The sequence below is a fragment of the Ipomoea nil genome, unplaced genomic scaffold (assembly GCF_001879475.1).
Source record: "Ipomoea nil cultivar Tokyo-kokei standard unplaced genomic scaffold, Asagao_1.1 scaffold1572, whole genome shotgun sequence".
Classification (NCBI taxonomy): domain Eukaryota; kingdom Viridiplantae; phylum Streptophyta; class Magnoliopsida; order Solanales; family Convolvulaceae; genus Ipomoea; species Ipomoea nil.
In genome coordinates, this window is record NW_017618000.1 from 511,499 (window position 1) to 583,587 (window position 72,089).

Consider the following 72,089-nt stretch of genomic DNA (forward strand, 5'->3'; position numbering starts at 1 on the left):
TTCGTTACATTGTCCTTACAATGTCTTTATTCAGTGAAAAAAATTATTAATTATCAATAAATTAATTAAAAGAAATATTTTCATTAGTTATATTGTCTTTATTTTTCTCAAATGTAAAAATTTTTACATTCAAATTCATCAATTGATTATATTCACTACATTATCTATTATCTTTTTTGTGCACTATTTTTCTAATTAAATATCAAAGTTATAATACAAAATAATGCTATATATTTATTTACCAAGTATTTTATTAATACCATGAAAAAATTTAAAAAATATAATTAATAAAGTCAACCATATTAACTACTTGAGAGATTTTGTGACAAAGAGAGTATTCAAATCACACAACAAATTGAAGTGAGAACTACCTCGCAATGTCCTTGTTTGACAATCGGCAGTTAGCGGTTAGCGTTAGCGGATTATACTAGCGGATTTGACCAGCGAATTTATTTAATTATTAACATTGGGTAGAAAAAATGACCGCCAAATTATTAAATTAAATGAATGGTTCATATTGTTCAGGTTTTCATTTTTTTCTTTTAAGATTTTATAATTTATCCTTAATTATATGATTATCCATTTAACTTTTTCGTTAATTCACCGTTAGTCTAATTCTAATATTAAAGTCTAATATAGAATTATAACTACACCATTAATCTAATTCTAATATTAAAGTCTTAATAGAACTTAACCACAAATCCTAATGTCGGAATCTCCTCAAACAATATTAGTATATATTTAATATTTTATGCCCTAATTTTTATTTGTTCTCCCTTATGTCCCGTATTTGGTTTCAACTATACCTATACAATTATTTTATTGACAATTATAATCAATCTTGACTATATTATCTTGCATTTGTAAACTTAGAATTACCTATTTAACCCGCACAGGCTTAGCTCAATGGTTTAGTGGGTAGTATTTGGGAGAAGAGACCAAGGTTTGAACCTCGGCGGCGGCAGTGCGGGAATTATGTCCAAAGTGGGCAGATTCCTTGTGCGTATCAGCATTTGACCCTGTCTGCTGAACCATTGAGTCACCGTGATTTACAACTTCCCACAATGCTCTGTCGAGTCGGAGTGTGGGGGGCCCTTGGGGTTGGGGACTCAACCTTTGGGAGAAGAATTACCTATTTAAATACGCAAATTCAACCTTCAATTATCTATGCGTGAACAATTTCAATATAATCCTGCCTTAATATACTTTAAAGTACTTATTTAACAAAAAAGCATTGGGCATTATCTCAATCGCGCAATGCGCGTAAAAAACTAGTACATAATATAAAAGTCATTTTTATATCAAGGTCCACAATGCAAGATAGACTCTAATCCATGATATAATTTTCTAATTTAATCATTATAGGCCTAAGCGAATTGCCTGGTATATTTTTCTGGCTTGTTGGGCTCTTATCAACCATTTAAAAAAAAAAAACAAAACAAAAACTAATCCTAAACATACTAACTAAATTATGGCAAATTATAGCATGGACCAGAGTATACATTACATTGTTGATCGTGACCCAAAATAACCTTCATATACATAAAATGGTAACTACAGAACATAATATGTTAATTGTATACACATTATATGTTGTTAAAATATAAAAATTCTCTCTCTAGGGTTTCTAGACTTCTGCTCTCTCTACTAGGAATATCTTAGGTTTTCCGACTGTATACGCTCTTTCCGGTTAGTTGCCGGCGCTAGTTGAAATTCTTTGTCTTCGTCGATCAGTGTTTGCATGGCTGCGTCAACGACGGGAGGTGCTGTTGCTGGCCTCACGGCTCGATGGGCCGATATAGTCCTAGAGGAGGAGGAGGAAGAGGGGCTAGAACCTGTAGTCGATGAGGACAGAACGGGGGAAGAAAGCAACGATCAAAGGTGGCTGTTAGTTGGGAGATTTTTAACGAAGAAGGTGGTTAAGGTGGAATTCATGAGGCAGGTGCTCGCGTCTGTTTGGCAACTGGTTGGGGGTATCCAGGTTTCGGAGATTCAGCCATCGTTGTTCCTCTTCGTTTTCTTCCACAAAACGGATATGGAACTTGTGCTTAATGATGGTCCATGGGCATTCGAAGGGAGCACACTAGTCTGCAAGCAAGTTGAACTGGGTGTCCTCCCTGGTGACGTCCCGCTTGATACGCTTGACATGTGGATCCAAGTTCACGACCTACCATTCGGTTATACTTCGAGTCTGATCCTAGACCAGGTGGGTAACTTCCTGGGGCAATTTGTGAAGGTGGACGACAGGTTTCAGGACGCACCACGGCATGCCTTTTATCGGATTCGTGTAGCCATTCTGGTCACGAAGCTGCTAAAACGCCGTATGAAGCTGATTAAACGGGATAAATCCACCTGTTGGGTTTCGTTCAGATACGAACGGCTACACACATATTACTTCTATTGCGGTTTGCTCGGCCATGCGTATAAGTATTGTCTTAAGGCAAGGAATTCGGACATGCCTGTGGAGTACATGGGGTAACCGTGGTCCTCGACCGGTGGGTGAACCTTGGATTGTGCCTCTCGGTCAGTCCAGGCTGGAGGGGGTTTCGGAGGAGGGGAGTGATGATCAGCAGTCGGTTGAATTGGTACCACCGGTAGGGGGTAGTCGGAATGATCAGCGCGAGGGGGGGGGGGGGGGGGGGCTTGGCGGTTTCGAAAAAGAGGAGAGACAATTCAGGTAGTGGAAGGCCTGGCTCAGGTAGTGGTGACATAACTATGGCTGAGGTTCCAAAAAACTTGCATTCGGCGGGTTCTATTTCACAGACCTGCCCATCCCAATGAGTACCATCAGTTGGATCTGTCGTGGCTTGGGCAATCCATGGATAGTTCGAGATATTGTGGACCTTGTGTCCCGTAAGAAGCCTAATTTCGTCTACTTAATGGAAACTAAAGTGAGGCGGACACATGCGGAGCAGCTCCGTATCAAGATTGGTTTTGAATGTTTGTTTTATGTGGACATAGTTGGATTGAGTGGTGGTTTAGCATTGTTATGAAAAATAATACCGTAAGGCTATTGAGTTTCTCCAAGAACCATGTCGATGTAGAAGTGAGTATAACGAATGTCGGGGAGTGGCGCATGACGTGTTTTTATGGTTACCCTGAACGGTGGAGGAGGAGGGAATCGTGACAGTTGATTAAGACTTTGAGAGGCAGATCTGTGCTCCCTTGGGTTGTAATAGGAGATTTTAACTATTTTCTATACCAGCATGAGAAGAGGGAGGGGGGGGGGGGGGGGGGGGGGAATCCGCATATAGATAATCTCCTTCGCAGCTTTGGGGAGATTATTGACAGTTGTGGATTTCTTCAGTTACCGATGAGAGGGCACCAGTTTACCTAGGAGAGGGGAGGAGGTACGGAAGGCTGGTTGGAGGAAAGATTAGACAAGGTGTTGGCCACGGCAGGTTGGAGTGATTTGAATGGCAGTGCTTGGGTTGAAAATATACTGCCTCGTACTTCTAATCACTCGGCTCTTTCCCTCAATATTAATGCACCGATTGTGCATAGCCGCATAGGGGTGGGGGTCCGAGGGGTTTTAAGTTTGAGATGGCTTGGCTCTACAATGAGGGGTGTAGGGAAGTGGTGGAGACTGCCTGGCAAGATGGGAGGACTAAGGGGTTGCTGAATTGTCAGCAGCAGTGTGGTGGTAGGCTGATGCGATGGGGAGGTGAGCACTTCCATAAGTTCGGGGACCGTATGAAACACTGCCTGGCAAGATGGGAGGACTGAGGGGTTGCTGAATTGTCAGCAGCAGTGTGGTGGTAGGCTGATGCGATGGGAGGTGAGCACTTCCATAAGTTCGGGGACCGTATGAAACAGCTACGAGAAAAGCAAGGGGTGTTGAGAAATCGGAGGGACCAGGCTGCATTAGCTGAGTTCCAGCTATTAGAGGATCAGCTTTGCTAGCTAGATACTCAAGAAGATGTATTTTGGAGGCAGCGAGCTAAATAACACTGGCTCCGGGGTGCAGACGCCAATACAAAATTCTATCACAAGTATGCCTCTGCTTATAAGAAAAAGAATTTTATTCATAAAATTAAGAATGTTGCTGGTGTGTGGGTTGATGGGGAGGCCATGAATACGTGTGTCTTGGAATATTATAAATCTATCTTTGCCTCTAATGATTCTGTGTGTGATGACCCCCTATTCGATAATTTCATCCCTTGTGTATCTCATGATCAAAATGACACCCTGTTACGGCCCTTTGAATCTGAAGAGGCCAAAATGGCGCTATTCGCTATGTTTCCTAATAATGCTCCTGGGCCGGATGTCATGAATTTGGGTTTCTATCAGCACTTTTGAGACGTAGTGGGTGGTGATGTAACCTCATTTATTTTGAACTGTTAATATTCTGCTTCTTTTCCCGATGGATTGAATGATGCGAATGTGGTTTTGATTCCTAAAAAGAATGACTCAGAAACGGTAGTTGATATGAGACCGATTGCCCTGGGGAATGTGTTGTATAGGATTTTGGCCAAGATGATAGCTAACAGAATGAAGCCATTGATAGGGGATCTAATTTTGGAATTCGAGAGTGCTTTCATTCCTGGTAGACTCATCACGGATAATAACCTAATAGCTGCTAAGGTAGAACATTATTTGAATAGAAAGCAGTGTGGTTTGACAGGACGGGGGGCTTTGAAGTAGGATATGGCAAAGGCTTATGATAGGATGGAATGGCAGTTCTTGCACAGAATGCTTATGGTTATGGGTTTTAATGAACACTGGATCAAACTGATTATGTTATGTGTAACCACAGTTAAATATAATATTTTGGTGAATGGTGTGAATAGTGGGCGCATAACTCCCTCTCGTGGTCTCAGGCAAGGTGATCCTCTCTCCCCATATTTATTTATTATTTGTGCGGAAGGATTATCAATGTTGTTGCAGAAGGCTCAGATGGCAGGATTTATACATGGATGTGGGTGGCTAGGGGAGCCCCCTATTTCACACTTATTTTTTGCAGATGACATCCTACTATTCTTTAAGGCAAACATTCAGGAGACCAATGTGATAAAACAATGTCTGGTGCATTATGAAAAACTGTCTGGGCAAATGATCAACTTTCATAAATCCAATATCTGTTTCAGTAGAAATACCCGGGATGATGATAGGGCGGCAGTAGCAGAATGTTTGCAGGTAGAACAAGCCCCCAATTTTGGAAAATATCTTGGCCTACCTTCATTTGTTGGAAGGAATAAAAAGGCTATTTTTTCTTATGTGGAGGATAAAATCAGGTAACGGATTAGTTCATGGAACAAGAAGTTACTCTCGCAGGCTGGTAAAGAGGTGATTTTAAAAAGTGTGGCTCAATCTATGCTCACGTTTACAATGAATGTGTTCTTGCTACCTGACTCAGTTTGTTTATCTATTGAGAGGACCATGAACATGTATTGGTGGGGGAGTGGAACGGAGAGAGGAATTCACTGGAAGGCTTGGGATAAATTATGTATCCCTAAGAATTTTGGTAGATTGGGTTTTAAGGATCTCTGTGGCTTTAATTTGGCTATGCTAGGAAAACAGGCCTGGCGTTTCCTCACAAATCCCAGCTCCTTGGTAGCAAAAATATATAAGGCACGGTATTATCCTACTACCTCGTTTGTTGATGCGACAATAGGTAACTGCCCAAGTTATTGATGGAGAAGTATTATGGCTCCACGTGGTATTGTTTGCTCCGGGGTACGCAGGAGGATTGGTAATGGAAGGACGACTTTGATCTGGGGACATCCATGGTTACCAGACGACGCTAGCCCGCTGGTTCAAACAGAAATGCCTAATGAATTGAGGGGTGCTTTGGTTGCAGGATTGATTGATCAGCAGACTAATACTTGGGATCCCCATATTTTATCTGATTTATTTCTTAATGAGGACGTGCATCGTATATCTAAAATTCTCGTTAGCCCAGACTATGAGGACTCATGGTATTGGCTTGGAGATCCCAAAGGAATTTATTCAGTAAAGAATGCCTATAGAAATATTGTTGGAGATTATGTGTGTGCCCCAGGTGCTTTTGATAAATGGGCTACAATTAAAGGTCCCTCCCAAATGGAAGACATTCATGTGGAGAGCAATCAGTGATATTCTTCCTACTACTACCAATTTAATTATAAAGAGGGTGGAAGTGAGTCCTACATGCCAAATGTGTGGGTTGGCTCATGAAGATGTTATGCATGCACTAGTATTTTGTGAATATTCTAAACTTGTTTGGAGTATTACACAATTACCAATTACAAATATTATTACCAATTCCTTTCCAACATGGTTTATGGGTGCATTGGCAGTTCTAACGGAGGAGCAACGTGGACTGATGACTGTCGTATTATACAATTTGTGGGGAAGTCAAAATTCCGCCGTGTGGAAGGCGGCTCTCCCACGCCCGGCCGACGTTTGGAGGAGAGGGTTGCCGCCGCCATGCACTCTTTCCGGCAAGTGCATCAATGCCCCGCACAGCCCACGCCGGAAACAGCAGCACCAACGAACGACGATCACAGCGGCCCGCGGTGCTATAGAGACGCCGGATTCCGGCAGAATACCGGGGAGGCCACATTCGGCATTGTGCTACTATCCTCGGATGGCTCATTCATGGCAGCAAGAAATGGCAAGCTACCGCTCTGTTTCTCACCGCTTATGGCGGAGGCCCTAGCTTGCAAAGAGGCATTATCTTGGCTGATGGAAAAGAACGTCACAGCGGTGAGTCTACTAACGGATTGCGCGGTATTACGGAGTGTTCTACAGCAGGAAACAACATCCATCATGTCCTATGTTGGGGTCGTGGTGGATCAATGCAGGACATCTATGTCTCTTTTAATCTTTGCTTGTTAAGTTATATTTCTAGGCAAGTTAATTTACATGCTCATTGATAAGCTTAATTTCTAGACATTATTTAGAGTAATTTTAGTTAGTGATTTGCATAAATAAATTAAGTTTTAGGGTTAATTATATTATAAATATTATATTTAGTATATGTTACTAGTCTAGACTAGTTTAGATGGATTTTAATAAACATTATGCTAATGTTGCATTTTTATTAATATATAAAGAAGAGTTTTATTTTATCTATATTATTAAATTTATTTGTTAGTTTTATTCATTCTATTTTTAATAAGTTTTTTTGATATTTAGGTGTAATTAAGTATATCATTAGGTGGTAATTATTTTATTATATATTATTTTGTTTTGTTTTTCTTAGGGAATTGCGCAGCAGTAAGGAAAAGAAAAGAAAGATAATGGTTGTGTTTAGTAAAAAAATTCGCCTATAGGTCAATTTTGGTTCATTTGACCACTATTAATTGTTTGATTTAGTTAAAATATTAATATAAATGTTTGGTTAATTAGCTTTTTACAACTCCAAAATGCTAAAATTCAAAAAGCTACTCCAAACAACTTTTTCAATTAGGTTTTTGAGAAAATAAATTATACCAGACTGTAAGACTTTCCCGTATAATATATATTATATATTATGGGTCTTACTTATGTGGTGCAAGTGGACTAGGCCCATTAAGTAATTGGTTGGACTGAACATTTAGGTTTAAGTCTTATTTCACCAATGTGCCTATATAAAGCTTGTATTGATGGGATACAAGATATATGATTTAATATGGTACTCATACTGCTCAGAAAATACCAATACACCATCTAGGGTTCTGAGTCGAGTATGAGACAAAACGGCTAACCCTATTCTGCAGATCTACTGTTCAAGAGGCAACACAACAGGATATCAACCATGGCTGACACAACAGGATATCAACCATGGCTGGAGATCTACAGTGCTTCCGCTTCCGCTACTACGAGTTAAGTTTCTCGTAGATTATTCTGTATATAGTTAGATCATATTTAGATCTCACACAAATAGCTAATTTACCAAACACTTTTCTACAATCAGCCAATGTTATCAACTATTTATATCCTCTAATTAACACAATCAACTAACAGCTAACAGCCATTTTACCAAACAGGGCCAATATATTAAGTTGGGGGTTTTCTTTTGTTGAGAATGAGGGGTTCGGCAGAGCGGAAAAGGGAAGAAAAGAATAGAGGAAGAAAAGGAAGACTAGGGTGCACAGCAGCGAATCGGCGAGAAAATCCAAGACTCCATCGCAAGGAATTTTCGAGCTTCAATCGCAGCTATCGTCTCTTAGGCTTGAATTATTTTCCTTCCTTACTTAATATTGTTTAAATTTTCAGAATATTATTTCTTGAACATTGCATACATTTAATATGATTCTTGGTTAGAACTCTTAATTAGGGATTTGGATTAGCCCATATTAGATTAATTGATTATTCTTCCTGTGTTGATTCTTCTAATTTCAGTTGAATAATTGAATTTGATTATATTTATTTTATGTATTTTAATTGTGGATTGTGTGACTGGCCATTGCATAATTCTAATATCAGGGTTTATAAGAAAAATTGACAGGTGAATTATGAACCTAGAACTCGTAAGATAAACACAATTGACCTAAACTAGACATAGCTTGATATTTGATTGTTGCTTAATGGGTTTAATTAATGTTGGTGAGATATCGACGGATGATCACAGTTAATTGGATACAACCTAGTAGCTCGATGGAGTATTAAGATATATTTGAAGCAATCATCACTATAATCATAAGAATTAATACTTACGAGAGTTAGTTAATTATCTAATAGGTGAACCCCAAATCCCTAGTCTTCTCTCAGTTGGAATTTCCTTTGCTATTAATTCTTAAATATTCTTTTTAATTACATTAATTCTATTTATTTGCGTCTTTCTTTATCAACAAATTGATTATTTAAGTTAACTGTTAATAGTGTTCTTCGTGGGATCGACCCTAGAATACTCCAGGAATTTATACTGTGTTTGACTCTGTGCGCTTGTAGATTATAGCAATCACTCATACTCTGGCTTCGTTAGCTTTTACTCAGGATCATTCTATGTATTGGGATTCTATCCCTCCTGACTCTATTACAACTTTGATTCATTAATACAATCATCTGATTGGCTTTCAAAAAAATATGTTGTTAAAATATTATGTGTCTGTAGTTAACATATTATGTGTATGTAGTTACCATTTTATGTGTCTGTAGTTAACATGTTATGTGCCTTCAATTTATTTACAGACACATAAACAGTTAACTGCAAATACATAATATGTCAACTGTAGATATATAATTTTGGCAGAAGTGTCAAATAGGCTCATCTACTACTGCGAAGTGCTCAATTCTTACCACGAACTAAATTAAGTGTCAAATAGATCCATCTACCAACTAAATTTGTTTAATTGACTTTTTTTTTACAGGTTGCCTATTCAATTTTATATATATATATATATATATATATATATATATATATATATATATATATATATAATGCATCTAGGGAAGACGGAGAAGAGAGCGTTGGCATGACCGGCTTCACCATCGAGATCATCATCGTCATCGCAAAAGAAGCGTTTCAGCAATCGGAAAGCTACGAACCCGCAGATCAGCTCCACGGCATATGCCGCCAACTCTGTATTCTACTCCGTAAACAATACGACGTAATAAAATACTCCGACAAGCGTAGCTTTTTGTAACAGTTTAGAGTTCAATTAGTGATTTTCTTCATTTCCTATTTTTCCTAAAGTAATGTATATATTGGCAAATACTTGCGAAATTAAATTCAGAAAATCAACAAGCAAAGTGACAACGGTAAGAGTTGGTGACCCATTCACCATTGATTTGAAGGTTTTTTTTTTTTTTTTTTTTTTTTAATAATTGAATAGGCAACCTGCTAGAAACCTGTAAAAAAAGTTAATCGAACAAATTTAACTGGTAGATGGACGTATTTAACACTTAATTTAGTTCGTGGTGGGAATTAAGCACTTTGCAATAATAGATGGACCTATTTGACACTTTTGCCTATAATTTTTGGACCCGAGTCCACAATGTAAGATGGATCATGGTCCATAATATAACAACTGCCGAATTATATAACATTATAAATAGTATCCCAATTACTAATACTTGCATTTATTTAAAACTCTAAGACGTACTATAGAATAAAGAATCTACATTTTTACATTTAATTTTTTTGACAAATAAGGTTTGAAACCCTTTAATTTGTGGAACATTTCAACAAATTCCACATTTATGTATGCAATAAAATTTTAGACGTTTTTGAACTGAACTCGATCAATTAAAAGTAATTGATAGTCTTCATTTGATCAAATTAATATCCAAAAGTTAATTATACAAATGTCATTATAATTTTTTTTTTTTAAATAAAGGTCAAATAGGTCATCGAACTCCACACGAAAATGTAATTAGGCCATTGAACTAAAAAAACATGCAATTGAGTCTCTGAATAACGTAAAATGATGCAATTGAACCAAAAGTGACATGTTTACCTGTTAGTAAAAAATTTGTTAGTAAAATTAGTAAAATTATTAAAATACAATAAAAAATTATTATTTTAATATGATAACCTTCACGTCAGCAAACTAACAGGTAAACAAGTCACTTTTTGTTCAATTGCATCCTTTTGCGTTGTTCAGGGACCCAATTGTATATTTTTTGAGTTCAATGGCCTAATTGCATTTTTGTGTATATATAGTTCGATAACCTATTTGACCCTTAATACATATTAAAAAAAAAAGAGTAAAATTAATTGTAGTCAATTTGATTGTTAAATGTTAAATATGAAAATATCATTATATCTTAAAGATAAAATTGCAATAATTTCTTCACGATGATATCACACAGAATCCTCTAATCCCAACATAAAATTTGTCAAAATTTTCAATCTAGAAGATAATAGGAAAATACATCAAAATTGAAAAATAATTATTATAAATATATATTAAAAAAGACAATGATATTTTTTAAAATAATTATCATTTTATTTATATTTCAATGTACCTTTCTATTTATAACATAAGTAACACACAAGGGGTAATTAAGCGTTTCGATTTTTGGTTCGAATTTTTTTTAGTTCGATTTGGTTTCAGTTTTTTTTTCCGATTTTGAAAAAATGAAACCATTCAGTTTCAAATAGTAAGTTCGGTTTGGTTTGGATTCGGATTGAAATAGTTCGATTTCGGCTCGGATATGGTTTGGTTTGGTTCGGTTTGAGAACTCAAACATTCCCTAATTAGTTCTCTTGCGCACATAATTATTTATTTATTTTCACTAATAATTTAAATTTGAAATACTAAACAACAAGTCCACAATGCATATTTCAAAATTTTCAATCTAAAATAAGTCCAAACCGAATCAACTTCTTCACCTGTGTCTGCCATCTGACAACAACATCACAAACTCGCAAAGAAAAATTGAGAACAAAAAACAATTGTGAAATTTAGGTTAGAAATTTGGAAATTTAGTATATACATTTGGGTAAATTTGTCTTGTCGCGGTTTTTTCTGTTCGCCAGCTTTGCCGTCGTTGATGTTAATTTTCCGTTCGCCGGCTTTGCATTTTGTCTCGTCGCGGTTTTTTCTATTCACCGGCTTTGCCTCGTCGCGTTTTGCCTCGCCGTCGCTGACGTTAATTTATCACCTAATAGGGTGGTCTCATAGGATCCATCCCATATATATATGTGTGTATGTGTGTGTGTGAAAAATTCTACAATGTTAATCAATACTTCAAAATGAATGGTAAATGCATTGAATTGCACCGGTAAAACTCAATATAGACCAAAGCTTTAAGTTTTTACATTAGGTAAAAGAGACAATGTTGATTGGCACTAGAGTCTTTTCTAAAAATAAAAATGTGTATTTATGAATAAGATATCTTTAAATATATATAAATATTACTAGTAATTGTCTAATAGTTTCTTAGAAAATGCATTTTAGAATTTTTTTTTTAAATTAGGAAAGCGTTCATGGAGTTTTTGTAAATTTTTGGAAGGTGCAAAATTTTTGTACATCGTAATTCATAACAATGTTCAAAATATTTTTTTGATACCATAGACTTGATCAAAGAACAAAGATTATGTTATTATTATTAATTAATCATAAAAATACGGAGTAAAAAAAAAAGTGATGACAAAGCCAAAGAAGATATCTTTGAATTAGTGCTTTATTTTGTACTTTGCTTGTGAATAATCTAAAACTACAGTTTTCACCTAAATATGATAGGAATAGGGATAGGGATAGGAATAGGAATGGGGATAGGGATTGGCTATTCTATGATCAACCTTTACCATACACAGATTCCGCCTTCTTTGCTTTTTAGACCACAAACACTCCCTGCTAGTCTGCTACTTCACAATTCCACTGGGTGCCACCGTCACTTGCCCTTACTGTGTGCTCCAATGCACCCTATCCCCTCTTCCATGCGCATTTTTTTGGATTTTCAATTTCTTTTTGTTTTTGTTTTTTTGTTTTTTGTTTTGTTTTTTTTTTTTGTTTTGTTTTTTTTTTCTGTTTTGTTTTGTTTTTTTCTTTTACAAATTTGGATTTTCAATTTCTACTCATCAATTTTGTACAAATCTCAACCCTCATAATATTATGTTGTGTCCCTAAAGGATAGTCGAGGGAGTAGTGAAACATAATTTTAATATCAAAAGTTCATGAATTTGATTTTTGCTAAAATTTTAAGGTGTTGGGGAAACGCGCAATTACATGTATACTAGGTAAATTTCGCATTGTCCAAAAGGTTTCAAGCAGGTAAATCATCTTAGATTGTCAATAGCTGACCGGCTCAAATCAAGAGGGTTGAGATTTGAACTCTTGATCTTGTGATTATAAATTTGTATTTTTAGCCATCTTAATTGGGATTGCCCTTTTTTGTTACCACTATTTTAGTTAAATAAGTTACAGAGGGTCTATGTCTTTGCTCTCAAGTTTTCTCTCCCTAATTAGGGTTTTCTCTAGTTTCTCTCCCTTCTAGGGTTTCCTGGCTTCTTCAGTTATTCCGACCGGCGGCTTCAGGCGAAGACATGGCAGGAGCATCCAAGCGACAGCATGATGGCGGAGTTCAGGCTATGTCCGAACGCTGGGCAGACATGACCATCGAAGACGAGGAGGAGGGTGTTGAGGCCGGCGATGGCTTCTCGCCGGCACCGGGCGAAGGGGCGACCGTATACTCTGTGGTCGGCCGTTTCTTGACGGCAAAGCTGATAAAGGTAGAATATATGCGGCAGGTTATGGCATCGGTTTGACAGCCGGTCATGGGGATGCGGGTAACGGAGTTGCACTTTAATTTGTTCATCTTTGCTTTCTATCATGAGAAGAATATGGTGCGGGTGTTAGAAGAGGGACCTTGGTCCTTTGATAACCACACACTAGTCTGTCGCCAGGCCTGTGATGGGTTTTTTCCGGGCGAAGTCAAGTTGGATACCGTTGATATGTGGATACAGGTGTATGACCTGCCTTTGGGGTATACATCTAACGTGGTTCTTGAACAAGTTGGTAATTTTGTTAGATCATTTATTCGATGTGACGATCGCCATGTTGGAGGACCGTGGAAGACTTTCTACCGCGTACGTGTTGCGGTTCCGGTTGACAAACCGCTCAAGCGACATATGATGCTAGTACGAAGAGATAAGTCCTGGGTCTGGGTGAATCTGAAGTATGAGCGGCTCCATAATTTTTGCTTTTGGTATGGCATGTTGGGGCACCTTGATAAATTCTGTGCGAAGGCTAGGGTTTCGGGTATCAAACCGGAGTTCTTCCCGTATGGTGCATGGATGCGAGCGGGGCAAGCTCGAGGTCCGAGGCCGGTTGGCGCCTCGTGGTTATTGCCGCCGGCGGAGTCCGTATGGCAGTAGCAGGTACAACCGATGGAGGAGGGCACGGCTTCCTCGGAAGATGGCTGGGGAGATGTCCGTATGGTTCAGCCGCACCACGATTCCGAAGAGGGGGTATTAGCCTCATCCAAACGTCGTCGGGCAGCAATTGGCCGTACCGACGGGGTTGGCTTGCCGGTGGAGGATCTAACAGTCAATGGTGGTTCAAAAAACTTGCAGATGGCGGGTCCTGGCTCCCAGGCCCGCCCGACCCAATGAGTACGCTGAGTTGGAACTGCCATGGCTTGGGTAATCCACGGACAGTTTGTGAAATTATAGACCTTGTGTCTCGTAAGAACCCCGATTTTGTGTATCTAATGGAAACCAAGGTGGGACGGATACATGTTGAACGTATTAGTGTCAAACTTGGCTATGATGGATTATTATATGTTGACAATAGTGGATTGAGTGGTGGACTTTCTTTGTTGTGGAAGAAGAACAATACAACGAGGCGTTTGAGCTTCTCGAAGAATCATGTTGATGTGGAGGTTATTATAGCTGGCTTCCGCAACTGGCGAATGACATGTTATTATGGCTTTCTGGAACGTAACAGACGTAATGAACCATGGGAACTACTGAAAAGCAGACAGATCTGATCTCCCGTGGATTATTGTGGGGGACTTTAATGACTTACTTTATCAGCATGAGAAAAGAGGAGGGAACATGCATCCGAATAATCTCCTTCGCGGTTTTGGGGAGACTATTGAGGAGTGTGAGCTATCACAAATGCCTATGGTGGATATCAGTTTACTTGGGAAAAAGGAAAGGGGATGACAAACTGGATTGAGGAGAGATTAGATAAAATATTCACGAAAGAAAGTTGGCGTAATATTGTGCAAGGAGCTAGAGTGACAAACTTGACAACCCGGATGTCGGATCAATCCGCCCTCTTTCTAGGCATCCATGACTCCTTAGGGAGGGGTGGAATAGTAAGAGGGGATTTCGTTTTGAGATGGCATGGTTATATAATGAGGGGTGTAGAGGCGTGGTGGAAGAGTCATGGGAAGAAGGAAGGAGTAGGGGGTTGCAGAATTGTATTGAGTATTGTGGTGTCCGTTTGTCACGATGGGGTGGTGATCGATATCATAAGTTTGGAGAGCAAATTATGACCCTACTAAAGGAACAACAACGATTGAGGGGATGCACTGACTCGACCTCACTCGTTGAATTCCAGCGCCTGGAGGAGCTCCTAGCCCGCGTTGAATCCCAAGAAGATGCATACTAGAGACAGAGAGTCAAACAACACTAGTTAAAGGGTGATGATGCCAATACAAAGTTCTTCCACATGTATGTCTCTCACCGTAAAAAGAATAATAATTTATCTAGACTTATGAACAATGATGTGGATTGGGTGGAAGGGGAAGTTATGAAAAGTGTTATTATGAATTATTTTGCTCATATTTTCTGTTCCGGGCACCCGGGGAATGGTGAGAATTTTTTTGAAGGGATTACCCCACGAGTAACGCAGGCACAAAATGATTCTTTACTTCGCCCTATTGAGTTTGAGGAAGTTAAAATTGTACTGTTTGCAATGTTCCCTGATAAGGCACCTGAGCCTGATGGAATGAATCCGAGTTTTTATCAACACTTTTGGGATGTGGTGGGAGGCGATATCTCAAATTTTGTGATTGAATGCCTAGAATCTCGTTGTTTCCCTGTTGGTCTGAATAATACTGATGTAGTTTTGATCCCAAAGAAAGTTGTTCCTGAAACGGTGTCTGATCTCAGACCTATAGCCCTCAGTAATGTGGTTTATAGAATCATGGCTAAAGTAATAACAAACAGGATGAAACCGCTAATGGAAGAAATCATTTCAGCCTCCCAGAGTGCCTTTATACCAGATAGGCTTATAACGGATAATATCATAATAGCTGCAGAAGTGGGTCACTTTTTGAATAGAAAAAAATGTGGAACCGTAGGTTGGAGTGCTCTCAAGTTGGATATGGCTAAAGCCTATGACCGAATGGAGTGGTCTTTCCTGCGTAACATGCTTCTGGCCTTGGGTTTTGATGTTAGATGGGTGAAATTAATTATGTTGTGTGTAACTACAATATCCTACAATTTTCTAGTGAATGGCTCTCGTAGTAACCCGGTCATACCCACTCGTGGATTGAGAAAAGGGGATCCCCTGTCCCCTTACCTCTTCATTATTTGTGCAGAAGGGCTCTCTTTGCTGCTACAGCAAACACAAAGTAAGGGTTCTATTCATGGTTGCAGGGTCGCTAGAGGTGCCCCCTATCTCTCATTTATTTTTTTGCTGATGATAGTCTGTTGTTTTTCAAATCCAATACTCAAGAGGCCAGCGAAATAAAGAATTGTTTATCTGTATATGAGAATTTGTCTGGGCAGGTGGTTAATTACCATAAGTCTAGCATATGCTACAGCAAGAACACGTGTGAAACTGACAGGGAGGAGGTGGCACAGATTTTGGGGGTAATTCAGGCTCCTAACTTTGGAAAATATTTGGGACTTCCCTCATTTGTTGGAAGAAATAAAAAGACAGCTTTTTCATACATTGAAGATAAGATCAGACAGAGGATTGGATCCTGGAATAAGAAGTTGTTATCACGGGCGAGTAAGAAAATCATGTTGAAAAGTGTAGCACAATCTATGCCTACCTTTTCAATGAGTGCTTTTTTACTACCTATATTTGTCTACACGGCTATTGAGAGAACTATGAACCGATACTTGTGGAGATCTGGTACTGACAGGAGAATACACTGGAAGGCATGAGATAAATTATGTATCCCAAAGAAACATGGTGGCCTGGGCTTCAAAGACCTACGTGCGTTTAACCTAGCTATGTTGGGTAAGCAGGCATGGTGGATGCTTACTAAACTTGAATCTTTGGTGGCTAGTGTTTATAAAGCCAGCTATTACCCTAAGGGTTCATTTTTTATGCAGAGTTAGGAAATAACTCCAGTTGTTGTTGGCGAAGTATTATGACAGCTAAAAGTCTGATTTGTAGTGGTGCGAGACGCAGAATTGGGAATGGGGAGACCACATTAATATGGGCCCATCCGTGGATACATGATGATCAGGAACCTATGATACAAACAGAGATGCCACTGCAATTAGCATGAGCAAAAGTTGTGGGATTAATTGATCAAGAGACTGGTTCGTGGGATCACTCGATTCTAACTGATTTATTTCAACCTACTGATGTGGCTAATATTTTAAAAATACCTATTTCCCCGGACTATGATGACACTTGGTATTGGCACGGGGACTCCCGAGGAATTTACTTAGTGAAGAATGGCTACAGACGCATCGTAGGAAATTATGACCACAGTAATGGGGCTTTTAATAATTGGCTCGCCCTATGAAGACTCAAAATTCCCCCAAATAGAAAACATTTCTATGGAAAGCTATTAGTGATATCCTCTCTACTACTACATATTTTCTTATAAAGAGAGTGGATGTGGATCCAAATTGTGCCATGTGTGGGATATCTCAATAGGACACCATGCATGCTTTACTGTTGTGTGATTTTGCAAAGGCCACCTGGGAGCAATCCAACCTTCCAATCCCTAATATTGTGACAAATATTTTTCATATTTGGTTTAGTGAACTTCTAAATGTTCTAGACTCTGATGGGATAATATATGCAACATCAATTCTTTATCATATTTGGAGAGCACGGAACGGAGCGGTTTGGGACGCGTTTCTCCCGCAACCAAGGAAGCTACTTGCGGTAGCCGCCGCAACTATGCATGCATGGCGACGATCACGGTCCACCACCGTCGACGCTGGAATAGTGCCCGAACACCCAAATGCAGCCGTGAAGCCATCACTGCCACACGGGATGCCGCCTATAACCGCTGCTACAAACGCTGCCCCACCGCCGAGAATTTTCCGAGTCGATGTCGGTTACCTCCACGACTCGGGCAAGGCAACGGTAGGGGCAATTATCCTCGATATGGATGGGGGATATGTTGCAGCATTCAGTGCACCACTCCCGGATTGTTTTTCACCACTTATTCCCGAGGCATTCGCATGCAAGGAAGCCTTATCATGGTTGAAGGACCGAGGCGAGCGGTCAGTAGAGCTATACACAGATTGTTTGTCATTACAACGTTATCTTACTTCACCACCATCCACAGTTCGTTCGTACATTGGCTATGCTACTGATAGCTGCAGAGCAGTCATGTCTTCGTTTGAGTTCTGTTCATTTAGTTTTGTTCTTAGATCAGAGAACTATTTAGCACATGCTTTAGCATCTACTGCGTTCCAGCAGCCTACTATTATGTACTAGGATCTATCCCACCTGACGTTATTGCGACATATTTCTAATTAAATTACCACTTATTATTTTTTTTTTAAGTTACAGAGGGTCGTTTTTGTGCATCAAATATTCTTGATAATAATTTCTAATAATATTTGTTATAATTATGTATTGCATTAAATAATATTGAAAATCATTCTAATTTAAATAAAGAATTACTTGCGACAATCAATTGAAAATCAAAGATATACTAAGGAAAATTTTACTAAAGAGCGAATGTTGATAAGGTTATAACGGGAATACAAATTATGTTGGTGTAATAATGTGAATTGATAACTTGTATATTTTGAATTATTCCTTGTACAATAATAAGACATTTTCAAAGTTACCACCTTTAATTTTTTATTTTTTTTTACTTTTTCATTTATGTACAAACTTTAGTAACGAAATATTCTGTTATTTATTTATTATTTTTAATTTATTCATTGCTTTCAATAAGGAAGATCTTAGGTTCGAGTCTCATCCCAATCAAGATTTTGCATAATTGTTAAACAGATATTATGAATAGGTTAGAGTGTATTCTAAAAAATAAATACTTATTCATTGCAAAATATTTTCTAACATAATAATAATAATAATAATAATAATAATAATAATAATAATAATAATAATAATAATAATAATAATAATAATAATAACAACAACAACAACAACAACAATGATTGCTATTTTATTGCCCGCATGGGTAGCTCAACTGGTCATAGAGGTGAAACTTTGGAATAATGACTAGGGATCGAGTCTCTTAAAGTGAGGGGGGCTCCTTGTGCGCAGTGAGCACACAAAATTGAACTATTGTCAAATTTTTATTTTTTATTTTTACTTTTCTATTCTTTTTTCAACTCTTTTCTTCTATGTGGTAAGAAATTAAATATAATAATATTTAATTAATTTGATTTGTTTCTTTCAATTGTATATATTTATATAAAGTCAAAGTTATTATCTTTTGAATTTTTTTTTTTGAATAAGTTATCTTTTGAATCTTCCATCCTAAAAGAATATGAATGTCATACTATAATTATTCTATGAATACATTGTCTTCTATTTAGTTAACTCAAACCTTATTTGTTGTAGCACAAGTGCACAACTTTTAATTTTCTCAAATTAAATAGTTAACATAATAACAACAATTGAGGTCTCAATTATATACACAAGGAAAACTTATGAATTCATATGTTATAACTTAATTGCATAACTCTTTAATTATTATGGAGTATTTCAAAACACCAGTAAGCATATTAAAATCATGTCATTTTTAACAAAAAAAAAAAAAAAGAAGAAGTTAAGTTTTACTGATTCATTAATATCGCATTAAGAAGACTTAATTTATTTTAAAATGAAAATTGTTAGGACATTATTTTTATTCTCGATTATAACTATGTACAACAATACTCATATTTAGTGGAATAAAAAAACTTTCTGCATGAAAAAGGAGGGTTTTTCTTAAGGAAAAACTCTCAATGTCTCTAGGGTTAGGTGACATTTTTTGGTAAGTTTCCCTGCGGCCAGTACTGACCTTAGCCGTGGAGGACGAGGCGGTGGCTTCAGCGACCGTCGGTGAGGGGCACTCGGGGCCAGCAGACGGTGGAGGGAGAGTGGTAAAGCGTTTCAAGCCTCTTAAACATTCCTTTGTGGAGACGACGGCTGATCATCCCATGCTGGGAGGAAAAACCTTACGGAGAGAAGACGAACCCAACTGGTTCGACAATGAGATTCTGGTGGAATCTGACAAGGAAGACGATGATAAAGTTGTTGAGGAAGGCATACCGGTGGTGAAATTCTCTAAGGAACTCAGGGCAGAGTGGATCAAGCCATGGAAGAATACCCTGATTGTCAAATTTATGGGCAAGTCTGTTGCCCTCTCGCTCTTTCAACAAAGAATGCTACGCATATGGAATCCGGAGGGCCAAGCGGACTTTATTGACGTTGGCTCCGGTTGGTTTATCGTGCGGTTTCAAAACTAGAAAGACTGCCTGCATGTGTTGGTTGATGCCCCATGGAAGCTCTTCGATCAGTACGTTGTTGCGCAGCGTTGGAGACCAAATTTTGATCCTGAAACAACCAAGGTCGAAAGGATGGCAGTTTGGGTTCGTTTACCAGGTCTACCGATGGAGTTCTTCAGAGAGGAGGTGATCAAGGAGATCTTGAATAATGTAGGAACTCCTCTAAAGTTAGATACTACAACGTTGGGAGTGGAGCGAGGAAAGTTTGGGAGGGCTGTAGTAGAGATCGACTTGGCAAAACCTGTGGTTGCAATGGTGATGGTCGAGGATCGCCTCCAACGTGTTGAGTTCGAAGGTTTACATGTTATATGCTTTGGGTGTGGGGTGGTTGGTCACCGCTCAACTGCATGCCCAAAAAACCATATCAATTGTGAGGGGGTGTGTGACACCCCAGAAATTATTCCTATAAACCCAAATTAATTCCTTAAATTTTCCTAAGGATGGATTTAATCCTCTTATTTACATTTTCAATTCTTTTATAATTTTGCCCTGAACCTAGTTAAGGGATTTATTTGGACCCAAATCCCTTAACCTTTTAAATAGAGTCAATAGGTTGGACCTTTATTTAATAAGCCTTTGGATCTTAGACTTTATTTAAAAGAAGGGTACGTTCTTTCTAGCCTTTATGATGAAAGTAGGAGGCCCACAATTGTCATTTCAGATTTTCTTAGCTTGAGACCCAAGCTACAACCTAAAGACACTCACTCTTGAACCCCTACACTTAGTAAAAAACACTCTCAAACATTTCAGCCTCACCACAACACTCTCACACACCATTTCCCCTCCTTCCACCCAACAAAAATATTCTTCATTTCCCCAACCAAGAAGACTAACAAGATTTCACCTTTCTCTATCACCAAGCATAGGAAGGGTAAGTATTAGGTGTTTATAGTCTTATTTCATGGTTTTACATCTCTATCATCTAAGTATTTTCCTTTGTGTGTTGGGTTTGGGTTTATGATGAAGATAACATTGACGAGGACTTGCAAGAGTGATCTTGGAGGGTTCGGAAGGTTTGCTAAGCTAAGAAGGTAACCCCATGTCCAACAAAACCTATTTTCCTTGCATAAATGTATTTCTTGATGATCATGTGTGGTGTGATGCATATTCTTGTGATTAGCTATTGTAGATCTTGTATTTAGGGTTATGTGATGCTATTTGATGAGCTATTTCTTCTATTCAAGTCCTATTTGTTGTGGATGTGAGTATTGATGAGTTTGGAGTTGGATTTCACATTCTTGGCATTTTTCCCCCGAAATCCTTTTTGCTTCAGGACCGCATACCAGCAGGTACTTCGGGCGGGCATCAGTGTACCCGCCTAAAGCACCCGCCGGTGCATTGTGTTTTCAGCAGGGGTTTGGCGGGTGGTTAAGGACTCGCCGGAACCACCCGCTGGTACGGTGTGGAATTTTGGCGGGACCTTTTCCATCCGCTGGAACCACCCACTAGTACCGATGTTGTTGGCTTCTGTTTTGTTGTATCCCCGAGTATTTGCGTGTATTTATTGATGTTTCGTAAGTCTAGAGCGGAGTATTATGAACCCTATGATTAAGTTATGAGTCTTGAATCGTGGTTATAATCCAATATTGTTATTCGTTGGATTTTGATGAAGTCTATGATATTCATATGAACCCTTGGTATCACCTGGTTGGCTTGCATGCTAGTAATGTTGTTTCTTAGTACTAGTATGTGATTTCCTTGTGATAACCTTCGCTTGCTTCTTGATTGAATTGATAACTTGTGCTTATCCATTCGTTGTGATCTCTTGTTGGAATCCTTTGTTATAGAAATATTGCCTTTGGATTATCTTCTTCGTATCTCTTTCTTGAATTCCTTCCACTTGAATCTATTGTTGTGAGCTTGTACATCATTGTACCTTATCTTGATTATTCTTTGATTGAGCTATTGTTTGAGCTTATCCGTTGTTGTACACATTTCTTGTGGAATTTATACATTTGCTTTGTATCTTTAGATTCCTTGTGTATTGAACTCTTGTGGTGATGATTGAGTTGGTATGATGGACAGTTGGGACTTTTCTTACCGGGATTCAAGATAATGGTATTATTGAATCGGGACTCAGTCCTTACGGAATTATTGAATCGGGTCTTTGACCCCGCGGTATTATTGAATCGGGTCCTCTGACCCCGCAGAAACCATAATCGGGTCTTAGTGACCCCGCGAAAATCTCAATCGGGTCTATGACCCAACGAAATCCATGCTAGGGTGTTTGACCCCGCGGTACTTATTAATTTGAGGTCCCTCATACTGATCCACTATGAGTCGAGTCATTGCGATGACTCCGCGGTGAATGACTTGGTTTGGCTATGTCCTTTGAGGATTTGGAACCTTGTCGGTGATTGATTATGTAATGTAATGAGTATTATCCCTTTTGTTGATGATCGTGATTACCCTATCTTGCTTGTTATCCTTATTCCATTGTCATTGTCTTGTTGGATTGATTCTATTGATATTCTTGTGTGTTGATTGGTATTCTCGAGTACATGCCTCGAAGAGTCGAGTATTGTTTCTATTCCTCATGATTTATAAAACTAGTGTTGCTTAGTGATATACTTATGTATTCCCAAGTTTCAAAATGGTTTTATCTATAAAGTATATGAATATGTATTTCAATGCGTTGGAGTTGGGTTGCTTAGCATTATCGCTAACGGTTGTCTAACCTTATGTTTTCAGGTGCAGTTAGTGACCTGAGAGCGCGTTAGATGGACCCCCGGTTTAGACTAGCTTATCTTTCTAGTTCTAGATGTTCTGGCGTGTGAGCCATTTTGGATAATGACAACTTTGGATTTGTAGTTAACTTTGTTTTAGCCTGGACATCTAGATTGATGGCCTAGATGTGGCATGACATCCCCTTACACCAATGTTAGCTTCCGCAGTTTTATATTATGATGGTTAGACTTTATCTTATTTCCTAAGTTTGAATGCTTAAAAATTAAAATTATGTTTAGTTTTGGGGGTGTTACAGGGTGGTCGTTACTTCGGAAAGTACCCGTGCGGAGGAGACTTCTGATTTCATGCATGTGGAACAACCCAAGCAGCCTACTCCGATCGAATGACATGGAGCATGGATGATTGTTAATCACAAGAATAGGCACATTGCTCCGGCCAATTCGAGACAGAAACAGAACTCTGAAGGCAAATCCCAACCCTAGAGTAGTCACTCCAGTGGTCGTAAGACGGCAACCAAGCAGAATGGTAACCAATTCGAAGTCCTTCAAGACCCGGAGGAAGCAGCCGCGGCGGGGCATGGCTCAGGCAAAGATGGGCGCGCGCCGTCGTCGTCGAGATCGTCGTAGTTGGTAAAACTTAAAGTGCGTGAATTTTGTGCTTAAGGTGCGTGAGATTTGTGCTTAATGTGCGCGAGTTTTGTGCTTAATGTGCGTGAGTTTGTGCTTAATGTGAGCCATTTTAAAATCTTAGGTGCGTGTGTTTTGTGCTTAATGTGCTTTGTTCTGTGTTTAAAGTGCGTGATTTATGTACTTAAGATGAGCGATTTGTGTTCTTAATGTGCTATGTTTGTGTGCTTAATGTGTATGGTGATTTGTGTACTTAAGGTGCGTCCAACCGCACAACCGCACGGGAAACCATTACCGCACCTGAACCCTTCCCTATATATATATATATATGGTAAATCGATTTATTCACCACCTACAAGTGCCTCACCAATAGACTCTCTATTATTTTTCTAGTCTCAAATAAGTCTATTTTGAGAATCAAATTTTCATTATCTCATTATCCGTTTTGAGTGTACAATATATTAATTTCATTATCTCACTTTGAAGAACTCGAATTCACGTTGACCCGACCCAATTGGAAGCAGACCCCACAAATATATAATAGATACTCCCTAGATGGGCACTCAGCTAGGAACGATGTAGGCAGTCAGAAAGAGGCGCCGAAGGCACTTACCAATTCGAGGGAAATGGCCCCTTACTGATCTGACGATCGCATGGAACCCAGGCGGTTCACCAGTCGACTTGGTTGGGCGACTAGACTAGGCAGTCGGTGTGTCCCCGACCGAGTGCGCGCTCTAGAGGCGGTTAAAAGCAAATTCAACGGAGATTCTTTCCTTGCACGTCAAGTAACTTTCTGTTTCACATTAACAGTGCCGAATTTTGGACTGTGCAAGTTGGGCTACCGCACAGGGCCCCAAATTTTAGAGGCCCAATATTTCATTTTTACCTAGCTAGTTTAGAAATAAAAATTAAAAAGTTTTCAATTAAATTGAAAAGGCTTCATGAATAAATGGTAGAAACATGTGTTTATTGTATTTCAAGTTGGAGGTTCAAGGTTTAAAACTTGCATGTTCCTCTAGCTTTGGTTATTTCTATAATTTTTTAATCCTTTTGCATTTCGAGTTTACGCACACTATTATTATTATTATTATTATTATTATTATTATTATTATTATTATTATAATATTTTTATAATTGTAATTTATTCCATAATACTATTATTATTATTATTGTAATTTATTTTTTTTAATCCTTTTGCATTGCTAGTTTGCGCACACTATTATTATTATTATTATTATTATTATTATTATTATTATTATTATTATTTATTCCATAATACTATTATTATTATTATTATTGTAATTTATTCCATAATGTCTTTTGGTTTTTTCTTTGCGCACAGTAACATTTTACCACCTTATTATTATTAGAAAAAATTACTGTATTAGTTTTAAAGATTTTGATTTTGGTAGAGCCTCATTTATTTACCTGAACAGGGCTTCAAAAATCTAAAAACCTGCCCTGCACATTAAGATGGTACCTTAGCAGTTTTAGAAGCTTTCTTAAGTTTATTTTAGTTAATTTCTCACTTCTTGCATTCTTCAAGGCCATAGTCCTTGTATAAATGCTCTCATGTAGTCACATTGTAAGGAATTCGAAATTTAATACAAGCACCATCACTCTGTCTTATTTTTCTCTCATATATTATCTCTTTTACTTATATTTTACGGTATTGTTGGCCTGTCAATCGGTTGTCCATAAGCAGTAAAACTAACAAAATATATAAATAAATAAATGTTTGTGTGTGCGCGCTCACGCGTGTAAACTAAACGATACAATGTACTATATATGAATGTCCTATTTTTTGAAAGAGATAATAAATGTAGAATTATACACACAATTTTTTTTAATTACATATATACTCTTATTATTTTTTCAGTTTAAAAATGTTATATTCTTACGTATGATATTGATATCTATCAAATTTCTATAATATCATAAAATTTCATTTTATTTATCAAATTTTGTGGATGCCATTGTAGCGTACGGTATGATTGTAGGAAATGAGAGATGTTTACCAGGTTGTTGGGTAACCAATGATCGTAGTCTAAACTTAACCATGGTTAAAAGGAAGAATGGGACCAACCCCAAACCCCATCCTGCCCTGCCCGTAATTAGCAAGACAGGCCCACTTCCCCGTAAAAGCCACAACAGCTTTACGCTTAACGTCGTAGACAAACGGCGTAAGATGCTAACCCAATGGCTTCACGGCAGCGCCTAACGCCCGTCTCCTGACGCTCTAATTCCCCGCCTTTATTAGTTGTCCGCTTGTCCCCCCCAGCGCCTTCTTCTCCACTGGCTACTCCCGGTCGCCGGAAATTCCTACCGGCTACTCCCCGTTGCCAAACGGGGTTAGAATCTTACCGCGGTTGAAAATATTTTTGTTGTGTTTTTACCGTTTTGACCCCTCTGAGTATTGAAAGGGTCTCTCTTTTCTTCTCCCCTGGTCCTAACGCTACAAAAGTACAAAGCCCATCCTGTGGGAGACACAGAAAATCGTTGATGTAGAGAGAGAGAGAGAGAGAGAGAGAGAGAGAGAGAGTAGAGTGAGAAAGTGGTTGAATCTTGATTTTCCGTTTGATTGAAGTGATTCTGGCCTTTCTCCGGCTGAGAATCGGTTCTGGAGAAGCTGCGTTTGGAGGATGAGAGATCTGTTGTAGTCTGATAAAGTGTATTTGTGTGTGTTCTGTTCGGAAATGACTACTTCGGAGGTCTCAATCAAAGGTTACGCTGAGCAGAATGATGTCGGAGCTCGCGGCGTCTCCTGCGCCGGAAAAGGTAAATCTAGCGCCTTCTGTTTTGTTTGTTTGTTTGTTTATTGTTTTGATGTTTATGTTGATTTTAGTTGTGAACTCAATTGACTCTTTTCTTTTGGGGGGTTTAGTGGATTCTGAAGCGGCGTTGTACACGGAGCTATGGCGGGCTTGTGCCGGGCCGCTGGTCACCGTGCCACGAGAGGGGGAACTGGTTTACTATTTCCCGCAAGGTCATATTGAACAGGTTTGTTTTACAACTGTGTAAAGCGTTTAAACGAGCTCAGGTTCTTTACATCTTCTTCTAGTTCTCCTCATAATCTCTCTTATTTCACTTTTGGTTTTTGCATTTTATCTCTAGTTTTTGTGTTTATTACTCTTTTTCTGTTGTTACTTTTGAGCAATATTTTGAGATTTGGTTTTTGTGAATTTAATGGGTTTGTTTGGTAGGTTGAGGCATCAACAAATCAAGTAGCAGATCAGCAGATGCCTATGTATCATCTTCCTTCGAAGATCCTCTGTCGCGTGGTTAATGTCCACTTGAAGGTAATTGTTAGTCAATACTGATCTATTGGTTTTATCCTAAGGGCATTTATAATTATTGTTTAATTTTGTAAAATTCTAGTTTGTTGTGCTGTGCTATTAAACCCAGTACCTTTTAATTAGTGTGTCCTATGAAAAATTCATGTTTTTGTGAATGTTCAGGCTGAGCCAGATACAGATGAGGTTTATGCTCAAGTAACTCTGATGCCAGTACCAGATGTAAGTTCACTCATTGTTGAAGGCAGCTGTGTCAATATGTGATATTTGTATGGTTATGTTGTAATTGGTGTGATTTAATGGCAGCATGATGAGAATGCAGTGAAGAAGGAAAACATGCCCCCTCCTCCACCACGCTTTCATGTGCACTCTTTCTGTAAGACACTTACAGCCTCAGATACTAGCACCCATGGTGGATTTTCTGTGCTGAGGCGACATGCTGATGAATGTCTCCCCCCACTGGTTAGAAGGATTTCTTTATTTTACAATCTCGGTATCTTTATATCTCTCTCAGATGTCAGTGACTTAAGCTGCTACTCAATCTTTGGTTTGTTATAGGACATGTCCCGGCAGCCTCCAACCCAGGAGTTGGTGGCCAAGGATTTGCATGGAAACGAGTGGCGCTTCAGACATATATTTCGGGGTATAATTCCCCTTATGTTCTTAATAATATCTTGCCTGATTGTATGATATATGGACTAAGTATGATTCACATCAAACATTTATCATCCATTCAATTAATTCAGTCCGGTGCAAACACAACTGCTACTAGTGTAAATATGGAAATAGAAATTCTTATCAAGTTGGTTCACAAGATACCAGGATCACATTAAATGCTAAGTATGGAGTATCATTGAACAGATTTCTTATGTTCGTCTATATACAGAGTACTATGTAGTATATATACTAAAAGCTATTTTTGGCTGTCACTTGCAACCTGGTTAGTTCTCTACTTGCCTTTTTAAAACTTAAGCTGCCAACTTAATTCAGGCCAACCACGGAGGCATCTCCTTCAAAGCGGTTGGAGTGTGTTTGTTAGTTCGAAAAGGCTTGTTGCTGGGGATGCTTTCATATTTTTACGGTTAGTGACCTTTTTTTTTTTTTTTTTTTTAATGATTTTATATTTTTTCCTGTTGCTTTCATAGACCAGGCATCTAATACTATTAACATTTTCTATTTTCAGAGGTGAGAATGGGGATCTTCGTGTTGGGGTTAGACGTGCCATGAGACATCAGGGCAATGCACCATCTTCTGTTATATCCAGTCATAGCATGCATCTTGGTGTACTTGCAACGGCATGGCATGCCATTCAGACTAAAACCATCTTTACAGTATATTACAAACCTAGGTATGTGATAGAAGATTCTATTTCTTGTTTCTGCAGTTGCATGAACCATGGTTACTAACTAGTGTGTTCATTTATGAATTGTGTGTGTATGACAGGACGAGTCCTGCTGAATTTATTATTCCATATGACCAGTATATGGAGTCTGAAAAAAGCAACTACACTATAGGGATGAGGTTTAAAATGAGGTTTGAAGGAGAAGAAGCTCCAGAGCAGAGGTATGTGTAATTTTAGGACTATTGCTGGTCGGAGGTTTCTTCTTTCTTTGAATTCTAGACTAATAATTAACTTTTTGTGTTATGTGTGGGTAATCTTGTAGGTTTACTGGTACTATTGTTGGTATTGAAGATGGTGATCCACAGAGGTGGCCAGAATCAAAATGGAGATGTCTCAAGGTAATAATATGTCACATCTTTTGGTGTATTGTTGCTTGTGCCTTTTATTTTTATTCTAAACAAAGTGTATTCTGTGCCTTAACTTTAAGGTGCGTTGGGATGAAACTTCTTCTGTTCCTAGGCCAGACCGAGTCTCACCTTGGAATATAGAGCCAGCTCTTACTCCCCCTGCTCTCAATCCCCTTCCTGTCCCAAGGCCAAAAAGGCCTCGATCAAATAACCTGCCTTCTTCTCCTGATTCATCTGTTCTAACAAGAGAAGGTAGTTTGCTCTTCTGTGCACAACCATTTTTTGACATCTCCTCCCTTTTGGCTCTTGATTAATTGAGTTTCATGTACTGTGATTTACTATAGGTTCATCTAAACTATGTGCAGACCCTTCACCTGCCAGTGGGTTCTCAAGGGTCTTGCACAGTCAGGAATTATCGACTTTGAGGGGCACCTTTGCAGAGAGTAATGAGTCGAATTCCTCTGAAAAGCCAATGGTATGGCCACCATCTTTGGAGGATGAAAAGATTGATGTTCTTTCTGAGTCACGTAGATGTGGTTCAGATAAATGGCTGCCTTTAGGGAGACCCGAACCATCGTTTACAGATCTATTATCAGGTTTTGGGACACAAATGAATTCTTCCTGTGGCTTCTCTTTACAACCCCGGGATCAAACATCAGCTACTGTTAGTTTGACAAAGCGACAAAAACAATATCAGGAAGGGAGCTTACTAGGAAAGCCATGGTCTATTGTACCTTCTGGTCTATCGCTTAATTTGATGGATTCGGGCATTAAATCACATGGTCAGGGTTCTGAAGCTCCTTATCAACCTAGGGGAGACTCCAGGTATGGTGGTCACATAGAGTGTTCCATGCCACCTGGTCATAATGTTGAGAATCAGCAAGGGAACTGGTTGGGGCGTCAACCAGTACCGTACCTGCAAATGCCTGCTCATGCACGAGAGAGAATGCTCAACCCAATGCTGATGCAACAGCATGAGGCTGCTATGAAACCAAAAGAGGGAAACTGCAAACTCTTTGGGATACCCCTCATAAGCAACTCTGCTACCACTGATACTGAAATTTTACACAAAAATACCACAATTGAGTCAGGTCACCTGCATATTGGTATACAATCTCATCACTCCCATGTGGTTGAATCTGATCAAAGGTTGGAGCAATCAAATGGCTCTAAAGTGGTAGACGATGGGGTAACTGGCAATGAGGAGGAAAAAATATTTCATATTCAACCTGCTGATAAAGATAGGGAGAGAAAAGTTCATAGTGGCTCAACAAGGAGTTGCACCAAGGTTCTAAAATGATTTTCTTGCATGTTTTTCCTATTGATATTTCATTGAACTTAAAATGATGTATTGAAAAATGTATCTTCTGAGTACAGGTTCATAAGCAGGGCACTGCACTTGGTAGGTCTGTGGATCTTACCAAGTTCAACAATTATGATGAATTGCTTGCTGAACTGGACAAGCTGTTTGATTTTAATGGTGAACTTAAGGCAATGAATAAGAATTGGATGGTTGTATACACTGATGATGAGGGTGATATGATGCTCGTGGGGGATGATCCATGGCAGTAAGAACTTCTTTCTGTATTCCTAAGTACAGAAACTAAGAAAGACAACTTACTTCCCCTTTGTTGTTTCTTCATTTTAATCTCATTTGTTGTGTTGGAACAGAGAATTCTGCGGAATGGTTCGCAAAATCTACATCTACACGAAGGAAGAGGTACAACGGATGAACCCAGGGACTCTGAATTCAAAAGACGAGGATACATCATCAGTTGCAGAAGGATTGGACACTGGAGAAGTGAAGAAGATTTCACAGATTCCTTCAGCATCCAGTGCTGAGGAATGTTAACTTTTCCTTGAAGCTATATATATTTATAGCCAAATTATAGGTAAAGTATAAGAAGAATATGATTAGTTTATGTCATGTGTTTTTTAATGTTCCCCTTGCCAAGTGTTTAAGAGAATGAATATATGATTTAAACAGAAAGTGAAAGATGAGGTTGTCTACAGAAACTGAGTGACTTTGTTAATGGGCACAGGTTATTTGAAGCAGGGAGAAGACCATTGTCCATACAGCTGTTGATTTTTTTTGGGATACTTGAATGTCGTAAGATGCATATGAGAGGTCCCTTTTAACTTCAGGTGGCAGGGGGTCTCTCTCAATATATAGCACAGAACAGCACGTATTCTATAACTTGCAATTTTGGACCCCTTTCTTGGAGCCGACATATGGTGCACTATTTATATACATAGTATATGCACATATCTATATATATATTATCCACTAGGCATAACCTTGCTTGAAATTTCCACTTTGTACATAGATGAAATGCGCCTGTTCTTTCAGCTTGAATGTAGGCAAGTAGTAGTTAATTCTTGGGCTTATATTGAATTGATGATGAATGATGATTGATTATGTGTTGATACTTTGGAAGTTAATGTATATAGTTATGGATGAATGCATTATTGTCTTCCCCTGTGAAGTATTGTGGGTAGGAGGATGCAACATGCAAGCAAGATGGCTAACTATTGCAAATTGCAAATCTCAACACCACATGTGATTCAGGTTGAATGGTTTTTTTCTTTAATTTGTCCTTAATGGATTGCTTCTTCAGATTGAAAATACAACAGCAGCAAAAGGTGTTCTAATTAACTCAGAATGTAAACAACATAGAATTAGAAATCAACACTCAGAGTCTGCAAAACAATTACTTGTTTCTTACAAATGAAGAAAATGCTTGAAGCTAAGCAGCGAAGATGAACTAGGGCATGCCTAGGGGAAGGGAAATGGTAAAGTAGATCATGTATATCTGATTTGTTGGTGCAGATAGATAAATATTGGCATTGGCTGCCAATCAGGAAGAGCAGAAAACTGTCTGTCGACTTGACTTGGATAAACATCAGGCATTGAACAACAAGTTGAGCAGCTTAGATCATCCCCTGGAAGCCAGCAGAATCCAGAAGTATAGCTCTGATTCGATCGGGATGGATATCACCTTCCTTGTATTGCTGCTCATATTATATAATATACAGAAATGAATTCGGGTCAATTCTCATTCCTTTATGATTGAATCAAACTTAGAAGGATAAATCTAAACTAGGTTTCATGTATAGTTATTCATTCCAGTGAAGTATTCTAAAGTTGGTGAGTCGAAAAAAAACAAAATGAGATGTAGAATAATAAGTTTGTTGCAGCTAGCTTGGGTGTGGTTTATTGTTGGGGGAAAAAGAAATGATACCTCTGCTCGGAAGATATCCATGGCAAAGCCATTGAAGCAGCTGATAACAGCCTGTTGGACATCCAGGCCAAGGTTATCGAGAGCCCTGATTGTTGAGAGTAAGAGGCCAGGCTTACGGCTGCAAAACATATGGATGTTCACAGCTCTTCCTTCTTTTACCCTCACTTCAACCTACAATATAATAATGCAACCAATATTATATTTTCTAAACTTGAAATGAAGGTGACTTGAAATGAAGAGATAGGTAGCATTACTCTTGCGGGGGGTTGTGGAGTTGGACTAGGCAGCGGGCTTGGAGAGATTTCTTGTTTGATGCGGGAGGTTAGGGAAGACGCAGCAGTAGCAGTAGCAGTAGTTGGTGTCAAAGGGTAGAAGGGAGTGGTGGGAGAGTCGAGTTCATTTTGGAGGTCATTGATCTTCTGCACAAGCTCCTTCAAGTATTCAATCGCATCCCCCAAGATTGAAGCCCTGTCCATCTGCACATATAATAATCCACATCAATTCAAACACCCTTCCCTTTCCTTTCCTTTACTAAACACTCTCTCTCATCTGCTACCTATTTTTGTACCAACTCCAGATTCCAGATTCCAGATTCAATTCTCACTCCATACCGTGCAAAAGGGCAAATCAGAATAATGAGCTCAACTACTCACTCCATAACAAGTAGTACAAGAAAAAAAATAAATAAAAATTGTGCTCAATAATTACTCCGATCCGCAATAAATGGATAAATTGAATTCATAGAGAGAGATGTGGTTTTACTCTAGTAGCTTTCAAATTAATATCTGCCCATGCTCCAAAATTTAAGATGCATTTCAAAAATACTTCATACACTCCTCGTGACTCTATTTAATGCTATCATAAACACACCATTTTGAACAATAACTAAAACACTACACAAAATTGCAAAGGAATCAAAGGGCGGGAATTGAAGGTGCTAAAACATGTATGTATACAAATTCATATATAGTAATATGATATGATATGATATGGTGCAAGCAATATATATATATAATAAAAGGGATGGGAAGATTTGGTACGGTGCAAATATAATATAATATAATTAAAAGAAAGAAAGTTTGTTACCTTGCTAATCTTGGGGACAACAGACCTGAGCATGTAAAGCCTATCATTGAGCTTCTTGCGGCGGCGCCTTTCCGCCATGAGATTCTTAGCAGGAAGCCCCCCACCAGCCTGCTTCTTCTTCCCTTTCTCATCTCCACCACCAGTCTTAACGCTCTCATCGTCGTCATTACAATTATTCAGCAGCAGCAGCTCATCTGAATCATCATAGTTGAAGTTGGAGGACCTGATGGTGTCTAATTTCCTCACTTCATCACCATTGTTTTCCTTCCTCTTCAAATCAACTTCCACCTTCTTATCAACATCCCCATTGCACCTAATTCCACCACTACAACTACCCACAACCTCCAAATTATTATTCTTCCTCAGAGCAGCCCTCTTTTGAAACAGAGTGGGTTGTGCACCAATTGACCCAAAATTATCAAGTGGTTTTAACAGTTTAGACCTATTCAGATTATTAAGGAACAAAACATTATTATTATTATTATTGTCATTGAAGGCCTCTCCAAACCCTAATGGACCACCACCACCACCACTTTGCAGCAAATTGGGATTCTCATCTGAGCTAAATTCACCAAACCCACCACCCAAAATCCCTCCTGTCCCTCTGCTCAAACCATGATTTTGGAGAAACCCATTTTCACACCCCAACTCAAACCCACCACTTTCCAACGGATTATTCATCATCATCATGCTATTGTTGGTTTTGGGAGCCAAGAAATAGTGTACCTGAGACTGAGACTGAGACTCGAGGCTGTTCAAGGCTGTTGTCGGAGCAGAAGATGGAGAACAGGAAGAGGTTGACTCCACTGGGTGCAAGAACAGGCCGCCGGCGTTGCTCTGATGATGATCAGCTTCGCCGAAAGAAATAATGTCGCCGTGGCTTTGCATGGCGGCGAGGCTATGGTGGCTGGGCATGTACCACCCCACATCTTCTCCTTCCAGCAACGACTTGAACATAGCCACCCCACTCATTTCCATTCCTCCTCCTTTCCCCGGGCCCTCCAATCCCCCATTTATGGAGTTGTTGTTGTTTTGTGCCCAAGAACCCGCGCCTTGTTCATCATCGTCTCCCTCTTTCCTGTCCATCCACACCATGCCATCCACTCTTGACACCATTTTTTTCCCTTGGTTTCTTTATTTCCAAGGATTCGATCTCTACCTGTTTCCCTTCAATTTGCTGTGCTGTTGTCACAACAATTAAGGATTTGGAAAGGCCGGCCGGGAACAGATCAGAAAGCCAGGGAAAAAAGAGAGAGCAATGGCGTTTTGTAGTTTTGTGCTCAAACATCATATGGCTTTATAGGCAGCGTCATACCTTAAACTTCGAACGTTACATGTTGCTGCCATTTCATTATTTCTAGTTTTTAGTTTCTACCGACATGCAGCAATATACATATATTTTCACTTTTTTTTAATGAAAAAAACATTTTACCGCTCCTAATTTTTCCGTATAATCATTGGATGCTATAAATTGACTGGCCAACAATTTTTTTTTAGAAAAAGATTAATGTATCCAATCAAATAATGTCATGTCAGGAGTTAGGGGTGAATACCATTAATTTTTTATTTATAGAAAAGTTGGCACTCATATTTTTAAAGTGCGTTCCTTCTAAGTGAAGAATACAACTTGAAGTCTTGCGGTTATCAAACAACTCAATATATCAAATTCTGAGTTTCGCTAGCTTTATTGTGGATAGAATTAAATATGAATAAATTACTTAGATACTATTTACTTCAACCATTAAAATGCCAAGGTTTTAAAAATATTAATATCACATTTGATCCTTGATCGAGACAAAAGCTATATTTGGTAAATAGCTGTTAGCTATTTGGGTTAGAGGGTATAACTAGTTGATAACAGTAGCTGATTGTAAAAAGTGTTTGGTAAATTAGTTGTTAGCTGTTTGATATAATTTTTTTTTTAAAGTTAATTGAAAAAGTTGTTTTGAGCAGCTTTTTGAATTTTAGGATTCTGAAGTTACAAAAAACTGATTAACCAAACACTTAAATATATATATATTGATTTTTTAACCAAGTTAAAAAGCTAATAGTTGCCAAATTAACTGATAACCTAACTATTTTACCAAATAGGCATCAAATCAAAAATATCTAAAATGTCTCAGTTGTTACTAAATTTTACCCCTTTTAGATGATGGCATTTAAGATGTTTGCGCTGAATTGGATAGATTAAGAAAAGTTAAGGGATCAATAGTAAAATTATTTTAAACTTTGATAGTTTTAGTCAAAAGTTAAATTATGTTACTGCATTTTATTTTTTATAGAGTGAATAATAAATTGGATTTAAATTTTATTTAGATAGTTCTTTTATGAGTGTGTGACAGCATGAATCTTATTAGTATAATGGGTTAAATCATGTTTTATGAGCACATTATTTGTCATGTTTACTGTAGTCTGCATCATTACATTCCGTTGTAAAACAACGTTTATCCCAGCGATATGATATCTTAGTAATTAAGCTCTTACTACTTGCTTAATTGTTAATTAGTTTTTTCTTTTTAGTAATTTTTATCTCACTTGAATTAATGCTCAAAAGTTCATTACTTTGTTAATTAATGTATAATGTGTAGTAAAACAAAAAGATTAACAAAAAAACATTTATATATTGTCAAATTTTATACTTCGATTAAAAAAAATGTTATGTTATTTAATAAGAATATAACATTGTCTTCGTGGGGACGATTCTAGGGATAACTAAAGTTCGATAGATTCTTACAAGTGACAATTCTTTGACCACTATTAGTTCTTTTTTTTTTTTTGTAATGACCACTATTAGTTCTTTGATTTGGTTAAAAATCAATATAACTGTTTGGTTAATTAGCTTTTTGAAACTCCAAAATGCTAAAATTTAAAAAGCTGCTCAAAGCAACTTTTTCAATTAATTTTTTTTTAAAAAAAAATTATACCAAACAACTATTAGCTAATTTACCAAACACTTTTCTACAATCAGCTAATGTTATTAACTAGTTATACCCTCTAATTAACCCAATCAGTTAACAGCTAACAACCATTTATCAAACAGGGCCATTATGAATCTCACACAATTTTTGTGCTAATAAGAAACCTTTTTTTATACTCAATTAAACACAAATATCATTTTTCAATATCAACATCAAATTCAAGTTGCTTATCTGTATTCAATCAAAGTGCCAATATTTTTATTAAAAAAAAAAAAACTAAAGTTAACTTTTTTTTTTTTTAATAAAAATTTAAATTCATTATTTTTTTAGAAAAAATTGGATTAGATTTTATTTGAAATATTTTATGTGTGTGGCATCACGAATCTTTCAAGTGCATAATTAATTGTTGGGTCATATTTTATGAGCATGTAACTTATCATGCTTATTGCTTATTATGATATATACAACACGATAAAATGTAAGTTATCTTACGATACTTTAATAATGTATTACCACTTAATTATTAATTTAACCTTTTTTGAGTTAATGTTTTGAAATTTAGTACCTTTAAGGAGCTAGCAACCATGATGGCTTAAAAAAAAAGTAATATATGAATATATTTTCTTACAAATGTAATTATTAGGAATGGCTTCCCGTACGGTTGTGCGTTTGGACGCATCTTAAGCACTAAAATGACGCACATTAAGTATAAACTTCGCGCATCTTAGTTAACATTGACGCACCGTAAAACGGACGGCGAAAGGCTCATAATAGTTCATGGTTTACAAAAAAAAAGAAAGAATATAACATTGATTTTTTTTTTTGAAGATAAAAGAATATAACATTGTTGTTATTTGATAATATACAATCTTTTTTAAAAATTAAGTAATTTACAATTTTGATAATGATTAATAAATAATAAGTTATTTAATTGTTGTTGGCTTTATATATTTATATCTTTTAAAGTTAAAAAAAAAAATTAGTTGCTTCAAAAAATGATTTAGTTCTTAGATAGCTTTTTTTTTTTTTTTTTTTTTGGGTGGTTCAAAACAGTTCTTAGATAGCTATTGGTTGTGCTTATCTTCAAAATTTTATTGGATTGCAAAAATAAATGTAAGATATATTCAATAATAGTACATATTTTGCCTGAGATAATCTTATACAAGACTTATTCAAAAAAAAAAAAAATACATTTTCACAAAAAGATATTTTATGAATCTCACACAATTTTGTGCTAATAAGAAACTTTTTTATTTTATTTTATTTTATATTTTTATATATTTTTTATTTTTTTTAACTCAATTAAACACAAATATCATTTTTCAATATCAACATCAAATTCAAGTTGCTTATATGTATTCAATCAAAGTGCCAATATTTTTATTTAAAAAAAAACTAAAGTTAAATTTTTTATTTTTAATAAAAAATTAAATTCATTATTTTTTAGAAGAAATTGGATTAGATTTTATTTGAAATATTTTATGTGTGTGGCATCACGAATCTTTCAAGTGCATAATTAATTGTATGTTGGGTCATGTTTTATGAACATGTAAATTATCATGCTTATTATGACATATACAACGCGGTAAAATGTACGTTATCTTACGATACTTTAATAATGTATCACTACTTAATTATTAATTTTACCTTTTTTGAGTTAATGTTTTGAAACTTAGTACCTTTAAGTAGCTAGCAATTACGATGGCTTTAAAAAAAAAAAGTAATATATGAATATATTTTCTTACAAATTAAGAAAAAAATGGAGAATTTACTGATATATAAATTATATTAATCCAAAAAGGGAAAACAAGTTTCATGTGAAGACTTAAAATTCTCTGTTCATACTTCATAGCGCCAAGTCCCTAGTTATTGTCATAATAATCCGTGTGGGGCCCAATCCCAAATAACAATTTCATAATGCATTTCGCGAATTATACTATGTATTATGGTCCACTTGTTGCAAGGTGGAAAGTTGATAAATATAATGTTCATATTTATTATATTGATGAAGTTTATTTTTAATGTATTAAATATTTATTATTTTTAAATAATATATTAAAATAAATTTATTAAAAATAAAATTTTAACATACAAGGTGTATTCAATTATGATTTTTGTATATTTTTAAAGACTTTTAAAATGATAAATTTTAATAAACCTTGATTGACTTTCATAGAGTCATTCAAAATTTTTTAAAATACTGTGTAAGACTCTATAAAAATCTATATAAAAAACATTCATAAACTTTTATCAACATTTTTATTTTTAAAAAATCTACAAAAATCATTGAAATTATAAATTAAATACATCCTTACAAACTTTCAATGATTTTTATTCTTATCATTTATAATTTTCTTACTATATTTTAATAATTAAAAATGTTATTTTTTCCTCGAATTAATCTTTTGTTGGGACATAGAAAACATAGAATGTTTTCTTTGTTATGTCAACCCTGGAAAAGGGCAATTCAATGCTAATTGATTTACGGTAATTTTAATACTATTGTAATACTTGCCCACAATAATGTGGAAATACTTGATTAATTGAATCAACGACTACTCTTATAATTTATTGAATTTAGGTATAAAGTTTGTAAAATTTAAATAGGAGAAAAATAGAGTTTAAATAGAGAGAGAAAATATTCAGAGTCGGTAAAAAGAAAATTTTGAAATATTGGGATTAATGGTTGGATTTTAACTATTTATATTTGAGAAAGAAAAATCTACAAAAGTCTTAAAATTGAAAAGTACAAAAATTCATAACTTTTTGAATACCGCATGACTTATAAAGACTATTTAAAAGTCTTAATCAAATATCACCCGACTTTTAAAGACTTTCTAAACATCTTGATTGAATATAATACGGCTTGACTTTTAAAGACTCCCTAAAAGTTTGAATTAAATACCTCCAAACTTTTAAAGTTCATAAAAATCTTTAAAAGTCTATGAAAGTCATATTGATACACCCCCTAAAAATGAACATGTATGTTAGTGATCAATGGCTATGAAAGTCCACAATGGGAGCAGTAGGGTCAGTTGCCCTCCCCCACCCCCCCCCCCCCAACCCTTTCTACTAATATATATATATGTACATGTGTTAGTTACAAGAGTGATCAATGGCTTAGTTGGTTGAGTCTTTAATTAATATTATTAATTATTAATATGGTAATATAATATGGTAATATAATATGGTAATGGTAATAATGAGGTGTCATAGGTTCAAAACCCACCTAAAGCGTTTTTGTATGTTTTAGCTCTTCCAACCCTTCAATAAATTAAATGTATTTTTTTAATTATACTTTTTTTGCATGTATATTTTATCTTTTTTTTTTCTTTATTTTAGCTCTTCCCACCATTCAATAAATTAAATATTTTTTTAAGTCTACTTTTTTTTTTTTTTTTTTTTTTGAATCATTTAGTTAATGTAGTCAACAAGTTTATATTATACTTCTCGTATTCAAATTAATTTAGAATAATTTATAGTTGATCTAATTAAAAGAAAATTAAAATAAATATTTATGAATATAATGTCTTTTCTATTCAAACTATTTTATCTAATCGATTATGTTTTATATTTTGTCATAAATATTTTTATAATATTTCGAAGTGTTTTAAATTTTCACCCTACCCAAGTATAGTTTTGGCTCCGCCCTGAACTATCTTATAGTCTATCATAAATATTATATTATAATTTATAATGTATTTGAACCATTTTATACATGTTTGATATTTTATCATTGACAATTCTAAAGTCGTGGCGAATTCTTCATACAAAATTGTGGAAGATGCAATTCCTCATACAACCGTTAGCGAAAATTGCTAAGTAACCCACTCCAACGTGTTGAGTACAATATAAATATACCTTATAGAGAAAATCATTTGAGACTTGGGAATACAAAAGTATAGTCTTAGCAACACTAGCTTTTAAAACATGAGAGATAGAAGTATCATTTGACTCACGACCAACACACGACTAATCAATAGAATCAAATCGAGGAGACAATGATAAGGATACAAAGATAATCAACAAGGTAAGGTAAACAAACAACAATAAAAAAGGTCACATAGAGGTATGCTCATAAGCAAAAGAGTTACAAGAATCACCATCAATGATCAAATTCCAACCTTATGCCAAGTTCCAACCTTTACACCGCTCCATCCTTATAACAGTTTCAACCTGTATCTCCGAGGCCACCCTGTACACCAGTCCAACCTTATACCATCTGGAGACTAAGCTCCCCGCCTGCTTGCCGCCGATCTCATAAGCATCATATAATATACCGCTGATCTCATTTTGGAGCAAAGCTCCTTACCGCCAATCTCATATCAATCATAAACACATAGTCATCAACATAGATAATCAAGGCTCAACAATAGCCCAATCAAGGAATAATCAAGATAAGGTTCAACAGTTGCACAAGCTCACCATGATAGATTCAATCGAAAGAATTCAAGAAAGAACACGAAGGAGACATTCCAAGGTATTGCCACAATATCGAGAGATTCCAAATCAAGAGACCACAACGATTGGTAAACACAAGTTACCAATCCTCATCACGGATAAATAAGGTCATTACGAGGAAATCACATACTAGTACCAACAAACAATGTAGCTAGCATGCAAATCAACAAGCTAATCATAAAGACTCATACGAACGTCATAGACTTCATTTCAATCCAACGAATCACAAAGTTGGATCACAAACACGATTCAAGACTCGCAAATCCTACCAAGGATACTTAAAACATCGTTTTAGACTTACGAGACATCAATAAATACACACGGGGACACAATGGGTCAACAAAACGGAAGCCAAGAACCAATGTACCAGTGGGTGGTTCGGGTGGGAGGCAAACCACCCGCAGAAAACAACCCGTACCAGCGGGTGGTACCACGGGTGGTCAACCACCCGTTGAACCCCCCGCCACCAGCCACCATGTACCAGCGGGTGGCAAAGTGCCCGCCAGTCTGCCCGCTGGTACCGAAACAGAGAGAAGAAATCCACTTCGGGGAAAAATTGCTAGAATGCACAAGTTCAAGTCCAAACACCTCAAAACTCACATCAACAACAAGAGGGACTTGAATACACAGAATAACTCAACAAATAGCATCAAGAATCCTAGATACAAGCTCTACCAAAAGCATAATCACAAGAATATGCATAGAATCACTCAAGAGCATCAATAAATCATAATAGCAAGTATAAATAGATTTTGTAAGATATGAGTTACCTCCTCAGCTAGCAAACACCTCCAAGCAACACTGCAAGCTCCTCTAGATCATCCTAGTAACTTACCCACCACTTGGTCTTCTTCAAACTCCCAAGAACCCAACAAGATAGAAGAAAGATTTAGAGGAGGAGGAAGGAATCTTGAACAGGAAAGGTGTAGGAGGATAGATCTTACCACTTCTAGCCTTTGAGTGTTAAAAAGTTCAAGTCTTGACTTGGATCCCTTGAAGAAAGATGAAGATGAACTCTTAGTGTAACACCCCGTGTTATGGACTTTAATCCCAGATTAATTAATTATTTAATTAATTTTGTTAAGGAATAGTTAAAAAGGATTTAATTTAGTTAGAATCTCCTTAATTAATTAATGTGGTCCACAATGTACCATGGACCCTTATCTCTAATTAAGCCTTTAATCCTGTTAGGAATGAAGAAAGTAGACCTTTTACTATTCAGATTCTAATTAGGAATCCTAAACCTCTTACCCAGTTAGATTCGTATTAGGGATCCTAACCTATATAAATGGGGGGGATTAGAAGGCATTAGAACCCTATCACCCATATCTCCCTCTCCCTACACGAAATCCCCTCTAGGCCAAGGAATTCCCCATCACCAAGCTTAGGGAGGATCGATTGGGGAAAGACCTTAGGAAGTTGTAAGGAGTTTTAATTAAAACTACAAGGTAACCCATGTCTTAAAAAACCTATTTTCCTTGCTATATCTTATTCATTGGCTCCTTTGATAATTGTATGTGTAATTCTGTGATTGAGTCTTGATAGAGTTTTGATTAGGGTTTATGTTGCGTTTATTTGATAATCTTGATGATCTTGATATTGTGATTGATTATATGTGTGATCTTGTATTTTAATTATGTCTAGAGCTCGTCCCCAGGGTTTATATCGTGAATCTTGTTGTTGTGATGTTCTTGGTATATTTGGGTGGGATTATGCATGATCGGGTGTTGAGTCTAGCCTAGGATTTATCTTTAGGACTTTGCATATAGATCTCTTGATGTTCTTGAGGTTCCGGATGCTCCTGAACCGTTATATAATTGATGTTGAGTCTTGGCATGTTTAGGAATCGTGTTAGAACTTATTTGGAATAATTCTTGGTTTAATCTTTGTTAATTGAATCCGTGATTGGAATGTGTATGGACATGGTTTTGGGTTCCACGAGAGATCCCGGGACCGAAAAGTTGCCTGTGTATCAGTGGGGGTAGGTGGGGGGATGAACACCCGCCACCTACCCACTGCCCCATTGACCCCTTTCCAGCGGGCAGGCGACTGCGCGCCCGGCACCCGCTGGAACTGTAGGCCGCCGCCGGCGGGTGGTCTTCCACCCGCCGCCCACCTGCTGGAAATTGATGGTGGGTCGTGATGTTTTTCCCCGTTCGTTGTTTCCTCGTGTCTCGTTGTGTCCCGTTGTACCCCATTTGTCGTGTATGAGTCTCTTTTGATGTTTTGAATACCGTTCTAGGAATTTATGTGTAGTGCGTGTCGTTGTTATATCTTGATTGTTTATGTGTTGATTGATTGAATGATGATGAGTATCGTGGTCATTGGGCAATGACCGGTGTGACTAGTGATGATGATGATGAGATTATGATGGGTGGAAATGAATTGTTGGCGGATGGCACAACGAGTGCCCGGTCATTGTACTAAAGGTACAGACCTAGTGGTTACTGTGCTGAAGGCACAAACCCACCTTCAACTAGCTTGCCGTTGAGCATGGGTCAGGTTATAAGTGCTGCGGTGCCATGTCGGGGATATATGCACTGACCCCTTGGTATTGGTACTAGAGGTACGGATCATGCGAATGGCACTGCGGCGCTATCACGACATGAGGTGGTTGGTTAGTGGGGGCATGTAGTTGCTCGGAGGGATAAGGGAGGCGATATAAGGGTGGCCTAGAGGTAGGTCGGAACTGATATAAGGACGGAGGGGAGCCACAAGGTTGGAACTTGGTATAAGGTTGGAAGATGGATTATGTGCCTTGATGGTTACTTGTTAATTGATTGTCTTTGAATGCCCTTGTTGTCTCTATTTGCTATATATGAACTTATTTGTCTATTATATCTTGTATCGTATTCTTAGGACGCATGCTAGTCTTTATGATTGTTCTATAGTGTCAAGTCTGTTGTTGTGTCTTGGGTCTTGATCTTGGATTTAAATTAGAGTCTCGTAAGTTATATATGTATTCCAGTTTCAAAATGATTTTATTATATCTACCCATATTATACTTAACTCGTTGGAGTGGGTTACTAGCATTATTCGCTGACGGTTATTACACCGTATGTTTTTCCAGGTACATATCAGAAAGCTTCAGAGCGCGTTAGATGGACTCGTGGATTTAGTTTAGTATTAGTTAGATAGCCCGTGAGCCTTGAATTGTATTATGAATATTAATTATAGTTTATGCCTTGTTTGATTAGTCTAGCCTGTGCATCTAGGTTCTCAAACCTAGATGTGGCATAGCACCCCGACAATTGTGTTTAGTTTATGTTCTGTTTGTGATTTAATAATAGATTCGCCTTTATTTTATAAGTTTTAAAAGTTTTAAAAATTAGGGGTGTTACACCTAGGGTTTCATGAAGAGAAGAAGGAGTGGAGAGCAAGAGAGAAGGGGAAGATGTTTAGGTTTAGTCTTGCTAGGGTAAGAAGCTAAATGCTGAAAATGTACATCATATAAGGGTAAGGTGTTATATGGGCTACGGGCTTTTGTTTAATTCCAAGAGAATTCAAAGTGGGCTTTTGGAATTGTAAGGAACATGGATATAACAATGTTTACATGGACTTGTGCTAGAAAGATTAAATAGATTTATACAAGGGATATATCATAAAGTCCATACCAAAGATCTAATTAAATATAAGACTTAGAATATTTGGGCTTATGATAAGATACTAGGCTAGGATTATTTAAAATAGAGAAATTTGGCTCAATAAATAAGGAAATTAATTCCCAATTATGGATTACTCGTAGGGATTGATTCGGAATTTAAGTAGAGATTTTCGGGGTGTCACACTTATAGTAGAATACACATAAACTCTCAACATAATACACATAAACATAAGTCTAAGAAATATCTTCTATGTTTGCTGAGGTATGAAATTGAAATTCATAATGCACAGAATCTTATAGCAAAATACACATAACTCTCAACATAATACACATAAACATAAGTCTAAGAAATATCTTTTATGTCTGCTGAGGTATGAAATTGAAATTCATAATGTACAGAATTTTATAGCAGAATATACAAAAAGTCTCAACATAATACACATAAATATAAGTCTAAGAGATTATCTTTTATGTCTGTTGATGTATGGAATTGAAATTCATAATGAACAGAATTTTATAGCATAATACACATAAACTCTCAACATAATACACATAAACATAATTCTAAGAAATATCCTTTATGTCTGCTGAGGTATGGAATTGAAATTCATAATGTACTGAATTTTATAGTGGAATACACAAAACTCTCAACATAATACACATAAACATAATTCTAAAAAATATCCTTTATATCTGCTGAGGTATGAAATTGAAATTCATAATGTACAGAATTTTATAGTGGAATACACATAAACTCTCAACATAATACACATAAAAATAAGTTTTATACACATAAACACAAGTTTACCATTAAGACACAGAATTCATACAAAGAATACACATAACTTCATACCGTCAAGAAAGTGGCAGGTCCAACAAATGCTGAATCTTGTTTCGTCTTCCATAGCTCAGCAGTGTCAATGAGACATTTGATTGTGTAACAACACCAGTTGAGATCCTTGATTTTATTCACGCCGAGTAGTGAATAGAGGATCCTATATATAGTTACAGAACGTGTTCTTGAATCCCTTAAGCAGCGTGGAAACAACAAAGATTATAAAATCTCTTTTAAACATGTCTCCATGATCACCCTTTCGACTATCTTATTCATCATTTTGTGGTTGATGGTATTCCCTTATCTATTCCCCACTGCTCTCTCCATGCATAAACCATGTTCTTGAATTCATCGGTTTCATTTGCCGCAGTACCATCAATAACAGGAATTTGCTCTCTAGGGACGCCAAGTGTGGATTGCACATCCTCCTCCTCTAAAAAGAGTTCATCCTTTTCGAGATGGATTGAGCATCTACTAACATCCAATCTCTTCAGGAAGTACCTGAGTAGCTTCCCATGACATGCTGAGATCTTTATCTCCAGCAGTGATCCAAATTCTATTTCCTTAATAGTTTCATGCTGTTCCAGGCTTAAATTGTTCATGAGACTGTAGATTTGCTTCGGTGTTGTTCTTAACCCCAAGTACTTTACATGCTTTGGTACATCCTCCTCTGGTTCATTCCTTTTCCTCGACCGTTTTGGTGCTTGTTTAGGCTGGGTAGCCTGGGCATTGTGTGTTGATTTGGTTTTTTTCTAGCCCTTTGGATATCATCATTCCTAGCTTTCGTTCTGTTTTCATTATTCTCTAGCTCATAATCTACCTGGATGGCCACTGAACTGATGCAACATTTCTCTTTTTGCTGTATATTTGCTGCATGTCTTTTATTATAGGATCACTGTCTATGGAGTTTGACATTGCTGCAATAACATTAGGTACAGACAATTAGACAACTCAGATACAAAATTGAAATTCATAATATACAGAATTTAAATTTATAATGTGCAGAATTGTATAGTAGAATACATATAAACTTCTAACACAATACAAATAATCATTAATTTACGGAGTATCATTTTTGTCTAGTGAGGTATGACATTGAAATTCATAATATACAGAATTACATAACAGAATACACATAAACTCTCAACATAATACACATAAACACAAATTTTATAAACATCATTTATGGTTATGAAATTGAAATTCATAATGTACAGAACTTTATATTAGAATACACATAAACTTCTAGCACAATACACATAATCTAGTAATATCATTTATGTTTGTACTCAGTTGCAGAGTTCATAATCATAATACATGGAATTTATGTAACTCTAGTTTAACTGAAAATGGTTATTAATGTTGAATTTTCATGCCAATGTGGATAAATTTCATGACATATGTACAAAAATTATGTGTCATTTTTGAAATTTCATAAGTTTCGAACTTGAAACAAATAAATGTTTGAAGATTCACCTTTTGTGTTTAAATGCTCTGAACAAGGACATTGTTGAGTGTTTATGTGTGTTGTTGCTTCGACGTTCTTGCTTTTGCTGTTTCACGGGAGAGTTTTGCAGCGTTTTTTGCTTTTTAAATTTTGAAAATGAAGGAATGTCTTGGGAAAGAAGACTAGTTTTACATGTAAATAATAATTTTTTTTTAAAAAATACTGTAACTAGATTGGACGGACGGAACAGTCGCCGTCGCGTCAGGTCCCTAATAACTTAATGAAACTATGTCGTTTCGAGCCAGGACGCACAATATATTATGTGTATGATATAACGATTGCACTAATGCATCCTGGTGCACGATATAACGATTGCACTAACTCGATCAGTAAGAAAACAACTCTCAGCCCGTACAGGTGTAATTCATTGATTCAATAAGTAATATTTTGAAGAAAAGAGCATTGTTAGAATTAGGGCCGGGCACTTCGGTCTTCGGTTCGGTTTTTTTTCGGTTTCGATTCCGGTTTCGGTTTTAGAAAAGTTGAACCATTCGGTTTAACATTATAGTTCGGTTCGGCTTCGGTTCGGTTTCAATCGGTTTGGTTTCGGTTCAGATTTAATTCGGTTCGGGCTTCGGTTCGGTTTAAGACTTTACGAGCATTACGATCATTAAATTTCAACATTTCATAATTTTCCAAACATACTACCAAACAATACATATTCACATAATCCACATCTAAAATATAAACGTTATATAACAAAATAATAATTCAAAGTTTAAACATACTACTAAATAGTAAATACTAACATCACATACTAATAGCAATTTAATTACCAAAACATCACATACTTAGAAACTAGAATCCAAAGTTCAAAGTTCAAACATTACAAACATGAATCACGTAGTTCAAACTTCAAATCCAATGTTTAAAGAGTACAAACATGAAACATCAAATAAAAATATTCAGTTGGAATATTTTTACCGATAAGATGAATAATCATCTATCTGTATAGTTGATATTAAAAGAACAAGTGTCAATTACTATATAGTTAATTTTTGGACACAATCTGTCATTGCTAGTGCACTCGAAATATATTCCAGTACTAGAAAATAATTATAATGCACTGGAAATCAAAATTAGAACGACTGTAAAGCACATTAAATTTATAGAAAAACATGAAACTAAGGAAAATAGTGAATATTGTAAATATAACTCAAGTTAGATATAATTGTGAGGTAAAGAACAATTGCGACAAACAACAAAAGTGCAATGTAGAAAACAAGCTATAAAGAAATCAAATAAAAAATTTAAGATTCGGTACCGGTAAGAATGAGAATTGAACGGCGGAGCAAGCATCAAGGAACTTGGATTTACTTCTTTATTATTATTATTATTATTATTATTATTATTATTATTATTATTATTATTATTTAAAAATTTTATATAGCATTCGGTTCGGTTTGATTTTTGTCAAACCGTTCAGTTTCGGTTCGGTTCGGTACTAAACCATTCGGGTTACAAAATTCCGAATCATTTGGTTTTCTATTACTAGTTCGATTCGGTTCGATTTAGTTCGGTTTGGTTCGGATAAACCAAATCGAAGTGCCCACCCCTAATTAAAATATCAATAATGATAATATTTTTTTTTAAAAGTATAAATGAACAGATATTACAATGTAATAGAATTAATAACCTTTAATAATGATAATATAAAAATTATATTTAAAGTGAACAAATTTATTATGCGTATCTGGCTAGGGCCTTGATCGGTGGGATAATCGAAAAACCTCAGCGCTCACCTTTCTATACCGCCAAAAACTCCTCCGACGGAAGGGAAGAGGAAGCGAACATCCATGGAGAAGCAACAACTCCTAGCCATGGGCTTCTCGGAGGACCTGGCCAGCCAAGCGTTGATCGCCACTGCCGGCGATTTAACCAAAGCCACTTAATGGATTCTTAGCAACCCCCAGGATTCCGGCGATTCCAACCCCGTTTCTTCCTCTCTCCCTGCCGACCAGCCCTCAACTTCCCCTTTCCAGCCCAAAATCAATCGCTTCTTTCAATCACAATCCCAATCCCAATCCAAACCCTCTTCCGTCAACATCTATCACGAAGAAGGCGAAGAACCCCAATTACAGCGTTCAACAAAACGCCCCAAATTAGCAGCGCAAGCGGAGGAAGAAAAGAACAGTAAGAAGGTGCCGGCGGCGGCGACAAACCCTCACGAACCGTTATCGGAGCGGGTGAGACCTCGGACTCTCGACGAGGTGGTGGGACAGGACCATTTACTGGGCCCCAGCTCCGTTCTGAAATCGGCGATTGATTGTGGCCGCATACCCTCTATTCTTCTATGGGGCCCACCGGGCACCGGCAAGACATCCATTGCCAGAGCCATACTGAACTCCTGCTTCTCCTCCGTTGCGGGGATATATAGGTTTGTCTCTTTGTCTGCCGTGACTTCCGGGGTTAAGGATGTCCGAGACGCAGTTGATGAAGCTAAGAAACTGAAGAAACTGTGCAAGAAAAGAACCATTCTGTTCATGGATGAGGTTCACAGGTTTAACAAGGCTCAACAAGACTCATTTCTACCAGTGATTGAAGATGGGAGTGTTGTGTTCATGGGTGCCACCACTGAGAACCCATCATTCCATTTGATCACACCGTTATTGTCTCGGTGTAGAGTTTTAACCCTTAACGCCTTAAAACCCGATCACATTCGCATACTCCTCAGGCGAGCTGTTGCTGATTCCGATAAAGGGTTGGCATGTAGTGGGAGTTGGAAAGATTTGAAAATTGAAGTAAGTGATGAAGCTATCGAGTTTCTCTCGATGCACTGCGATGGAGATGCAAGGGTTGCATTGAATGCCTTGGAAATTTCTGCTACTACTGCAGCTTCCAGGGCTCGATTGTGTGTTGTACCAAATATCGAGTCCGGAGATGACAGTGGGAATCGAGCAGCAAATGCAAATGCAAATGCAATGGCATTGAGCATTGGTTTGAATGATGCTAAAGAAGCATTGCAATGTAAACACTTGGCATATGACAGGGCGGGGGACGAGCACTACAATCTCATCAGTGCACTTCACAAATCCATGAGAGGGAGTGATGCTGATGCCTCGGTTTATTGGTTGGCAAGAATGCTGGAAGGAGGGGAAAATCCACTCTACATTGCCCGTCGGCTAGTTAGGTTTGCTAGTGAAGATGTGGGCTTAGCTGATCCTAATGCACTTTGCCAGGCCGTGGCATGCTATCAAGCCTGCCACTTCTTGGGTATGCCCGAGTGCAATGTGAACCTGGCTCAATGTGTGGTTTATTTGGCCTTGGCCCCCAAGTCAATTGCTGTTTACCGGGCACTGGGGGATGCTTTGAAGGTAGTGAGGGAGTCGGTAGGACAGAACGAAGGGGTGCCCCTTCACTTGAGGAATGCACCAACCAAACTAATGAAGGATCTTGGATATGGGAAGGACTATATTTATACACCTGACAATCCTAATTCATCCCAGACTTTTTTGCCACCTTCTCTTCAAGGTTATAAGTTTCTGAACTGGCCCTAATCAGTGCTAGCTAGCTGCTTGCTAATCAATCATCAATCTATTCTTGTCTTATTGCCTGAATCCTGATATGATGAAAGTAGTACTCAACATGCTCATCCTAATTCCTAATTTGTACTTCTTTTGTTCCACTACTATTACTTGCAGATTTGAGTGGATATATGTTTGAAACATCTCAGTGGCATTTGGTTCAAACATTGGAATTGAAATGATAGTAGGGTATGACAAAATGCCTTTGTAAAGAAGCTTGGACTGGACATATAGTCCTATTACCTATATACTGAGAAATTTTGATCTGCATTCTCAGTGCACCTTATCCTTTAAAACGAATGAGAATCTTCTGCACAGACATGATAATTTGGTGAATTTTGCCTTTTTTTTTTCTTTTTCTTTTACTTCTTTTACAGTTTTACTTGAATATGCAATGAATTGTGATGAGAAAATGTTTCATGTGCTGTCATTCTGTTTCACAACATATTTAAATTTTGTTATAATGATTACATTATAAAATATTAGTGACATGACACTTCAAATCTAGTTGACGTGATAGAGATAACTAAGTATAAGAATTATGGTTAGAAGGAAGGAATTATGAGAAAAAGAATTGTAATTCATTAGAAAAAGAATAATGTGAGAATAAAGTAGGAATTCAAGTTATGTTATTTGATATAGAGGAATAAAATTATTGGAATTGAGAAAGGAAAAAGTGATATAAAAATTAAAATGCTTTTTTGTAATAATGATAATAATAATGATAAAAGAGCAAATGTGGGGAGTTTTTTACATTTTTGGTCCCACGACTATAGTGTCACTAACAATTTTGATCCACAACTATTACTTTCTTACCGAATTTGGTCCAATGAAGGGATAAGTCAGTTGCCGTCGAAGGCACCGTCGTTCGTGGCGGTGGTGGTGAGAACAGCCGAAGGGCACGGAAGCTCACCGTCAACATACCCTAGTAGTCCCTAACCGCGAAGGAATGGTATTAAATGGGTACGCCAAAATAGAAAATTACGCGTTGTGAATTTAATTGAGACAAATGGTGTGCCGTTGACAGGGAATTAGGAGTGACCGGAGGTGGCACGGTGGCGGTGGACCGGTGGTCACCGTGCGCTCACTGGAATTCGTAGACATTATGGGGAGGGAAAGAGAAAAAAGGCTACCTATCGCTATTGATACCAAATGAAGGGATAAGTCGGTTGTGTATTCAATTCGCAATAGAATAATACAGAGATACAAAGGAAATAGGAGACCTAACTAATCCTATACATTAGACTAGTAGTTAAGTCAAAGCTAACTATAACCATACAATATTAATATCACTAACAGGTCCTTCCGATGCATTCTCCGTTCAATTTTAGCCGGATTTTTCACCCTTTTTACTGTGGCTAATATTGCCTTTTCCATCTCACTGTGGGGCAGAATTCGTCCACGAGATGAGAGAGTATTTTGCGTTGATTGCTAAACTCAAAGATTACAGAGATACAATAAGACTCAAAAGACTAACCAATTTTTTGTAGTGAGTTTCATCGACACAAAATGGTGCGCCGTGGAAAGGTTGTTTGGGGTGGCCGGCGGCGGTGACTGTCCGTTCGCTGGAGTTGGTGGACATGGTTGGGGAGAGAGATGATCACCTGAGTTAACTGATACCAGATGAGAGTATTTTGTGTTGATTACTAAACTCATCAGAGATTACAGAGATACAATAGACTCAAAAGACTAGCCTAACTATCTCTATACATTAGCTAGCTATCTCTATACATTAGCTAGTAGTTGTAGACTAAATCAAATACTAACTACACACAGTTATAATGTACATTATAAATGTACAAAGTATAATATTACTAACACACGACCAGTTTTCTTACTACTCATTATCCTTTCGACACCTCATGCCTTCCTTCTTTATTAGCAAAATTCTTCATCATTTCAAGCAAAAATAATAAATATTTTTTTTTACTAAAATCAAATCACTATCTTTTTTTTTTTGTTTTATTTTTTTTATACCAACACAAGTCTAATTATATCAAAAAATAAAAATAAAAAAAATTAAAAACACGTTTTACCTCTTCCCGTGCCTAATGACATAGGTTCTTTGAACTTAGGATTAGTCTAGTATAAGATAAGAAACCTAATATAAATAAAAGAAAAATCAAATTTATTACGAATATACTGAAACTATTGTCATGTTTGTAGGGGTCGGAGGCATAAATATAATTGACTGGAGGCGAAACTTTAAAGCACTTTGAAAATGCTATAAAAATATTCATGATAAAATGTAAAACACAATCAATTAGATAAAATAGTTTGAATAGAAAAATACATTATAAACCACGCCATCTCTAATTCTCTATTGATATTATTATATTCATAAATGTTTTTTCTTCTAGTTAGATCAAATTTAGATTTTTCTAAATTAATTTTAATATAATACAATATTAAATAAACTTGTAGACTATATTGATTAAATGATTCATAAAAAGTAAATTTTTTTAAAAATATTTTTCATGACTAAATCACAAAATATATTTTATATCAATTAATAAATCCATTTAAATAATTATGATCACATATAATATATTATAAATCACACAAATCGATGCACATTATAAATATTCGTACTAATACGTAACAAACTATAAATATCACAGATTAACACACATTATAAATATAAGCAGCAAAATACTCAATGGGAAATAAATTTTAAATTTTGATATTAATTAAAAATAAGTATAAATTAGAGGTGCTTATAATTCAACAAGTGAATTAGTCACTGTGTTCGACGTTGATTAAATATTTAAATTAATAGTTAATTGTATACGTAATTTGTGTATTATGTATTTAAGTATATTTTATGTCGAACATGCTGACGGGCTATAGAGATGCGAAAGTGAACATTGTACGTTGTTTATTAAATTATGACCGCTACGAAAAATAAATAAATCGCCAAATACTTCTTAAGTAATCATTTTTGTAATATTGTTAAATATAAAAAGATTTTTTTTTTTTAAATGAAAGGGTAAAATACACTATTATTGATGGTGAGATGGAAAAAGACAATATTACCCACATTAAAAAGGTGAAAAAAATTTCCGGCTAAAATTGAACGGAGAATGCACCGGAAGGACCAAATTCGCTAAGAAAGTAATAGTCGTGGACCAATTTTGCAAGTTTTGAAAGTCGTAGATCAAGTTGTTAGTGATACCATAGTCGTGGGACCAAAAGTGCAAAAAAAAAAAAAAAAAAGGAATAAGGGTCAAATAGGCCACTCAACTGCACACACAAATGCAATTAGGCCACTGAACTAAAAAAGAATGCAATTGAGTCATTGAACAACACAAAAACATGCAATTTAGCCCAAAATGACTTGTTTACTTGTTGTAGCAAGTTACCCATTTTTTAATTAAATTTTAAAATAATTTTTAATAAATAAATAATTAAAATTAAAATTAAAATTAAAATTTAAAAAAAAAAAAAAAAAAAAAAAACAGAAACAGCCGGCCGGAGACGAATCGTCTCCGGCCGGCTTCGTCTCCATGGCCGGAGACGAACCTCCGTCTCCATAGCCTGAGACGAAGGTCTTCGTCTCCGGCCATGGAGACGACGTCCTTCGTCTCCATGGCCAGGAGACGAAACCTTCTTCTCCGGCTATGGAGACGAAGAGATCTTCGTCTCCATAGCCGAAGACGAAGGTCTTTGTCTCCATAGCTGGAGACGGAGGTTCGTCTCCGGCCATGGAGACGATTCGTCTCCGACCGGCTGTTTCTGTTTTCTTTTTTTTTTTTTTTAATTTAAATTTAATTAATTATTTATTAAAAATTAAAAATTATTTATTAAAAATTAATTAAAAATGGGTAACTTGCTACAACAGGTCAACAGGTCATTTTGGACTAAATTGCATGTTTTTGTGTTGTTCAATGACTCAATTGCATTCTTTTTTAGTTCAATGGCCTAATTGCAATTTTATGTGTAGTTGAGTGGCCTATTTGACCCTTATTCCAAAAAAAAAAAAATAATAATTGTGTCATTTTCTTTGTTTTTCCTTTCTTTTGTTTGGTTGAATTGCAATTCACATGGGAGGAATTATGAATTGCAATTCCCTCCAACCAAACAATGTAGTTTCTTTTTTCATTGAATTACATTGGTATTGAATTTCAATTCATGTCAACTAAACACCCCATTTATTGTACAAAATTAAAGTACAAGGATCTCATAGATACCTCTATGATAAATGACATTAAAAATATTTTATACAAAGGATTTGACCGACTGAGAGAATGTTGATAAGAATTAAATTTTGGGAAAAAGGTCAAATTAGGCCCTCGAATTTTAGCTTAAAAGTCAATTAGGCCCCTAAACTTTTTAAAGGTGCAATTACACCCATCAACAATTCATTTAAGTGCAATGAAGCCCAAAAACAAATTAACGACCTGCTATCACAGATCATTAGGGTTCAGCCCACCTTTTGGCGAATTTTCCAGCAAAAAAAAAAAAGTGATCGGCGAAATTTTCGACAAAAGAAGTGATCGGCGAAATTTTCGGCAAATCTGGGTCGGTTGTGGGAATCTAATATATATTCAGCCGGTCACGACTGCCAGAAATTGTGAAACATGTCAACTGTATGCTCGGATGCCTGGTTTTTCGGCAACTTTTTATCAGCCGGTCACGACTGCCATCCCGTTTGCTCGATGGGGGGTGGATATCCTAGGGCCTTTTCCACAGTTGTCCGGTCGGAGGCGCTTTGTTATAGTGGCAATCGATTATTTCTCAAAATGGATTGAGGCCGAGCCTCTGGCCACGATTACTTCTCAGTAATGTGCCAGATTTTTATGGCAGAATGTCATTTCTCGGTTTGGGGTTCCTGTTCACTTGATAAGTGATAACGGTCGACAATTCGTAAGCCAGTACTTTCAGAACTTCTTGGCAACGATCGGGACAACTTCGATCCGGTCATCAGTGGCTTACCCGCAGGGAAACGCCAAGTGAAGAATGCTAATCGAACCATCTTGGAAGGATTGAAGAATTTACACTCAGCTGGTCGTAATTGGGCCAAGGAGCTCCCGTATGTGCTTTAGACATACCGCACGACCCCTAGAGAGGCAACGTTGGAAACACCATTCGCTCTAGTCTACGGCGCTGAGGCGCGTCTACCGATCGAGGCATGGATCCCGACCGCTAGAGAAGGGTCGTTCAATGCAGAAGAGAATGAATGTTTTATAGCCGTGGATCTAGATGGTGTGGAGGAGAAGAGAGAAATTGTGACCAGACGCATGGCCGAATATCAAAAAAGAGTGAAGAGTGCTAAAGACGTGTGGGTTCATCCGCGATACTTCCAGATTGGAGATTATGTGCTGCGACGACGAGAGGCAAGTCAACCCCTGGAAGGAGGCAAACTCGCTCAGAATTGGGAGGGACCATATGTAATCACATCGGTCGTTCGCCCGGGCACTTACCGATTGAAAACAACGACCGGGAGAGTGATCGATGGTACTTGGAATTCTGAGAATTTTGTCTTATTTCGACATTGATGTCATTGTGTAAATGCGGATGGGGTGGGGGCTCCACCTGCGAGTGGGCACGCTAATCTTTTGTTGTATATGTAAAATATGTATCAATATGTCCGTCTACGAACGGGAGTAAATTTTGTAATGTCGATCGATGATTGCTCGACCGACTGTCAGTATATGTACATAGCAAGTAGTTTGGTTAAATCCATCTCAGAAGTTATTCTGATCGTGACTTATCTGATCAAATTCGGCATCAACGATCGAGTAGGGCGAAAGCCCAACGACCACAATGTCGCTAAAACTTGCCCGATTATACCGGGATCAAAAAATTTGGTTATAGGCGATATAGGTGCACACCACTCACTCGGCACCGACCGATAGGGGTAAAAACCTTACGGATTCTAAAATCCTCTACATCTCATCTGGGCGGATTGTAACGCCCAGAAGAAAGCGCTTATCTTAGGTGGACGGTGGGGTCACGCCATCGATCAGGACAACAGAGCATCAAATATATGCCCGGTCAGCCTACCTTCTCACCCACTGCCGCACTCATTCGTGCTTCATGTGCACGGCAGTGTGGGAGCTAGGGTTAAGGATAATAACGGCCAACATTGGTCAAATACAAATTGGTCGAATACAAACTCGAACGAAAAGGTCGAGGAAAAATGACTAAAGTTTGCACATGCATAAAAAGCAAAAATATGGAAGATAAGCAAAACGGTCCTTTCATTCAAGATAAAAGTTGCCCGGTACAAACGGGACCGGGCTCCCGAATGAGTTCACTTGAGATAAATTTACAAAAATAAAGTACAGGGACAGTCGGGGTCTACACGACCTTCCCTTCATCCTTCTTGCTAGGGCTCGACTCGGCGACAGCTCCGGAGGTGGACGGATCAGTGAAAGGCATCGGCCCGGGATCGGGAATCTCATCCGGGAGGGCGCTCAGCACTGCCTTCAAGTCTTCGCCTTCGAAGACCTCCTCCATTATTGACCGGGTCTCCGCCCGCATTGTTTGCTGGCCGGAGGCGTACGCCCAGTGACCGAACGTCCACATCTTCTCTTCGCCGAGCTTGTTTTTCATCAAGGCTCGGAAGAATTTGTCAGCCGTCGGTTCATCGCGGCATAAGAATTTGGCCAACCCTTCCATGTTGCCTAATCGGGCCTTCAGCTCGGCCGATTCCTTCAGCGCAACCCGAGCGGCTTTCTCGGCTATTGCTAGGGAGTCCTTGGCCGTCTTCAAGTCTTGTTGAAGCTCGGCGTTCTCCTTCCCTCGACGCTCGACGATCTGCTTTAAGGTCTCAGCCTCGTTGGCCAACAAGGCCCGGTATTGGAGGCTTTGGATCGCCCGGGACACCTACGAAAACACACAATTAGCTCGAGCGTTCAGAGTTGAAAATAAAAGTAAGAAGCTAAAGAAAACAATCAGTTACCTCTACTAGATCCTGAGCACCCTTCTCGGTTATCTACGACGGCGTCCATTTGCACATATCTTCCCCGACCGGCTGCAGGTTATTCAACCGGGTGAGGAGAGATGATTCCACGCCCGAGCTGACCCCGCTTGGGGGGCTTTGTTTGCGACGGCGCTTAAGAGCGCCCGTCTCCTCTGCGTCCTTCCCGAACGCCTTTTCTTTTCCCTTCCGACCGGGGACTCGGAGGGCCAGAGAGTCGATCGCGGCGTCGGTCGGCAGAGTGGTTGAGGCACCAAGTACTTGGGCGCGGGACGGCAGCGTCACATACCTCCTGCCCGGCCGATGTCTCGGCGACAGTTGCCTTCTTACCGAGCGTCATCTTGGCTCGGGGGGCTCGAGGTGCACTGGCACTCGGGAAACCACACGTGGGACCCATTTCTGCAATAAAAAAGAGCACGGTTAAAACAATAGACAATCGACAAGAAATGGTCGGGAAAAAATAGTTAATGTTAGACATTCGTCGGTTGGCTCGGCTTGTGGCGCCGCTACAGCGATCGATACGCCCGTCGGTCGAGGTTTATATTTTTGCTCTTGGTCGTATCGAGGTGGCGGCAACCGGGCATTGTCATAAGCTTCCCGCGTCCGGAAAATCTTATACTCATAAAACTCACAGGAAATCCGGAACGTTGCTTCGCGAAGGGCCCGGTTGGCTGCAGGTTGCACTTGCTTTCTGTAGTGCGTGCTCCACGTCCGGTCGACCGGGAGAATCCATGGGTTGTACTCGACCGAGAATATTTGATTTTTCCATCCTCGGTTATTCCCGAGTAGGTCATCGATCGAGCAGAGGTGGTCCCGTGACTGGAGCACCAAGAACCCGCCTCCGTACTTGGCCGTTAAGGGCTTAACCGTATAGATGTAGTTAAAAAGCTCCATCGAGCATGTAACGCTATGCCGGGAGCAGATCTGGGGAAAGCACGCCAGTATGCGATGGGCGTCGGGCAAATCTGGGCCGGCAAGACCCGATAATAGCCTAAGAAGGCGGTCAAGAGGCAGAGAAGGGGAACATGATTGGGGCTTGCAACGAATCGTAGTGCATCCCGATCCATTTCCCCTGGTGACGCTCCTTAATTCCTCCTAGGCTCCTACGGGTATCGAATTTTACCCGGCCGCTTATCCTTGCCGAAATCTTAGATGCTTCATGGGTCGTCAGTAGGAACTCCTGCTGATCGACGCTCTCGCTGTTGAGGAAGATGAATTCCGGCTCAGCGGCTGCGGTTGTGGTCGGCTCTTCGTCGATCGAATCGGGCATAGCTTCCCGGTCGCGTGAAGGAGCGGGAGCTCTATGGTCGGCCCCAATGGTTCTCATAGGCGTCTCTCGAGCATGCTCGGCCAGAGATTCACGGCCACTCGTGGAGGTATTGCTACTGTCATCATCGCTGTCGCTGCTCGAGCCGCTTGAGCTGGTCGAGCTTTCCGAGCTCGAAGAGCTTCTCCACTCGGGCGTTGGCCGTGGTCGTTGGACGACCTCGGTGATCTTGGGCGACGATTCCTCGATCGCCGTCTCTTCGCTGGCTTCTTCGACCGTGTTGTCGTAGTCCGCTCCCGAGACGTTCTGGCTGTCCGGGTCTGACATATCTCCTTCATAAAGGAGATGACCGTTTCATCGGAAGGGGTCGGTTACTTTTGGTCGGGGTTAGTGGGTCAGTAGAACAGAGCATTGCAGGAAAGAGTTAAAGAGGAAATAAAAAGATGAGAAAGAAAGGACTTATCGATTAGTGAAGCTTGTCGGGAGGAAAAGTTTGCTGCTCGATTGATCTGCTGTACTAATTACTCGGGAAACTCCGGTCAATTCTCACAGTGTGGTAAAAGTTCAAATAAGCATCAGAGGGGCATATTTATAGGAAAAATTTTGGCGGGAAATTTCCCACTTGTGCCATTTGACCGTTACAGACCCCAAGGCGCCTGCAGACCAACACGTGGCGTGGGAAATGACAGCTGGCCGGTCGGGATTGAAACCCGAGTGGCAAGGATTTTTCATCCCGTCCCGTTTTTTCCCGAGCGGTCCAAAACGCCCCGGGATGGGGGGCTCTTGGTAGGATATATCCTGGCCGACATGAGTTTGGTACTTCTTGTAGTTTGGGTAGGATCTTTAGGTCGGGAGTCGTTTGCGCAAGGCGGTCAGACCCGACCGGTGGACTTCCCGATTGATGTTATTTCCCGGTCATCGTGCCTTTACTTATGAAGAGACAGAGATATTGAAGAGAGGCACGTGGTAATGTTGTACGTCGACAGAGAAAGCTCGCCAGGTGATGACACGTGGACGCTACGTGGGTTACATGCTGGTAGGCCGGAAATTTGTCTCCAGCCAAAGGCTATAAGTACCCACGGCGGCTATAGTGGGGGGGACTTTTGGACGATCAATAGGCTATTTACAGAGCTGCCCGACCGCAGTCAGTCGGCCCTCGGAATAGTCATTTAGATTGTATTAGGTCACCTCCTGATCAATAAAATAACCTTATTATTATCACTTGTTCTCATTTAGCACTTACATCTCCTACACGTGGATATTAGTACTATCAATGATAAATAATTCAAAGTATATGCTTACAATAGATATTAATATAATGATATAGTAAAAATTAACTTACAAATTTTTTTAGAAGTTTTCATGCATTGATAAAATTTTGATGTGTAAACTTGTTCAATTGGAGCTAGTAGGATGTTAAAATTGTCAATTATTTGGAAAATGATCCTACCATTTTAGAGTCCATGTGTAATTGTATTTATGATCAACAACTTTGTAGTTAGGCCGCGCAGGTCTGACAATGACAATGATGTAAGAACAATTTTGTCCAATAAAAAAATAATAGTATAATATTTGTAAAATAATGTACAATTGTACCATTATTATAAAATTGTAAAAAAAAAACAAAAAATAGTAATAGCATAATGACCTAAATCATTCCAATAATGCAAAAGCATAATTGAAATATTAAATTTTGTTTTAAATAATCAAAACAAGATTAATTAAACATTAAAAAAAATTAACCTAATTTTTTTTAATAACAAATTCAAGAAAATCAAATGATTTTAAAGTAGTTCCTAATTTATAATCTTTGATGCTCAACTTTGAATGCTATGTATTTAGTCGGACTAATTATTTGAATAAAGTTTATATATATATATATATATATATATATATATATATATATATATATATATATATATATATATATATATATATATAATACATTTTAACATATTCATAATATATGTTTAACAATTATGCTAATTATAATTGGGATGGGATTCAGACCTAAGACATTTTCTTATATAAATTAATGAGTATGTTAAGAATAATAAATAGTTAATGAAATATTCCGTTACTAAAGTTTATACTAACGGAATTTAGGGTTATTTAAGGAAAGAAAATAATATAATAGAGGGTAAATAAGGAAAATCATTAAAAGATACTAAAATCAAAATAATATGAACCATTCATTTTAAGAAACGATTAGTATATATATATATATATATATATATATATATATATATATATATATATATAATACATTTTAACATATTCATAATATATGTTTAACAATTATGCTAATTATAATTGGGATGGGATTCGGACCTAAGACATTTTCTTATATAAATTAATGAGTATGTTAAGAATAATAAATAGTTAATGAAATATTCCGTTACTAAAGTTTATACTAACGGAGTTTAGGGTTATTTAAGGAAAGAAAATAATATAATAGAGGGTAAATAAGGAAAATCATTAAAAGATACTAAAATCAAAATAATATGAACCATTCATTTTAAGAAACGATTAGTACCGACATTTTTTTGTTCCAGTTAAGGGCCTAATATTATTGGCTCTTATTAGATTTTTAGATAGATTAGATAGAAATAATAATTTAGTAGCTAAAACAAAAAATAATAGATGCATTTCTTTAATTTAGAATTATGTGTCTACAATATCTTTATTCAAAAAAATTTATTCATTATCAATAAATTAAATAAGAAAAATAATTTCATTAGTTATATTGTATTTATTTTTTTTCAATATAAAAATTCTTTACATTCAAATTCAACAATTGATTATTGATACGGGTAATTCCCGCCTATGTCGAATGTATGTATGAACAATAACATATGTAGACAAGATAAAATAGCTCAAAGGATCTCTTTATTCATAATTGTTCTTGTGTGATCTTGTAGAGAGAAGGGAGAGAGAGAGAGTCTATCTAGAGAGAGAGAGGGAGCTAGTGGAAGTGAGGGGGGCCCTAAAATGAAGGGTCAAGTGCCCTTATATAGGTGCAATCAAGACGGGTTTGACCTTGACCCGAACCGTTTGACCCGACCCAAATAGGAGCACGGAGCGTACGGAGAGCCTGAACCGGGGTATATTCCCCATCAATTATATTCGCTACATTGTCTCTACAATGTCTTTATTAAAAAAAAAAAATTATTCATTATCAATAAATTAATTAAGAGAAATAATTTTATTAGTTATATTGTCTTTATATTTCTTCAATGTAAAAATTTTTACATTCAAATTCATCAATTGATTATATATTCACTACATCGTCTATTATCTTTTTTTTGTACATTATTTTTAATTAAATATCAAAGTTATAATACAAAATAATCATATATATTTATTTACCAAGCATTTTATTAATACCATAAAAAATTAAAAAATATAATTTATAAAGTCAATCATATTAACTACTTGAGGGATTTGTTGACAAAGAGAGTATTCAAATCACACAACAAATTGAAGTAAAAACTACCTCGCAATGTCCTTGGTTGACAATCATATGTTAGCGGTTAGCGGTTAGGGATTATATTTGCGAATTTAACCAGCGAATTATATCAACAGTTGGTAAAAACATAATTGAAAAAATTAGCTGTTTAGTTTAACATGTAAAATGACCTAAATGTGTGTGTGTGTATATATATATATATATATATATATATATATATATATATATATATATAATTGTTTTAAAAAAAATAAAAAATATAATTAAGCCAATCATATTAACTACTTTGGGAATTTATTGACAAAAAGAGTATTCAAATCACACAACAAATTGAAGTGGGAAACTATCTCGCAATGTCCTTGTTTGGCAATCAACAGTTAGCTTTTTAATATTAGTATATATTTAATATTTTATGCTATAATTTTTATTTGCTCTCCCTTATGTCCCGTATTTGGTTTCAACCATACCTATACAATTATTTTATTGACAATTATAATTAATCTTGACTATATTATCTTGCATTTGTAAACTTATAATTACCTATTTAAATACGCAAGTTTAACATTTAATTATCTATGCATTAACAATTCCAATATAATATAGCGTTGATATATACTTTAAAGTATTTATTTAAAAAAAAACGTTAAGTATTATCCCAATCGTGCAATGCATGTGAAAAACTAGTATATATAATAAAACTCATTTATTACTGGAACGCTGCATGTGTCGGTCCAATAATTCAATAAAATTTGTAGATTTTTTGCTTGACTGCAACGAGAGGCTCAGAGGCCGTACTTGTTCCAAGTTTCTGCTTCATTGCCATTTCTCTCAATTTCACCGCCTAACTTCATAATCAAACCAATAATAAAAGAATCAAAAAAATTTTAAAAAAAAATAAAAATAAAAATCTAAACCACTATTTTGTCCATAAATGGCTAATGACAATTTGCACTTTTCTTGATATGAAAAAAAAAAAAAATACATTTCTAGTCCCTCAATTATTGATTGATATGTAATATTGTTCTTAATTTTCAATTTTAAAAAATTGTGTCTTTCAATTATTTTAACCATAGGCAATTTAGTTTTTCTGTAAAATTTTTCTTTAACAGTCGTTTAAGGCATGGGGATTTTGTAATTTCACTCTCCACTATTTTTCCCCCCAAGTTCTCCCTTTCCTCCCTGATATGAACCTAGTTCTAGGTTCATATAAAATAGAGTATTGTCCCAAGATAGCTCTCAATGTAAGGATAGAGATGGATCAAAATACTCATAGACCTCAAGTGAAACCCTAAGTCCCGAATCCTCAAAGACTTAGAAGAATCACGTTGTAGTTTCAAGTACCTCGATGATGCAATCTTCAATCAACTAGAGTTGGATATAGTTTCCTTTGCTTCAAGAACGAGTCCATGAACCTAAATCTAAGGTTGAAGAATGATTCGAGTCCACGAATCAATTGCTAATTGAGTCCACGAACTAGCCACTAATTGAGTCCACAATTAGTAATAAAGTTTCTTACACAAGTGTAAAGAAAGTCTTAAGAGTCTATTGAATGAAAAGCGTAATTATATTAAAGTTGTTATGGTTGTGCCTTATTTATAGGTATAAGGGCAGCATTGTAGTCCTAAATACAATGGGAAAAAGAGTCTTAAACCTAATCTAGAAAGCAAGTAAAGATAATCCTATTTATAAAGGGATTTGAGGAATCTTTTCTAAATACAAACTAGTATTTTCTCTTTCATGCCAAACATTTTAAATTAATGATGACAAAAAAAATAGAGTTGATTTGAGCCTAATTTAATCTCAAAATCAACACTTAAACAATTATAAAAAAATCTTGAGTTCTTCTTCATATTTTGCAATAGGGCTTGACTTGGGCTTCTATCATCCTTGAGCATGACCAACGAAGAGTTGTTTTAATTGTTTGGGCTTGGGTCAAAATTCCAGGATAATCATAATAGAAATAAATTAATTTTATTTTGAAACTTTATAAAATAAGAATTTGGAGAAAATAATTTGGGTTGTCACAATTACTTTCCTCTATCAAATAGATTTCTTATTGGACTTTATTGTTTCTTTTACCAATGATACTTTATATATATATATATATATATATATATATATATATATATATATATAAAAGGATGTAGTGATGAGCCCGTTATGGGCTCTTATTTGATTCAGTGTGGGCTGATTCCTTTCACTCTCCCCTTTTTAAAAAAGATTCGTCTTCGAATCCGAATCTTCATTGAGAGACAAACTAGAAAGCTCACTTTGTGTCTTATCACGTTCATGCAACTTTATCTTAGGATGCTTGACGCGACTTCATCCAATTAACTTTATCCCACAATCCACTATAAGAAATTTCACATTTAGTGACAACAGAAGTTGTCACCGAAACTATCAATTTTGGTCACTATTGAAATTAGTGACCATTTTTTGAAGTCGTCACTGTAAGTATTTTCCCTAAATACAATATATTATAATATATTGTATTATTGGGTGGCTGTGGTGCAAGTAGGAGATTGAGTCAATTAGTGACTTAATCTGTTATGCAACTCAGGATATTCAGTTAAGTTTTAACTGAATATCTGCCTATGTTGATGGCATGTAGGCTTCTAAGCAAAATAGTCCTCCCACAGCTCCCGAGTTCAGGACACGTACCATCACGTATTTGGGAGAGAAGTGGTAGACAAAACGACACTAACCTTTATTCTGTAGGTTTACCATCTCGTGGCAATACCAACGACTATGGCTGGGGATATCCGGGCGATCCTAAAGCTTCCGCTGTAACGAGGCAGGTTACTCGTTTACTACAGTTCATGTTAGACTAAATTTATTATCTAACATTTGGTATCAGAGCCCTAATAATCCCTGCCTAGTTGATGATTTTGCCAATCAACGTTCATTTTTTGTATATTTTTTGGGCATGTTGAAAGAAATTATTTTCTGAGCACTCAGAATAATTATTTCATTTGAATATGAACTTGTTGGTTTATTGTGAACTTACAATTGCCGTTTTATCTTTCGCTCGTGAGTGGCGATGCAAGTCAGGAGCAGCGCTCCAGCGACGTGAAGAACGCCGTCAATCTTGCAGCAGGTGGGAGACGAGGAATGGCGGCGGTGGCCCTGCTCTCGTTTCGCAAGTGGAAGAACGGTGGCGACTGGTTCATGGATGACGGCGACGACTCCGACGGAGGGTACTGCTGACGTTATGGCTGTCGGTATTTTCCGATCCTCTGCTGTGAGCTTCGCCGCTGGATGGACGGCGCCATGGGGCGTTGTGGTTCTGGCTGGCGATGGAGGAGGCACTGGCTACCATGGTGGCGTCATCCATGGATACATCCCGGACTAGCGTTGCGACAAGCTTTGGCGTTGCGGCATGGTGGTCCGGCGGAGGCGGGCTTGGCTTCCCTGCGAAAACGTTGCTGTTTCCCTTCCCCTTCAAGCGACACTACTGGGAATTGCAGGCGGGGTGGCGGACCAGTGCTGCAGTGAGGAGAAGTGGCGGAGCTTCTTCGCTACTTTTACGGCGACTCGTTGGAAGAAGACTCCTCTGGTACGCCGTACGCCTGTTTTAATTAAAAAGCAATCTCCTTCTTTTTTATTTACCATATATTGATATTTGCCTTATATTAAATAATTACATATTAATTTTGGTAAATGGTGATTATTTGGATTAATATTGCCATATTAATATTACTTTAATTAATATTGTAAATGATTTTGGCAAATGGTAAATATTAAATAATTGCTTGTTTTGAAATAATGATGCCCTTTAGTTATTCTTTAATTTTGGCATTAAAAATTTCAAATTGAGATCAGATGAATTGTGGCATTATTTGTGATTGAATTGTTGCCGTTATTAGTTCAATTGCAGTCATTCATGTCATAATTAAATTATTATTCATTTTTTGAGCAAATATTAAGTTTTGATTTGCTATTTGAATTTTAATTTAATATTGAGAGTTGTATTAATGCCCTTTAGTTTCCTCTTATTTTTTGGCGTTATATTCACAATTAAATTGTTATTCAATTTTGATCAAATATTAAGTATTGAATTTGCTACTTGAATTTTAATTTAATATTAATGTGCATATTAAATTGCTTGAATTATTGCAATTTATTTAGTATTTATGAGTTAATAATATATTAATTTGCAAAATTCAAACATGCTCTGTATATTTTTTTAAATTATTTTATTATAATTGTAAATTTAGAAAAGCATATATTAAGGTTGGATATAGCATATTATTAACTCATAGATTTTATGTTAAATATCGTTCAATTTTGGATCCTTAGGTTAATTTTGGACATTATAACCTATTATTAAGAGAGCTTGTTTGGTTTCTCATTTAATTTTGAGCATATTTTAGTCCTAATTTTTTACTTGGGACTTTAAAACCTATTTTGAACAAGCTATTTAGGACCTATCTTGGTCAGTATGGATCCTACTATTATTTGATTGATATTTTAATAATAATTGTAGCACATTCTTTTTATTTTGATTATAACATGTTTATTTAGTTTCAATTATTACTAACTACCGTATTTTGTAACGGTATTTATTGTTGGTGATAATATAATGTTTGGATCTATTTCCATATTAGAACATTTATCATTCATGTTATAATTAACTTGGGACATTAAGGTTTATGGGCCTGACTTAAGCAATTTTGTGCTATAATTATTATCATTGCGTGATTTTGAGTCATTAAGGGTTTAAGGATTACAATTACCATTTGAAGTCATTAAGAATTATAATTATTGTCTTAGCCATTAAGAATTATAACTATTGTTTAAGCTGATTATGTATTAATCTATTAATAGTTTTAAGGGCCTTAACAATAATATTCTGTTTTCTTAATGGTAAGCAATGTACATAGTTATGTTGCCTTTACATTTTTTTTTGGTAATTTGGTTATACCTTAATTTTAATCTCCGACTCATTACAGTCTTAATTAATTATTATGTGATAAATTGAGATTAGTATTTAGCATCCCTTAATTACAATTTTATATTTATTGTAATTATTATTAATTTACATTATTAATTAATGTTATTAAGTTTAGGGGCTAATCTCATTTATTATCTTTCATAATAATTATTAATTCATGGTAATCTACTATATTTGGTACATTGGTAAGATTACCCATGTCACTTCATTTTCTTACCAATAAACTGTTGCGTACCATTGGGCGATTCAACTAAACTCTCCGTGAAGATGGGAGATTTTGGAGGCTTTCTTCGCTATCGCTATTAGTGCTATCGATAGATGCAGTTTGCATCATATTGAGGTACGCAAATCATTAATTACATTTTACTATTATTATTGTAACTACTGTTATAGCTGTTAACCATTTTGAACTAGTCACATTTTATCCTTAAGAATATGGAAACATTAAGATATGTATTACCATGTTTGTCATTATTAAAAATGTTCATAGTGATTATAATGCTCCTTATTATTATTAATATTTTATTTAATGATAACATCATTTTTATGGTATTAAGTCATGAATTGTTTCAAAATTGATTTATGTGGCATTTATTTTCGGACTTAAGTTTTATTAAATTTTGAAGTGATATCCAAAAATGTTTTAAAGGTTAACAAGTTTTAACTATTGTTTTTCATATTTAGTCTCCAAATTAACATAATACTATTATTGTGGCTATTTATTGCTTTTTTGGTTATTTGCAATTTTATGCCATTAATAATATTATTAATTGAGTTTTGGAGAGTGATTTTTTAATCAATTCAGATTTTGGAAAAACATGTTTTCTTGGCAATTTATTTAGTATTTGAATTATGATTTTAGATGTCATTGCCCACATTTAGTTAAGTATGGATAATTGAATACACATTTAGTGTTTTTCATACTCTTTAAATTGTTTTATGCTTTTAATCACATTAAGTGCATAATATTAAGTTTAATTATGCAGTTGAGATTTGTGAGATTTTATTTACGAATAAAACATATACTATGGCTTGATATTTGTGAATTTAGCCTGTTTCTCCCAAAGTTGATTTTATGCAATTAAAACTTTTCCACGTGGGCTTATAGTTTTTTAACCTTTCAAAGTATACATCTATTATATTATTATTCAAATTTTGGATTTCTTTTGGTTAGAAATCATACTAGCTAGTTTTGAATATTAATTGTATACTTTGAGGTTATTGCTCATATTTAAAATTGTTTTGGTTTATGCAATTTATTTAGAATATATGAGTTTAATGTTTGATTTTATGCATACTTGTCCACCGCATAATATTCTGTTTTTTTTTAAATTATGCAATTTTACTATGCCTTTAGAAGTGCATACTTTAGGATGGAATTATATTAGTTCCTTATTAAGTTGGACCTATGCATAAACTTTAGCTGCGGTAGTGCCTGAATTTAAGCACGTTTAGTCCGCTAATTTAGTTTATCAATTTAAAGCCTTATCCATAAGTGAATCTACAATTGTATAGATCTCCCAAACGATTTTACTTCAAACATGAGAACACATGACTTAGGAAGTTTCTTGGGGAGGAATACTAGTTCTATGGCCCTGGCTTAAAAGCCTTGTTGCTACTAGTCCCCTTGCGACGCTACTCTGTCTGAGGAGTTGGTATTTAACCGAGCTTCGTCTCGACCAACTTTCCTGGGAGTATACCTAATAATTGGCTATCATGTGTTGGTTTAATTCGTTTGTTAGGCTTTAACTTCCCCTTTTGCCAAGTGATTACAATTTCTAGATTAATTAAAGAGTAGCCACAGCATCTTTAATTTACTAAAAATTGTCTAAAGTTCAAATCACATAAAGGTGGCAATGATAAATGCCTAGTGGTCCTATAATTTTAATTAGTTGGGGAGTAGCCACAGCATCCTTAATCAGTTAAAATTATATATTGAGTTGTTGGGTCACATAAAATTTGATAAATGTCTAGTGATCTTATAATTTTAATTAGTTGGGGAGTAGCCACAGCATCCTTAATCAGTTAAAATTATATATTGAGATGTTAGGGTCATATAAAGTTTTAGACATATCAATTGTGATTAATTGTATGTAATATGATGGAATTTAGCCCACAGGCAATTTCGTTATATTTGTATGATTAATTAGGATGAAATACTGAACTATGATCATAATTTAGCCCACAGGCAATTATGTATCGGGATGTAGTTTAGTAGGTTTATCAGTGATGATAGGAATAAAGATTCACCTCTATCATGAAGCTTAATTTCATGATGTAAACTTTAGGTCATATATCTTAATTTGCCCACAGGGATTAAGATAAGGAACATGATCTCTTAAGTGTTTTTTTTTTTTTTTTGTCATAATGGTTGTAATGAATCTAATTGAATTAAAACTTCAGCCCACAGGCAAGTTTTATGTCACTTGATTCTTCAACCCATTTGATAATTGTATGGTTGTAATGAATCTAATTGAATTAAAACTTTAGCCCACAGGCAAGTTTTATGTTACTTGATTCTAACTCATTTGCTAATTGTTTCATCATAAAATTTCAGTTGGATCTTATTGAGTAAAACTTTAGCCCACAGACAAGTTTTATGTCACTAGATTCTTCTGACTATTTAGTAATTGAGATAAAATACTATCATAAGTGTTTAATTGAATTTAATAGAATTAAAAATTTAGCCCACAGGCAAGTTTTATGTCAATAAATTCATCAACCCATTCGATAATAACTTTATCTCAATTTCTTAGAATTTATAAATTTAGTTCAATTATAATTCTAAGTTTCGTGGTTTGCATTGGCAAAACATGTATTTAGTCACTTCCCAAAATTTAGATACACATTTTATTAATTATTTTTCACGAAGCTTACTTGGTTATTTGGATTAACTATAGTAAGTTGCGTGGTATGATATACTTCTTTTGGATTCCAATAATAAAATATATCTTCTGAGCCGAATTCTAACTTGGTTTTGGAAGGCGTATTTTATTATTTTAGTATGTCCAACTATGGTGGAGAATCATGTCCTCATTAATTATTCATTTAGTTGGACTATAATTGGAATCAAATATTGATTATTTAGTATGCCCAACTAATGGTGGGGAATTATATCTTCATTATTTAGTTGGTCAAATCAATTATGAGTGTTATATCATTAATTTGGCTAAAGAATATCTTAATCAGTGGGAGTGATCATTTAGGAAAGATCATTAAGATACTCCACTAAAGCTGATGGATTTAGTTGTTTTCATACATTCCAAATTGGATTGTGCGTCTAGCAATAAGTCCAAAAATTTTCACAAGTATTAATTTAGTCTTTTGTTCTTATAATTCATAAGTTCATTTCATTGAACGTTTGGTTGTACAACATATTTATGAAAATGTTGTAACAATATTAATGAATTTATTAGAATGAAAACATTTAACTTGTGGTGCACTGCCAATTAATAAATTCTTTAGTAGCAATTAACATAGTCTTTAGTTTCTTCAAAATTGATCCTGGGCCATTTTTGGTTTGTAAGGCTCAAAACAATTTTGTAAGACATAATAAGACTCGTAATGTTCAATTAATTTCGAGGTGGACCTTGAGATTATTTGGGAAGTTGGTGTCTGTTTAAGATTCCAAATTATTGACTTAGACCTTATGGTTTATGTTATTGGAATGTTTCTGTGACTTGACTATCTTTTGGGCTATCTTAATGAGTGGGAGTGACAGACGTGTCAACTCCAAGCTCTTAGCCGTTAGAGGTAGTGTTTATGTTAACTTATAAACAAGTCATAGAATATAGTTAGCATTATGCTAACATTAAGAGATCTCTACTTAAGGCATGCTTCTAAGATTTTGGAGATCATACAGTGAATTTGGATGGTTTCTTCCTTCAGTTGTGCACATAATATATTTTGAGAAACATCCATTAAGGGACTAAGAATAAACGTAGGGTTTGTTCATAAAGAACCTAAGTTAGAGAATTTAAATGCATGTGATCATAGTAGATACTACTCACTTGATTAGTAGATGACGTATTACTATGGTTCTTGTATTTTGTTCTTTAATGAAGGTTGTGCCAGTACTTGCACCAAGTGGGAGAATGTAAGTATTTTCCCTAAATACAATATATTATAATATATTGTATTATTGGGTGGCTGTGGTGCAAGTAGGAGATTGAGTCAATTAGTGACTTAATCTGTTATGCAACTCAGGATATTCAGTTAAGCTTTAACTGAATATCTGCCTATGTTGATGGCATGTAGGCTTCTAAGCAAAATAGTCCTCCCACAGCTCCCGAGTTCAGGACACGTACCATCACGTATTCGGGAGAGAAGTGGTAGACAAAACGACACTAACCTTTATTCTGTAGGTTTACCATCTCGTGGCAATACCAACGACTATGGCTGGGGATATCCGGGCGATCCTAAAGCTTCCGCTGTAACGAGGCAGGTTACTCGTTTACTACAGTTCATGTTAGACTAAATTTATTATCTAACAGTCACCTGTCGTCACTATTGTAGTAGTGACGACTTTTGAAAAGTTGTCACAATTACTCACTACTTTTGTGACAATATTTACTTACACTAAAAGTATTATTTGAGTGATAACGATAGTTGTCGCAATAAATATATAATTTGTGACCAAATATGTTGTTACAAAAAATTATTCTAGTGACAACTAAAATTGTGGCAATTAATCCTATGTCCAGCTTTCTTCTTGTTTTGTATCAGTTCTTCTCTTCATGTTAATATAAGAGACCCTTCCTTCTTCTATTTTTTATCCTGTAGAATTTCAAAATGGTATTAGAGCATTAAAATCGCTTCCTACCCCCCACCCCCTAAATAAAAATGGCTAAAACAGGTTCTCAAACTTCACAACAGCAACAAGAAGGAAACTTACAAGCTGCAGTTCCTACGCGTATTGATGCAACGGACTTGACTAGTCCTTATTATCTACACTCCGGGGAGAGTCCCTCTTTGGTTTTAGTCTCGACTCTACTAGACGGTGGAAACTACCATGCATGGAGTCGTGTAGTGAAGATGGCGTTGTTGTCTAAAAATAAGCTTGGCTTTGTGGACGGTACCATTAAGGCCCCTAACAAAGCTGAAGCTCATTATACGGTGTGGGAAAGGGCGGACAACATGGTCCTTTCGTGGCTTTTACGATCAGGTGTTCCTGAAATTGTCCAAAGCGTGTTATGGCTTGACACCGCGTATAATGTATGGGAAGACTTGAAGGGGCGTTTTTATGATGGTGATATATTTAGAATCACTAGTATTCAACAAGAAATTTTTAGTATTAAACGGGGGAGCAGTCTGTTAGTCAACATTTTACAAAATTTAAACATCTATGGGATGAGTTACTTACACTTAGACCATTGCCTTATTGCCTGTGCAATCCAAAGTGTAATTGTGGATGCCTTGATAAAATAAAAGAGCATCACCGTATGGAGCAGGTTATTACCTTCCTTAGAGGACTGAACGAGTGTTATTCCTCTGTAAAATCCCAAATCATGCTTATGACATCACTCCCAATAGTTGGAAAAGCGTATGCTTTAGTATAACAGCAAGAACAGGAGGTCATGCGCACTACTCAGGGTGAGGCAACGGGGCAGAGTGCCTTTCTTGCGAGAGGTGTGCAAGGCAGTTCATCTTATCGCAAGCCGATATGTCGTCATTGTAATTTTACTAGGCATACCATTGACACTTGCTACAAGTTACATGGTTACCCGCCAGGTTGAAAAGGTAAGAACAATAGACGCTCAGGGAATACAAATGAACAAAAATCGGTGGTAGCCATGGTCGCAGGTACAAGTGAGCAACATAGTTTTGTTGCTAATACTCCTTTAGAAAGTGGATTTGTAGACTCCTCAAGTTAGCCACAACTAAAGATAAGTGAACCGCAGCCAAAGGCA

The 72,089-nt window shown here is 36.7% G+C and overlaps 4 protein-coding genes across 4 annotated transcripts; 2 read left to right on the forward strand and 2 right to left on the reverse strand.

Moving 5' to 3' along the window:
* Positions 1-25,798: 25,798 nt before the first annotated feature.
* On the forward strand, positions 25,799-30,850 carry LOC109190162 (auxin response factor 2-like). The gene is made up of 15 exons (XM_019340607.1): positions 25,799-26,124; positions 26,231-26,346; positions 26,550-26,645; positions 26,805-26,861; positions 26,946-27,101; positions 27,198-27,282; positions 27,630-27,720; positions 27,823-27,987; positions 28,083-28,202; positions 28,304-28,379; positions 28,469-28,640; positions 28,733-29,676; positions 29,766-29,956; positions 30,060-30,280; positions 30,431-30,850. Exons 1-14 carry the CDS (start codon positions 26,043-26,045, stop codon positions 30,238-30,240), a joined length of 2,532 nt encoding a protein of 843 aa, XP_019196152.1. The 5' UTR covers positions 25,799-26,042; the 3' UTR covers positions 30,241-30,280; positions 30,431-30,850.
* A 187-nt stretch (positions 30,851-31,037) lies between these two features.
* On the reverse strand, positions 31,038-34,011 carry LOC109190163 (transcription factor ICE1-like). The gene is made up of 4 exons (XM_019340608.1): positions 32,717-34,011; positions 31,885-32,106; positions 31,631-31,801; positions 31,038-31,400 (listed from the first exon to the last, which is right to left on the reverse strand). The coding sequence occupies exons 1-4, from the start codon at positions 33,830-33,832 to the stop codon at positions 31,320-31,322; spliced, it is 1,590 nt and encodes a 529-aa protein (XP_019196153.1). The 5' UTR covers positions 33,833-34,011; the 3' UTR covers positions 31,038-31,319.
* A 13,750-nt stretch (positions 34,012-47,761) lies between these two features.
* LOC109190143 (ATPase WRNIP1) lies at positions 47,762-49,901 on the forward strand. Its single transcript, XM_019340582.1, is given in 2 exon segments — positions 47,762-49,568; positions 49,605-49,901. A coding segment is annotated over 1 exon segment (1,701 nt). The 5' UTR covers positions 47,762-47,837; the 3' UTR covers positions 49,539-49,568; positions 49,605-49,901.
* Positions 49,902-55,868: 5,967 nt separating this feature from the next.
* On the reverse strand, positions 55,869-58,084 carry LOC109190157 (serine/arginine repetitive matrix protein 2-like). The gene is made up of 3 exons (XM_019340601.1): positions 57,598-58,084; positions 56,780-56,889; positions 55,869-56,396 (listed from the first exon to the last, which is right to left on the reverse strand). The coding sequence occupies exons 1-3, from the start codon at positions 58,082-58,084 to the stop codon at positions 55,869-55,871; spliced, it is 1,125 nt and encodes a 374-aa protein (XP_019196146.1).
* Between the last annotated feature and the right edge of the window lie 14,005 nt (positions 58,085-72,089).

What these genes read in the sequence shown, in the direction of transcription:
- LOC109190162 (XM_019340607.1), top strand. Translation starts at nt 26,043, where the DNA reads ATGACTACTTCGGAGGTCTCAATCAAAGGTTACGCTGAGCAGAATGAT. An exon ending in CGTCTCCTGCGCCGGAAAAG is followed by an intron (nt 26,125 to 26,230) that starts GTAAATCTAGCG and finishes TGGGGGGTTTAG; the next exon opens with TGGATTCTGAAGCGGCGTTG. An exon ending in GATGCTTTCATATTTTTACG is followed by an intron (nt 27,721 to 27,822) that starts GTTAGTGACCTT and finishes TTCTATTTTCAG; the next exon opens with AGGTGAGAATGGGGATCTTC.
- LOC109190163 (XM_019340608.1), bottom strand. Translation starts at nt 33,832, where the DNA reads ATGGTGTCAAGAGTGGATGGCATGGTGTGGATGGACAGGAAAGAGGGA. An exon ending in TTGTCCCCAAGATTAGCAAG is followed by an intron (nt 32,107 to 32,716) that starts GTAACAAACTTT and finishes TTATATGTGCAG; the next exon opens with ATGGACAGGGCTTCAATCTT. An exon ending in CTCCACAACCCCCCGCAAGA is followed by an intron (nt 31,802 to 31,884) that starts GTAATGCTACCT and finishes ATTATATTGTAG; the next exon opens with GTTGAAGTGAGGGTAAAAGA.
- LOC109190157 (XM_019340601.1), bottom strand. Translation starts at nt 58,084, where the DNA reads ATGTCAGACCCGGACAGCCAGAACGTCTCGGGAGCGGACTACGACAAC. An exon ending in CCGGGTAAAATTCGATACCC is followed by an intron (nt 56,890 to 57,597) that starts GTAGGAGCCTAG and finishes TTTTTATTGCAG; the next exon opens with AAATGGGTCCCACGTGTGGT. An exon ending in AGACATCGGCCGGGCAGGAG is followed by an intron (nt 56,397 to 56,779) that starts GTATGTGACGCT and finishes GTGTTTTCGTAG; the next exon opens with GTGTCCCGGGCGATCCAAAG.